At 52.6% G+C, this 69,034-nt stretch overlaps 2 protein-coding genes and 2 long non-coding RNA genes across 9 annotated transcripts in view; 2 read left to right on the top strand and 2 right to left on the bottom strand.

Moving 5' to 3' along the window:
- Positions 1 to 3,363, bottom strand: part of ST8SIA3 (ST8 alpha-N-acetyl-neuraminide alpha-2,8-sialyltransferase 3) — a 6,492-nt gene extending 3,129 nt beyond the window's left edge. Inside the window, exons 1-4 of the mRNA XM_032675830.1 lie at positions 3,101 to 3,363; positions 2,460 to 2,582; positions 239 to 796; positions 1 to 42 (exon numbers count right to left, since the gene is read on the bottom strand). The exon at positions 1 to 42 is cut by the window's left edge and continues 3,129 nt beyond it. Coding sequence (XP_032531721.1) covers positions 1 to 42; positions 239 to 796; positions 2,460 to 2,582; positions 3,101 to 3,279 — 902 coding nt within the window. The 5' untranslated portion in view covers positions 3,280 to 3,363. The remainder of the gene's footprint in view (positions 43 to 238; positions 797 to 2,459; positions 2,583 to 3,100) is intronic.
- Positions 3,364 to 23,251: 19,888 nt separating this feature from the next.
- WDR7 (WD repeat domain 7) lies at positions 23,252 to 55,881 on the bottom strand. 3 transcript variants are annotated; one of them, XM_032676184.1, is made up of 29 exons: positions 55,608 to 55,881; positions 51,598 to 51,769; positions 51,072 to 51,178; positions 50,679 to 50,757; positions 50,394 to 50,568; positions 50,183 to 50,259; positions 49,224 to 49,343; positions 48,806 to 48,951; positions 48,362 to 48,464; positions 48,079 to 48,220; positions 47,277 to 47,525; positions 46,515 to 46,735; positions 45,310 to 45,505; positions 44,268 to 44,482; positions 43,351 to 44,111; positions 43,134 to 43,216; positions 42,464 to 42,547; positions 41,468 to 41,586; positions 41,187 to 41,310; positions 40,106 to 40,219; positions 35,424 to 35,645; positions 34,443 to 34,629; positions 32,941 to 33,058; positions 32,112 to 32,261; positions 31,873 to 31,955; positions 30,344 to 30,443; positions 26,034 to 26,138; positions 25,054 to 25,257; positions 23,252 to 24,386 (listed from the first exon to the last, which is right to left on the bottom strand). In XM_032676184.1, exons 2-28 carry the CDS (start codon positions 51,754 to 51,756, stop codon positions 25,054 to 25,056), a joined length of 4,443 nt encoding a protein of 1,480 aa, XP_032532075.1. In that variant the 5' UTR covers positions 51,757 to 51,769; positions 55,608 to 55,881; the 3' UTR covers positions 23,252 to 24,386. The 3 variants fall into 3 exon arrangements, with proteins under 3 accessions (XP_032532075.1, XP_032532074.1, XP_032532077.1); XM_032676183.1 differs by lacking the exon at positions 55,608 to 55,881 and adding an exon at positions 55,419 to 55,537; XM_032676186.1 differs by lacking the exons at positions 42,464 to 42,547; positions 55,608 to 55,881 and adding an exon at positions 55,419 to 55,509.
- A 3,486-nt stretch (positions 55,882 to 59,367) lies between these two features.
- Positions 59,368 to 67,985, top strand: LOC116780838. 4 transcript variants are annotated; one of them, XR_004354661.1, is made up of 6 exons: positions 59,368 to 59,445; positions 60,257 to 60,323; positions 66,006 to 66,072; positions 66,198 to 66,386; positions 66,518 to 66,634; positions 66,738 to 66,779. It is a non-coding gene; the product is annotated as an uncharacterized LOC116780838 (long non-coding RNA). The 4 variants fall into 4 exon arrangements; XR_004354658.1 differs by lacking the exons at positions 66,518 to 66,634; positions 66,738 to 66,779 and adding an exon at positions 67,589 to 67,985; XR_004354660.1 differs by lacking the exon at positions 66,518 to 66,634.
- On the top strand, positions 60,400 to 64,656 carry LOC116780841. The gene is made up of 2 exons (XR_004354664.1): positions 60,400 to 60,897; positions 64,611 to 64,656. It is a non-coding gene; the product is annotated as an uncharacterized LOC116780841 (long non-coding RNA).
- Positions 67,986 to 69,034: the final 1,049 nt, after the last annotated feature.

Here is a 69,034-nt window from a genome sequence, read left to right as displayed (position 1 = left end):
GTGCTCAGCCGCTTGGGGGACAGGTGCTTGTTCCGCCAGTACCTGGGGAAAGGAAGGTGTGTCACAATCAACCCGTCCAGAAATAGCCAAAGGATGTGCTGAGGCAACGACAAAGCTGCCAGCGCTCTCAAAACCAGTCCTGACTTGCCAGACTGTGTCAGGCGGGAAGGGAAAAAGAAACAAGAGAGGCATGAGAACGATTGTACAAGTTGTATTTTGTCAAGTCAAACCCACCCACCTGTTAACGTGCTGCATGATATTCCCTGGCCAAGCCAGCTGGACCTTCAGCTGCCCTCTGTGCTCAACGAAGAAGTCGACCAGCGTTCTCGTGACCGTCGCCGACGTGTGGAAGAAGAAAGCGGGGATCCAAAGGATAGCCCCGTCGAGCTTCTTCAAGCTCAGGAAGAAGTTGTTGCGGTCCTGGATGGTCAGGAGGTTGTTGTAATACTTCTCCAGGATGCTGGGGTTGAAGGTGGTGAGGTTGGTTTTCCTCCCCACGTCTTTTTGGAAAGCCTCGGTCGGGGCGAAGTTGCACCGAAAGACGAAATCTGATTTGTCGATCTCCTGCCCGCACTGGCTCCCCGTCAAGATCCCGCTGTTCCCCACCACGGCACAGATGTTGTAGTGCTTGTTCAGGATGGGGGACACGTCGGGAAGCAGAGACCTGAAGTTATTGCTGATGGAGAAGACGTACTTATGGCTGGAATAGTCGTAGTGCATCAGCTGCCCGATGCGAACGCTGTTCTTGGTCAGGGAGAAGTTCTTGATGACGTCGACGTGCTGAAGGATTTCCTGCCTAAGGGAAAAGAGCAAAAGAGCAGGAAAGACAGACTTATAGTCCCTTCTTTTTGCCGTGGCAATGGCTTTTAAATTAATATAAATAGCTGGGAATTGGGGAGCTGGCTCCCCACCTCGGGCTCCGCTTCTGACTGGCACCAACCTAAGGCTGTGTCTGTGCCTCTTGGAATTGTGTCGGGATTAAAACATTGGGCTGTCTGTGTAAGTCAAGGGTACAGCTCGTGGTACACCAGGGTGTGGGGAGTGTGTGACATTGTCCTGTTTGTGCTGTGACACGGAGGGCAGGTTTCTGCTGGGGCTCCCTGGGTGCGCCAGGTTTGCCTCGAGGTGTGCCAAGCAAACCCCGGATATCCAGCTGAATTAACAGGAGCCAATTTATAAATATCTCTGTCTTTATGTTCTCATTAACAAGCTTTGAATCACAAAACCAAGCGACAGCCTCTGTCTCCATCTATGCAAATACAGTTCCTTAATGTCTCATCTGCCGGCAGCTTTACAAGGGTTATTAGGGAGACTTACAAAGCAAACAAAACCAACCCTGCTCGGGAATTTCCCTTGCAGGGCATAAAATTAGAAACCCAATACCACTTTATTTGCTCGTGTTTATGGAAAACAAACAACCTTTCCTCCAGCTCTCATCCTCCAATGTCTGAGCATTAATGGAGTCCCACTGGGTGCCCTAATTATGGGCTCTGGCTGCCGGACAAGTGCAAAGGCAGCTCCTGAGGCATCAGCTAAAGTCATCGGGGGGTGGCACAGGGACAGGCTTGTGGAGCTGGTGGTGCCAGGAATGGAGCAACACCGAAGGGTGGCCACTGTCACACAGTCTGGGATGTCCCAGGGAAACGATGGCACGGGCAGAGCGTGCTCCTTGGCTCCCGAGGGCAGCGGGCAGCATATGGTGGCACTGGAAGGGAATGATTTGTCCTGCTGCGCTTGGAGAGTTGCCTGAAGGGAGGAGAGGAGCCCAAACCCTGCCCCGAGGGGTGCAGCAGCCCCATCCTGCCTGGCTGCAGAGCTGAGGGGCCTGGATTCCAGCTCCTGGGGTGGGATATGTGAACCGTGAGTTGTGAGGCGGCCCCCGAAGCAGCGGGCATTTGTCAGGACAAAATTACAGTCCGGGACGGCAGTAGCTGTCTGAAATGGCTAAATGGCTCTATTTTCATTTCCAGAAAAGTTTAATCTCTGTAATCAGCAAATAGATAAAGCGTACAAAGCCGTGTGCCCGCCCCCGCAGCCGGAGCGGAGCCGGAGGCAGGAGCAGCACTGCACTTGCTCAGAGCTGCCGGCAGCTGGGAACTTTCCCTGGGCGTGTTTTGGCCTCCATGAACGTGGCACTTCACGGCTGTTCCAGCCCTGTGTGGTTCCCAGTTTGAACCCCCGGCCGTTTCTCCCGGAGGAATGACGCTTTAAATCGCGCACCAGGAAACTGGGTCACGTCCTGGCACCATAACGTGTGTGCTGCAGCCTGGTGCCCTGCTCTGCAATAATCGAGTCTGCCAGGGTAGCTGCAACCGTCTGGGGAAACGCTCTGATTCAGCCTTTGTCTCTCGCCGCCGGCAAATCCCTCGGAGCTCAGAGTTCTCAGCGGTCCCTGAGCGCATTCCCTGAAATCCCGGGGGGCCGGGGACAGCCCGGGCCGTGCCCGGGGGCTCGCTCACCTCTGCTGGGCGAAGGCGCTCCGGTTGAAGGCCCACCTGGAGGGCTTCTCCTGCAGCTCCTGGCTCAGGGAGTTGGTGATGGGCACGAACGAGGGGTCCAGGAACTTCAGCGCGAACTGGGACCTGGGGAAGGGCGCACGGGCACCGACCCACGCACGGCACGCGGAGACACCCCCGCGGGCACAGGCAGGGACACCCCCGCGACACGCGAACACACACCCGGGCACACGGACACACGGACCCGCCGCCGGTACCGGCCGTGCCCGACCCGCCCCCGCCGCCGCCGCCATCAGCACCGCGGACAGCGCCCGCCGCTCCCCGCCCGCACGCGGCCGTACCGGGCCGGACGGGGCCCTACCGGGCTCTACCGGGCTCTACCGACCCGTTCCCACTCGCCCCGGGCCGTTCCGCGCCCCCACCCCGCAGTGCCGGAGCCCTCCCGCCCCTCAGCATCCCGGCGCTGCGGTTCCCACGCCCGGCGCTCCATCCCCGCTCCCGCGGTCCCTCCCGCTCCCCGCGCCGGGCAGGGCGCGGCCGGAGCCGCATCCCCGCCGCGGTGGGACCGGGGGCCGCCATCCCGGCCCCCCTGCCCGGCCCATCCGGGCATCCCGAGCGTGCCGAGCATCCCGGGCCGCGCTCACCTGAATCCCGCGTGGAACATGTACATGCGGGGCCCGGCGGGGCCGGCGGCGCGGGGCGCCCCGAAGATGTTGTCCTTCTTGAGCGAGACGTAGCTGATGAGGGAGAGGATGAGCAGCGCGACGCTGAGCATGACGAGCCCCAGCACGCTGGCCACCCGCACCATCTTGCAGCTCCGCATGCCGGAGGCGGCCCCGCGGCTGGGCGGGTGCGGGGCGGCCGCGGCGCTACATGGGGGCGGCGGCGGGGCCGGGGCCGGGCCGGCACCGCCGCGCTCCGAGGGAAAATGGAGGGATGGAGCGCTGAAATGGCAGCCGGGAGAGGCAGCCCCGGCCCCGGCGGCGCCGCCGAGCCTCCCCCTGCCCGCCCCCGGCCCCGGCACGGCCCCCCCGCAGCCGCGGAGAACGCACCGCCAGCCCCAAGTGTGCCCACCCTGACACCCCCAGTGTGCCCCCAGCAAGCCTGGGGTGCCCTGGGCACCCTTCCCGCTGCCTTGGGGCGCTCTGCAGCGATCCCCCAAAAGCCTGGGGTGGCTGGGGGGAGCTCAGCCTGGCAGCCCGAGTCCTGCAGGGATCCCCCAGACCCTCTGGATGTGTGTAGGGCTCAGCCATGGGGTGTCTGGGCTGCTGCGGACACTGTGACTGTGCCCGGGTGGGTGCTCGATGTCCCCAGCCCCCTGTGACACATTTCCCTGTGACACCACGATCACAGATGGCACATACAGGGCTGGGCAGTGCAGAACCAGTGCTGGCTCGGCAGACCCCCGTTCTTTAAAAGCCCGGTGTCTGGGGCAAGGTTCATTAAACCGGCCCCTAAATCACACAGCAAATTCCGCGTGAACTCCAAGAGAGCCTGACTTCTGAGCCGAGGACTGTCCCTCATGAACATGACTTCTGCCTGCTGCACTGCTCTCGGCGTCCTTTCAAACTCCATTTTTCCCTCACCAAGCTTTGCCCCCCCCCCCCAGCCCGCTCTGCCTCCCAGCCCCGAGTTCACTGAAGTGCCTTATAAATAATAAATCTTGTCTTTGTAGCCCCGTCCTTGCTCTGGGCTATATCCTACACGCTCTCCGTGCACCAGGCTCCCTTTGAAGAGCAGGAACACGAGCAGCTTGCAGGGCTGGGGTTTGTGTCACAGCGGTGCTCCTCCAGCCTGCAGTGGGAGTTCGACCCGAGCATGGCCCGAGGTCTATATCCCCCTCCTGTGGGATGCCTGTAGCTTTGGTGGAGAGAGAGGAAAGGCTGGGAATGGAGGATATAACAGCTGTCTGAGACAGGTTTTTGTGTGCCTGTTGTCCACCCAGTGCACACTGTCCCCAGCCTTGACATGGATGGTGGTGTCCTAGTGAAGTCCCAGCCTTCCCAGGATACACCAACCGCAGTTTTTGGCTTTAGATATTTTGGAATTCGGTTCTACAACCTTTAACGTCGTCTCCCGTAGTTTCTGACTGTGTGTCCTGGGGTTGGGAATAAACCCTGGAGCGAGGCTGTGCAACCCCGGTGTCACACACCTCTCCTGGCACTGGCAGAGCTTCCAGCTGCTGGGCTGGGAAAGACCACTCAGTCCCACACCTTCCAGCAGCCCAGGCTGCTTTAAGCCCCTTCCAAGCTGTCCAAGGGGAGGAGCAGCACTGTTCCCGGGCACAGCTCAGCCGGAGCACCCGGAGCTGCAGGAAGGAGGTCGCTGCCACTCCGGCCCCAGCTTTGGACCCCTTTCTCCCCTTATCCCGCCCATGCAAATGAGGTTTGGGAGCACCTTGGAAAGGTGTTTTGGTAAGAACTGTTCCAACCCTGCCTCCCTCCCGAGCCCCAGCCCCCCGGCCCCACAGCCAACAAGTTGCGGTGGAAACAAAGGCAGTTCTCGCTTCAGATTCCTCCCAGATAGCAATATGTCAGGAGCCCCTGGAGAGGCTGAAAGTAAATGAATCAGTGCTAGAAAGTGAAGGATCTCATCCGTGCTGAATGGTGAGAAGGAGTCCTGAGCAGCATCTCCATTGATTTTCCCGTAATTGACACCCAGCTCGGCTCGCCGGAGGCTGCGCGGGAGCGCCAGGCCCAGGTAGGGCCCTGCCCGGGGCTGCCTCACCTCAGTGAGGGGCTGTGGGGAGCACCAGGCCCAGGTAGGGCCCTGCCCGGGGCTGCCTCACCTCAGTGAGGGGCTGTGGGGAGCACCAGGCCCAGGTAGGGCCCTGCCCGGGGCTGCCTCACCTCAATGAGGGGCTGTGGGGAGCACCAGACCCAGGTAGGGCCCTGCCCGGGGCTGCCTCACCTCAGTGAGGGGCTGTGGGGAGCACCAGGCCCAGGTAGGGCCCTGCCCGGGGCTGCCTCACCTCAGTGAGGGGCTGTGGGGAGCACCAGGCCCAGGTAGGGCCCTGCCCGGGGCTGCCTCACCTCAGTGAGGGGCTGTGGGGAGCACCAAACCCAGGTAGGGCCCTGCCCGGGGCTGCCTCACCTCAGTGAGGGGCTGTGGGGAGCACCAGACCCAGGTAGGGCCCTGCCCGGGGCTGCCTCTCCTCAGTGAGGGGCTGTGGGGAGCACCAGGCCCAGGTAGGGCCCTTCCTGGGGCTGCCTCGCCTCAATGAGGGGCTGTGGGGAGCACCAAACTCAGGTAGGGCCCTGCCCGGGGCTGCCTCACCTCAGTGAGGGGCTGTGGGGAGCACCAGGCCCGGGTAGGACCCTGCCTGGGGCTGCCTCTCCTCAGTGAGGGGTTGTGGGCAGCTCGGGAGGAGCTGCTGGGCTGGGCACCCCGTTTTGGTGAGGAGAGGCACGGCCACACACTTAGGAAAGGTTCCCTCTTTTCGACTTAGGGAAACGGGACGGGAGAGTTGTGCTTCGAAGGTTTGCCCCTGCTGAAATCCACCTTTTCCAGGCTCTCTCTGCCGTGTCCCTCCTTCCTTCGAAGCTGCTGTTTGGGGTCTCCAAGCATGAGGGGGCCTCGGTCTGCCTGACTGGGCTCCGAGTGGTTTTCAAGTCCCTTTAGAACCAGGTGCTTGTCAGCCTGCTGGGGTGTGGAGGTCCCTGAATTTATTCCCGGGAGCAGCCGAGGCTGCTGGTCTGCAGTGGCTGCAAACACATTCCTGGGGGAAGGCGGTGAGGAGGGAGCACCTGCAGCTCCTGGAACGCTGCTGGGCCAATGAACCCCTGCACCCCAACCCTTACAGCCGCAGGAGCCGGGAAGGAGCCGGGAGGGATCCGGGCGGGCCCCTGTCCGTGTGAGCCGCCAGTCCCGCGGTTTCCCTGAGTCACTCCCGCCCGGAGCCCCGAGGTTCCTGCTGATGCAGCGCCGGGGGCTCTAAATGCTTTGTTGAACGCCTGCCCGCTGTGCCTAAGTGCTTTCAGCCCGGGTGGCTGCTGAATCGGGTTTCCTGGGACAATTATTTGGAGCATAAGTACCCAAAGTCTGCTCGAGCCCTTTTCTAAGTGCTTACGTTATTTTGTTTTAAAATCCCTGGCACCGCGTCCTCAGACCGGTCCCAGAGATGTACTTATTTTAATTATATTGGGGAAAACGCTTGCTGGCCACAACGGGATGTAAAACGTGCCGTGTTTTCTCTCGGCCCCGGAGCCCTCACTCTTCTGGCAGCTCCGGGAGCCGGCTGAGCCCCGCCAGGAATGTACGGGAATTAAACCCCAAGCGGGAAACAACGGGAATGACCCCGGGGTGTCCACGGGGAGGGACCGGTGTGCGTGTTGCTGCCTCCTCCACTCGCAGTGCAGGACCAGGGTTAGTTAAGCTGGGCTTGGCAAGGCCAGCAAGGCCAGAGGTTCCTGGGGACTCAGGGAACAGGGAGAGGACCGCCCCTGGAATGGGGAGGTCGCCGGATCCCTCGGGATGTGTCTGCCCGCCCGCGTCAGCCGACCCGACCTCAGCAAGGACGGGCGGCCCCCGGGTGGAAAATCCTAATGAAAAGGCTAAAGCTGGGAAGAGTTGGGAGCGATTAGTGGTGTGCATGCAGCTGAGCCTCCCGCAGATTACTCGTCTTTAGGCCCTAATCCTCCGCGCGCTGGAAAAAAAAAAAAAAAATCCCAAATCTCTTCATTTTTTTTTATGGAGTGATTATCACAGACTCCGGAACGATTGTGTAAAAATTAATCCCGGGGGATGAGGCCGGGTTTGGAGCTGCAGGGTGGTGCTGGCCAGAAGCTGGTAAACAAACCTGTCCCGGAGTGAGGGAATTAAGCTCGGGCCGGGGTCCCCTGCGCTGAGGGGCCTTATCCAATCGCTCCAGCCTGGGGCAGGACCAGCGGCTCATGGGGTGCCTGGGGTCACCCCACAGCCACAGGTCCCACAAAAGGCTTTCCAGGGCTTCCCTGGAGGTGGGCAGGGGGCTTTAAAGGCAAGAGTGGGACCATGCCATCGGTGGGGACAGTGCCAGCCCCCCCCCGGCTCATCCCTCCTCAGGGCTCCAGCTCAAAAAGGTGCTTAAGCCCCGCATTAGGAGCGCGCCGTCCCCGCTGCCAAGCGTGATGGATCTGTAACTATTCTGAAGCCACCCATGAATATTGCATGTGGATCCACTTATCGGAGCCTCCCCGGCACGGCAACCCGGGCCCACTTTAATAGGCGGCTGTCAGGAAATGCCAGCCAGGCAGGAAGAGTTGGGATCAGCCCTTTCGGTGCCAGCACGGGGGCTCCTGGGTGGTTGCAGTCCTCTTCCTCCCCTCGGCGTTTGACCCCTGCAAGCAAACAGCCCCTGGGTCCGGGGGGCTGCCTGCTGGCAGGAACATGGGGACAGGGACCACAGGAGCCACGGGGAGGAGAAGTGACTCTCCAATCCCCAAAAGCAGAGCCAGGACGCCCAGGACCTGCTGGTGTGGTGGCAGAGCACTGCCGGTGCCCACAGGGGCTCCAGGCAGCCAGGGGGGACCAGCAAGGTCTGCACTGCCCACGGAAAAGCCCCGCTGAGCACGGGCCTTGCAGTGATTCACTCAGTTTGGAGCTGGAGGTTAAGCCCGGGTTAATTTTCTGCATTAATCAGGAGGAGAGGGAACATTTTCTCCGTGTCCCTCTCCCGTTTACACGGCGGCTCCGGTGATTTCATTAGGATCCGCCAGGCAGGGGAAGGCAGCGGAACTCGGCCCCTTAATTAAGGCGCCCGTTGCTAAAGGCAGAAGGATGGAAAAGAATTAACCCCCCGTAAAACCCACGGGCTGCTGAGAAGGAGCGATGCATAATTTAGGAACGGGGAGCCCGCGACGCAACGTTGGTTGCAGACAGCATGTCTGAGCAGCACGACGGGCCCTGGATGGTCAGCAAAGAGCCCCAAAGTTGCACCTCTGGGCTAAATGGATGCATCTGGGGGAGCGAGGGGCTGTCCAGGAGACTGAGAGAGACTCCCAGGGAAAACACACCGCTGCTGCTGGTGGAGGCTCCACCAATTTCATTAATTAAAGTTCTAATTGTGCTTTGACCTCCTAGGAGGACCCTTGCCCTCCTTGGCCAAGGCAATTGGATTATTCCTCCCTGGCCCCGACTGTCAGAGCCTTCCTTGCTGCTGAAATGTTCTATTTCCCAAGCAAAAGGCTTCAAAAGGCCAAACGTGGAACTTCCAACAGCAATAACAAACAACGCCCGTTTATTGAAACAGACACCAGAAACAGCAATTCCATGGGCACTTCCTGGGGAAGGTTGTAGCTGGATTCAAGGAGAGGCCCTCTGGTCCCTGATGGTGCTCTGGGGGTTGGATACTGGATTGGGAAGCTCCTTTTTGACACATGGTGATGCCAAGCCCCCTCCCCGGCAGAGCTCAGCTCCGTCGCCCTCTGTCCTTCAGCCTCCCCTCCATAACCTCTAAATCACGGAATTATTTCCTCACTGACTGTAATTTTATTTTCCAGCCCTGGCTAACGAGCTCTTTGTGTAATGTATCATAAATTACTCAGGGCAAGATCCTTCTTTTACTTAGAACGGGTAAAAAATCGGCCCTGGCTCCAGCCTGTGCCCACACGGGGCTGGATTTTTCCAGCCGGAGCTCAGCTCCGCTCGAGCCCTAATTTTGCAGATAAACAGCTTCTATTTCATTAAATGAGCTCTGCCCAGAATGTTTGTCTTAGTTATTTCCAGCAAATTAATTCATAGGGCTTAATCTGTTTAGCATCTGATTAATGGGATTTTTAATCACCCATAATAATGATAATAAAAGGCTTAAAGCAATAAGCGAGGCAGAGGTGTGTATTTGTCTTCGCTCTGCCCATTGTCCTGACAGCCATCAGTGCTGGCCCATAACTCACGGGATCTGGCCTCGCTCCTCTTGGATCTGTCGACCAGGAGGAAAAACCTGAACCCCTCTCCTCGAACCGGGGCTGGGAAATCACCTGTTACCCAGGGGGGAGTTGGGAAAGCAGCACCTGGGGGCTCCTGGAGCCCAGACCCACCCTCCGGTGACACAAATGCCAGCCAGCCTCGTCTCTGGGAATAATAATAATAATAATAATAATAATAATAATAATAATAATGATGATGATGATGATGTCTCTGCTGCAGGACCCCTGGAATCCCCTCTGCTGTCAGAGCAGGCCCAGCAGTGACAGATCCCAGTGTGGCCTTAGCGGGACAGTGGGAGAGACAAGCAGGTATTTTTTGTCTTTTATCCATTTTTTATCTGAGGGCCGACCTCGTAGGAGTCCCACCTGGCCGTGACCCTGCCCAGAGCAGCTGAGACCAAACACAACTCACTGCACACGTGGCCAGGGCCCATCCTTCTCCCTCAGGGATTTGGCCCTGACTCCTGTCCGTGCTGGGCTCGCAGGCTGCTGTCCTGCCTTCCCCAGAGCAGAAACTCCCTGTTTTTCGCCTCTCAGCGACTGGAAGCCGAGTGTTTTTGGCTCTGGCAGGGTGAGGGGGAGGTCAGGGTCGGGCACAGGCTGCGGCATTTCCCAGGGAGGGATCGATACCCAACCAGCCGCGCTCGTGCTCCGAGCGGGGAGGGACATGTGCTGGGAGAGGCAAAAAGCATCCTCTGCCTCTCTCCCCGGGCTCCTTCCTTCCCTCTGCCCGCCTGAAATTGGAAAGAAAGGCATCGATCTCCTCCCCTTTTCGGGGGCGAGGGGGAAATTGCGGAATGAAGGCGACTTGAAAGAATGAGATGGATGGGAGCGACTGGAGCTCGTCCTCCACGGGGGAGGAAAGTGCAGCACAAATGATGATGGGAGCGATCCATCCGGCAGTCGGGGGCTGTGTCCGCGGCTCCAGCGGGGAAGGAGCAGAGCACGGGGTGACTGTGGGCTCTGCTGGGGGTCCCTGTGCTCCTGGGAAGGAGGAGGCATCCACACAGAGGTGCTCGGAGCACTCAGGGCTGGTGGGAGGTGGGCTTTGAGGAATGAGACGGGCTTTGAGGTCCCTTCCAACCCAAACCATCCTGCCCTTCTGTGGCACTTCTCCAACCACAACCCCCCCTCCTCCAGCACAGCCCGGGGGCACCGCCAGGCCCAGGCATGAGGCAGAGTCTCCCTCCCTTTTCTCCCCATTTTTTCCCCGGAGAATTCCCTTTTGCCCGCTGGAGACAGGTGCAGGTGTCCCTATCGGAGACATTCCCAGTAGGAGAGGCTCCCCCCCGGCTCCTGCCCCCGGCAGAGCAGTTATAAATTCCCAGTGCAGCAGGTTCCAGGCTGATTGCCTTTCCTGACGGAGCCTCGCTGGAAATGAGGCTTTTCAGGGATGACAGATAGAGCTGCTCCCCCGGAGCATCAATCCTGGCAGCCCAAAGTGCCTCCACAGCCCGGTGATCAGCCCAGGGCCCGGCTCCTCGGGATGGCACAGCTCTCCTGTGGCCATTCCTCAGCCCCGAGCCCCGTCGGCTCCGCTGAGCCGGGCGCTGATCCCGGATCCCAAGCAAACCTCCTGCCAAGGGCCATTGATCCCGTTGCTGGCCCCTGGAGCAGATGGCACTGGGGGGTCACGGATCTCCCTGGCACGTCAGGGCAGAGCAGCGGGTCTGGGCCGTGAATCCCAACCTGGCAGCTGTGACACCCCACCCAGGGCCTGTTTATTCCCCCAGCGGGGTGAGTTTGCCCTGAAGCCTCGGGGTCACCCTTAGGAACGTTCCAGATGTGCTCAGGGAGCCCTGGCAGCAGAGGGGACACAAAATTCCCTAAATTCGATGCAGCTGCGCCGACTTCCAGCCTGTTGCCACCTGGGCTGGCTCAGGAGGCAGCACCCTGCATCCTCTCACCCCTAAACACAAATCCCAGCCCAGCCAACACTTAGGAAATCCTCTCCCCTTCCCGAGGCAGCCGGCCGTGATCCTGCCGGCGAGCCCTCGGCGTTCCCGCAGCCCCGGCGCTCATTACTCCGCTCCCAGATGAACAGTAAGTCTCTGCAACAGTACTTACAGCCTGTAATAATATTACTGCTCGCTCTGCTACATGGTCCCTCAGTCATTTTTTCAATTAAAAAAGGCCCAACGCTCTATTAACCTTTTGCCTGCTCCCCCATCCTTCACGCCGGGGGCTCGGGGAAGGCATATTTTCCTGGGAAGCAGCGCCCGGCTCGCTGTCATCGCACGTGTGAAGTGCCATTTGTTCATTTAAAAATAGGAGCTGCTTTAGCCAGCTCCCACCTCTGAACTGCAGTGGGATCTCGGGGTGCCCCGGGTGGGAGGCGGGTGGAGCTCATTTGATTCCCGGGCTGATCCGCCGCTTTTCCTCCTGTCCCGAGGCACAGAGACCCGCCAGAGCCCCGGATGCTCCGGTCTGATTCCCAGGCTCCACAAATAACAGTGTACAACACGTTATTTGCCAGAAATCAGCCGAAGCCGGGCCCTTGTGAGCTGGCTGTGCTGTGCAGAACAGAGGCCCTGCTCCAATCAATAGCCTTTCCACTCTCTCTGCCTGCCCACTGCCCATTATTTCCCCGGGTTTATTTTGCTGACGGTCCCAGCTGCAGCAATAGGAGCGTTCCCGGTGGTTTGGGGCCGGGTTTGGAGCCCTAACCTGCTCCCTGGCAAGGCTACAGGTCCTGGGGAAAGAGGATATCCATAAAAACTGCTTCAGAAGGGTCTGGCAAAAACACCCAGCTCCATCCCAGCAGTGGAAAGAATCTGCAGCAGCGTCCATTTGGGGCAGTGCCCCCGTCCATCCCCTTCCTGAGGATGTGGGAAATGTCTTGGATTAGCTGAGTCCAACCTATGCAGCCCAAAATTTGGATCCACGGATCGTTCCTTTACCGAAGGTCTCAGAATTTCACTCATTAACCCCCCGCTGTGCCTGTGGGGTTAATGAGTGATTTCTATTCCACAGCTCCTCTCCCCACGTGGGGACTCTTCCCTCGTGGAGCTGCCTCAGGTTAAAGACACCTCGTTATTCCCTCATTTTCCCCCGCAGAAGTTCCCATATCCTGTAATCAGGGCATTTTTTCCCCTCTTTTCTCGAGGAGCTCTGCAGGTCAGGCTCTTTCAGCCGGTGTATTTTTGGCTCCCGGGTAATTTTGACGGCTATTTTCTGTTCTCCCCCCGATTTCCCACCTCCTTCAGAGCCCTGAGTACCACAACAGGCCGGAGCTCTGCAATCTCTGCCCACAAGTGCCCCATGCTGAGGCAGGAGCCGCTCCCCTGCTCCTCGCCCCCCGCTTCCCCAGGGCTTCCATTAGCCCATTTTCCCACAGCAGCTTTTTGGGTCTCCTGCTCCATTATTTATTTGAGGATAAACACCTAAAAGCCGGCTGTTTTTCCCCGAGCTGTTGCTCCCAGAGTGGTCTCCTCTGGGGTGCCCCCCCCGCGACATTTATCTCCAGCCTCGGGTTCTCCTGCTTCCCTCCCTGCTCCTCTTGTCCAGGCTGTGCCAAGGGACACCATCCCACCCTCTGGCATTCCTTACATCCTCTGCAGCCATCCCGTGGCTGATGGTGGAGATCAAACTGCCGGAGGGAAACGTTATTTACTTTTACCACTGTAAAATATCCCCGGCAATAAATCCAGTTCCAGTGCTGGCAAGGACTAAGGGTGTTCCTGAGAGGGGCAGCTCCCACTGGGAGGGCTCCAGGGCTCTCATAACTCTCCGTGTGGCAGCTCCAGAGGCTGGGGAGGCCCTGCCATGAGCATCCAGGAGTGTCCAGGACAGGCTTGGAGCAACCTGGTGTTCCAGCCCCGTGGCAGGGGGTTGGACTAGACGCTCTTTCAGGTCCCTTCCAAGCCAAACCAGCCCCTCTTGGCATCTGCCAGGCCCGTCCCAACCCTGCAGCAGGGTGGCAGCAGCGCCCGGGATGCTCAGCTCCCTTCCCAGTCGGAGTCCTGCGCCCCGTCTCCCTCCTAATCTCCCTCTCTCCAAGAGCTTATGTGGATTAGCAGGTCCCTCTGTGTGATCTGTAAACCCCCCCCCCCCGATCCCCAAACAACTCCTCTAATGGGATTGTGCCCACCTTTTCCAGCCTGGATGCACCTCCGGGCTGTGGGTGCGGGTTCCCGGGGCTCCCCCTCTTCCCAGCCCTGCTGCCATCCCTCCTTTCCCTTCCCAGCCCCGCTGCCATCCCTCCTTTCCCTTCCCAGCCCTGCTGCCATCCCTCCTTTCCCTTCCCAGCCCTGCTGCCATCCCTCCTTTCCCTTCCCAGCCCTGCTGCCATCCCTCCTTTCCCTCCCCAGCCCCCAGATTTATTATTCCACGGCAATCGTGCGGGATTGCATTTGAAATCAATTAGCACAGGTACTCGGAGATGAATGTTCGCCCTCGGAAAAAAGGGGATGAAAACATCGCATTTAAATAGAAATCAATTCCCCTTTCATGTATTCCTGCCCGGCTGCTGCCCGAAATTAATAGTTTTTAGATATTTGTGCGGGGAGAGGAGAGTCTGCCCTGCCAAGCACTTCCCTCTCCTCCTCCCCAGCTCCAGGCTCTCCCACCCTCAGCCCTCTGGCAAAAAGGGGCTGTTTGGTTTCCCGGCTGGAATTGCCTCCTCCCTCCTCATCTTCTCGTGACATCATCAGTTGTTTCTCCACGGGAAACCATTGAATTCCAGCACTAATAAACACCAGGGCTGCAGCAAAGGGACCCCAGGAGCTCCAGGATGTGCCATTACCCCGGGCTGGACCTTTAGAGGGAACCTCTTTGCACCAATTACGCTCCCAGGGAGCCCAAAAGGACGACAAGGCAGGGATTGAGGGATTGTCCCTCTGGATCCGGGGGCATTCCCGAGCATGGGGAGCCCCCCAGACCTCCAGCACCCCCAGGCTCCCCTAAAAGGGAGCTGGGCTGGGTGCCCACCTTGGCTCCAGTTCTGCTGCCAAGTGGTGCCACTCAGGCCCAAAGTTTGGGACAAAAGCAAGGGAAAAAAACCCCAAAAAACCCAAAGCAGCTCTTCTTTTCAGGCAGTGTCCCTGGGTGTCCCTCACAGCCTCTGTCCCACTGCTCAGACTTTTCCAAAGCCTGAGCCAGAGAAAAAGAACGAAAAATGGCATTTTTTGCCGAGCTTCCTTGGATATGGGGGCCAAATTCCCACGGTTACCTCGAGCAAGGGGTTTTCCCTGGGCTAAAGCGCCCGTCAGCAGCCAGTGCCTGACCCTCTCTTGGTGACAGGGTGCCCTACAAGTGACCTGTCCCCTCACCCCCAGCTCTTAATGCCAAGGGTCTTTCCAACCTGCTGGCCCCCCTTTTAATACCGTAATCATTTCAGTTATTATCCCCTTCAGCCTCCAAAATCTAATCCCAAATTTAAACAAGCATCTGTCCTCCTCATTCACCACAAATTACGGCCCGGGCCCCTCGGCCCTGCCCTGATCCCTTCGATCTGGTTTGGCCAGCACTGTTATGATTAATCTCCCCCTCCAATCATTTTTCCCTCCCATCTGTTTTCCAGCAGGAGTCCCGTGCCGAGCCCTGGGCCTGCCTGGCTCTAATCCTGCTGTGCCAGCTCCAGGCAGGGGGGAGGCCTCGCAGCCCCCGCCCTCATTTACCTCCCCTTCGTTTTAAGACATTTTCAGACATTTTTTGACCTGGTACCGGCGGTTTCTCCCAGAGAAATCAGGTTTTCAGCTCAGCTGCCTGGGTCAGGAGTACAAACTGTTCCCAGCCCTCTCCGTTCCTGGCCTCCAGGTATCGATCCCCGGCTCCATTTTCCTCGCTCTCCGCTCGATTCCTGCCGCTGCCTATTTTTGGTTCGCGCTTCCCGCCGGCAGATCCTTCTGGAGCTTCGCTCAGGCTCCCTCTGCTTCGCCTCCCACTGGCACTGCAGCACCTCCAGCCCTTCCCCAGGTGCCCCTGCCTGGCTCCCACTGGCAGCCCTGGCCCCGCTGCCCTCCCTGTGCCCACAGACTGCCCCGTGCCGTGGGTTTGGGAGCTCGGGGGGGGGCTCAGATTTATTTACAGCCCAGAGATCTAATTCATCTTCTAATGTGACTCGTACTCCCTTTTTATTTTTACATGCAGATAGTTGCAAAAGGTGCAGACTTTCACCTCTCTCCAGGGCTGCAAATCCCAGTTATTGAACCTGTACACACCCATCCCACCACTCTAAAGGCCGGGTTCTGTCTGTGCAGGGGTGTAAATGGAATTTAGGGTGCCCAAACCCCCCGCCCTCCACCCCCTGTGCTGAGGGTGTGCTCCAGCCATTTGTTTCCCCCTTTGACTCCCTACTTCTCCCCTCTCTCCATGTTATTTGTTACTGGCAGGCTGGGAAATCAATTCGGCTCCGGAGCCGGAGTCTCCGAAGGGCTGTGTGGAAAAGGCTGCCCCTTCCCGGGACAGCGGCTTGACACCAGATAAATCACCGCGGGTTTTTTTGCCAACGTGCCATATTTCAAACTCATAATCAGTCCCCCATCACCCCTCGCCTTCCTTCAGGCATCTCCTTCCCCCTGCCCGTGATTTATGTCCCCGGGTACCGACACCAATCGGACGTTTCTAATCCTCCCTCGTAGAATTTCTCTTGGCTGCATTTCCTTAATTACCCCTTTCTGACCTTCCTTTTTCCCCTCCTTACCCCTCCTGGGCTTCCTCCTTCTAATTTGCAGTGTGACCGTGGTTTCTGAGCCCCCCCAGAGCCGTGGGGACATGGGGGGTTTGGGATGGCACACTGGGGTGGGAGCAGCCCCGTGCCAGGCTGGGGCCGGGCACATCGCTCGGAAAAGCTCCCCAGGGAAGGACACGGGCAGCTGTGCCAACCCCAGCCGGGTTTGGGGAGAGGGAAAGCAGAGCAGTTAACTTTCTGGAGTGGCTGGAGCATCTCCCTCATAATTAATAAATGGGAGATGTTTCGCTGCAGCTGATCAATACGGTTGTTAGCGGGCATTGATCGCGGGGGGATCGCTCTTTTTGTGGGGACCATTTTTCACCTCTCCGGAACAAAGGGCTCCCCGGGGGGCTCTCCCAGCCCGCCCCAAACGGCCCACGAGGGAGAGACAATTAATTAATTCATTAACACCCCGAGAGCCTCCAGAGGGGCCGGAGCCTGTGCCAGTTTTGGGGTACAGACGGGTGGGGCCAGGGCAGGACAGGCTGTGCCCCCTCCTGTGCCATCACTGTGTCCTTGGAAGCCTCGTGCCAGGATCCTTTCCCAAGGAAAGGACCCAAGCTGGCTCAGCTTTTCCATGACAAACCCCGGGCAGGAACCATCCCCTCTTGCAGGCAGTTTATAGGGTGATAATAAGCCTGAAAAAACGCTGGGAAGTGACACTGGACATTCCAGGATTTGCCTTGGGAGATGAAATTTAAAGAGCTTGTTAAGCTGTTTGGGTTTGTTTGGTTTGGTTTTGTCACTGTGGCGGGTTTTTTTGGAGTGGTTTGTTTGTTTTTCCTCTCGAAGGAGCTGGAGGAAACACAAATTCAGCTCAGGGCAGCACTTCAGGCCTCGCTTTCTCCTTGCAGCTCCTGTTCACCCAGGCACCTCAGTCCCTCTGGCTCACGCAGGGCTGAGCCTGGAAGGGAATGACACGGGAGGGAAGGACCCGCTGGGAATGCTCACAGGGCCAGAGCAGAGTCTGGACATCACACCTGCAGCGCCTGCCCACAACCTGGGGGATCAATGAACAATTAATTCCTGCCACCACTGGTATCTCCCAGCCCCTAATTAGCAGCCCTGGCAGTTGTCTGTCAGGCAGGAGCAGGGGCACTCTCTTACCGGTAATTAAGGCTGGATAAACTTGTTTGGAAAAGGCTGGAAGCCTGAACTACCCAGCTGGGAGGCGGGGGGAAAAAAAATCCCGACAATTAAGACTGAGATCTTTAGAAGAGCTTTTAAATGTCAGAGCTGCCAGCGTTTGGCTCGGGTTAAACGCCCGGATCCCACAAGAATCCAGCCCCAAATTAGGATTTCAGATGTGCAGCGGCTCAGAAATGAAGTGGCTCCTCCACTTTCCCTTTTCCAGGGAAGGGAGGGTTGCTCCTGGCCCTGAGCACTTCCAGGGGGTGAATCAAGGTGATTACTGATGGCAAGGCCTGTTTTATCTGATCCCAAACGATCTCGTCCCCTCGGTGGCATCCTCACCCCTGGAGCAGGGCCAGGCTTCCCTGGCAGCCAGTGCTCGTAATTAACTCCATCCAGCCAAACCCCTCGAAATCCATCCCAGTTGGGCCCATAAATCCATAAATCTTTGCTCAGTCACTACCTGCAGACCAGGGGGAGTCTCTCTGACTTCCCACTTTCCTCGTGCTGAGTTGAGGATCAGGGATGGGCGGCGGGAGCGACGCCAGGGTCCCAGTGTGAGGCCCCATTTAAAACTTGGTGGACGGTAAAATTCTGGAGGAGACCAGCCCGTTAGTAGGAGTTTGTTAATGATTTTATGTCCCCTGCTGGCTCCCTGTTCGTTTTCCTTCGTGTTTTTGTCATTTGAACGGGGTGATGGGACAGATCCCAGCACCTGGGAGCCTCCCCGTCCCTCAGGACAGGGCACTCACCCCCACTCTGCTGGCAGAGAGTGGCTCACTCAGCTCCTGGTCCCACCTCCCGTGTGTCTTTGACAATTCCAGGGCCGATTCCCTCCCTAAGGAGGAGCAGGGATCCCGGGCAGGGATGTGGGCAGTGCCACGTGCCCAACGCAGCCCCGACTCACGTATTTTCCCTCCCAGCCGAGGGTACAGTGTCAGCCCACGACCTTTGTCACACCCCAGCGCTTTCTGGGATGCAAATTAGAGCCCTTTTTTTTTTCCCCCTTCCCCATCTGGCCAGATCAGACGGACCCTTCCTCGGCCGTCTCGGAAGCCGATGTTTATTGTGAGCCCCCCCCCCCGCTCCTCTCAGCGGGTGGACAAAGATAATACCGGCTTTATGCGCTCAGAAAACGCTTCGGAAAAATTTGGCCAAGTCGGGCGGCAGCTCCGGCGCTGATAACATCTGATAACATCTGATAAAACATCTGATAACATCCGATAACATCTGCCTCCGGGACCGCGCCGTGCCGTAAACAGGGCCTCGGAAAAAAAAAAAATAGCGCCCGCCGCTTCTCGCCGGCGATATCGATTTTTTTTTTGGTGTTGGAAAGGGTCAAATTCTAATGGCCGGCACAAAGAGAGGCTTGCGGCTCACAAAGAACGAAGTGCGGCGGCGGCGGGAGCGGCTCGGGGACGGGGAAGGGACAGGACAGAGCCAGGGCGCGCCTTTCCCATGGGAACAGGCAGCTGCTGCCCGTCCTGCCGGGAGCGTCCTGCCGGGAGCCGCGGGCTCTGCCGAGGGGATGGAGGGGCCCAGAGCCCTCCCCCGCCTCGGTTTGTCCTCGGTGGGACAGAGAAGAGTCCATCCGGGATCTGAATCCCGCTCCGAGGAGGGAGGGGTGGGCGGGCTCGGGACGGAGGAGGGAGCGCTGCCCTGGCAGGGAGCTGGTGGCGGTGCCACTCCCCAGCAGAGCCTGTCCTGCTCCTGTGCCTGTCAGGAGTCACAACGCAGCTAAAAGCCCTTCGGTGCCCTCGGCGGGGGCTCTCAGGATGGGCCAGCATTCCCTGGAGCCTTTGGCAGGAGGATCCCTGGGTGGGATGCAGCAAACACCAGGCCGGTGGGACTGGGAGCGCTCCCGTCCCTAAACTGGGAGACCCAGCCCAGCTCCAGCCCTTCCCTGTCCCCCTTCCACGGGCACAGCCCTGGACAAACCCGGTGGAGCACCGACAGCTGTGGAAATCCAAGTTCTGGTCCCTCAGAAATGCCTTGGAACAGGCTCCCGGCCTAACGGGAAGCAACAGCCTCGGCAGCAGAACGGAAAATGCCCGAGCAGCACCTGCTGAAAGGAGGGGATTGTACCCAAAGAGCCCGGGGCAGCTCCAAATCCCTTCATCCAAACAGCATTATTTATTCATATTCCCCTCGTATGGACTGCAGGGCTTGGAAGAGAGACAGGATCGATCGGGACCACTCAGAGAGGGGAACCTGGGATGCAGGGCCGGGCTGGAAGGGAGGGGAGAACGGCAGTGGGATCTTGCAAACCAGGATGTGGGACAGGGGCACAGCCGTACCCCAGGGCAGGGACATGTCCTTGGATCCTTCAGCCTCCCCTCCCGGTGGGAAGCAGGCTGGGTCCCTGCCCGGAGAACCAGGAGATGAGGAGATGATGCTTTCTTGTGGTCGCACGCAGGAGGGAGCTGGAGCCTTTGAAGGGGAAAAACAAACGTCTTTCCCACTCAATTAAACGTAACCAAAGGCTCTGGAAAAGCAAACGGGCTCCATTTACGGCTCGGGGACGGCGGGAGGTCGGACAACCCAACCGGCTGCGGTCGCCGCAGCAAACTCCTCCCCGGGATACTTCCCAGGGACGCACGTGAGCAGAGGGGAAGGTCAATCCTTCAGCTCCACGAAGCAAACCCCAGGCAAGGTCTCCCCAAACCCCCGGCGCTGCCCGAGCCGCTCCCAAATCCATCTCCCGGCTCGTTGTTCTGCCGGGCAATTTGTCATCGGTCGGGAATCCGCGGCAGCATTTTAATGCGAGGAGCTCCCGACCCTCCGTTTCTCTTCCCCCCCCCCCCCGAAGAAAAATAGCTTAATTTCTGCAGTTTGATAGATTTTCCTGAGCCTTCAAAAGGTAGAGAGAGAGAGAGGCTCTTGAAAATCGGTCGTTGAACTATCCACAGGCATTTTATAATGGCCGTAAATAGGCCTGTGCTGAATAGCTCTCCAGGCATCGCCTTGAATGGTGTCCTTGACACTGTTATTATTATCCCCACGGAAAAAAAGAAATAAAAAAGGGAAAAAAAAGGAAGGAAACAGAAAGTCTGGGAGCCTCTCCACGCCGCAGCCGGTGCCTCTCCGGGCTGCGGGAGCTGAGCTGCCCCCGCCGGATCCGCGCCCCCGGAATTGCCAGAAATTCCGTGGAATTTCCCGCCTACAACAAAGGGGTGCACACGCGAAATTTGGGGAACTTTGGAGCTAACGAAGGGCAAGAAGTTGGGGGGGGATTTATTTGCTGTCTTTTGGCCCCTTTGCCCACCTAAATCCTCGGCTGCTTTCCGTCAGGGAATGTGTTTGTGTAACTCCCATGTTCTGGTGTCCCGTTGCTCTTGGCTGATGAACCCCCAGCTTTGCGGGGGGTTATTTTTCAGGACAACCATTCCCAGCATCCCAACACATCTCCATGGAGCAGCTGCGAGGTGTTTCCAGCTCCAAACCCTATCCTGACCCTCCTCCACTGCATCTCCCACCTTTCCCCCCGGACCTGTCCTTTTCCCCCTCAGATCCCGTGGGATTCCGTCACGAGAGACGCCGCGGAAAAGCTCCGGGTTAATCAGCACGAGCAATTTTCTCGGCATAAATAAGGTGCTGCCTTCATTTCTTGAAAGCCACTTTTGATTTTTTCAGCCCCCTCACGAGGCAAAAATAGCACGTCCTAGAAATGTCAGCGGCGCGGATGGATTTCTCTCCCTGGAAAACGGGCCACGGAGCAGCCTCGGAGCCCTTCCCGTGCAGGGATGCTCTGCCAGGGGGTGGGTTTGGGCTGGGAGAGACCTTAAAGCTCATCTTGTTCCACGGCAGGGACACTTCCCACCAGCCCAGGTTGCTCCAAGCCCCGTCCGACCCGGCCTTGGACGCTTCCAGGGATCCAGGGGCAGCCCCAGCTTCCCTGGGCAGCCTGTGCCAGGGCCTGCAACGTGTCTGTCCCCTCCCTCTCCCTGATTCTCACACCAGCACTCGGGGGTGGCTTTTCCCTCCTGGCAGCGCCGCCCCCGCCCCTTCCCGGCACCGCCAGCGCTAATTGCTCCCGGTTCGTTAGTGAGCGACAGCCTCCCTCCCTCCCCCCCTCCCGGGGGGCTCCAGAGCCGCCTTTCCTGGAAGTGTTTCCTCCCCGGGCCGCTGCGTTTCCGCGTCCATCCATAATTGATGCCAGGCTGGGATTTCTTGCCCCGCCGGCAGGACCCGAGCCGGGATTTGGGGTGGAGCCAGGATGGAGCACAGCCCGTGGGATCCCACCCTCGTGGGTGGTTTCAGGGATGTGGGGGACAGGGATGGGATGGAAACCTGCCCTCCCACGTGCTCGTTAGCAGGGATGAGCTTCCCCCCGAGGTGTCCAAGTGCTGTTCCAGCGCCGGAGTCTCCCTCGCCCTTCCCAAACACCTCAGCCCCCCCATCCCGGGAAGGTGCCCCGGGGATGAATTGTCAGCTCTGCCTTGCTGGGAAACCTAAACCCCCCCCATGAAACCCTCTCTGTCACGCCCCAGCCCACCCCACGGTTACATAATTCCCAGCAGGAACGAGCGCTCCGAGTTTTTAAGCCGCCGGTTAATTGTCTCCCTCCTCCCCAGCGGCGCGGAACAGGCACGGAATGAATCCCACAAAACCACAGCTGACAGGGGTTTAAAAAATCTGTTCTCCTGCAAGGAACTGCGGGAAGGATGGGTGATTAATGAAGACTAGGGAAAAAAAAAGGTTTTATCCAGCAGATTAATTTCCACGGGTGTTTAAATCCTTGGCAGAGCCGGACAAGGGGGAGATTTAAGGTCCCTTCCCACCCAAACCATTCCAGGATCCCGTGATTCTCCAACCTCCCCCTGCAGCCAGTGTTCCAGGAGCAGGTGGACAGTTTGGAAAATGGGAAATCTGGGCAAATTGACCCTGTGAGGAGCAATCACAGCTCCACTTCCCATTTCCCAGGGCAAACCTTCCCCCGGGACCGACCCTCAGCTTTCCCCATTTTCCAAGCGGATGCACTTGATGGGAACTCATCTCCTGGATCCCTGGGGTGGGACAGGGCCCGGCTGGATCCCTGCATCCGTTCCCAGACTGGATTTGGGCTCTGCTCTGGTTTGTTCCCAGCAGCACCACCCCTGAGTTTGTTCCTGCAATGACATGGATTTTAACCCATTTTCTGTCTGAAACCCATTTTTTTAATAAAAAAAGCCCAATTTAAACTGGCCGGATGTGCAGAGTCCGGCGTCGTTCCCACGCCGGAAGCCTCGGTTTCCTTTCCCTGTGCTGAACTCCGGGAGTGAGTAAACGCCTGTTTAAAGTTATTTACATCAATAAATAAATATTTACCCCCACTTGAAGCCGCTCGAGCCCTGGGCAAACAGGTTCCAATTTACCAAAAAAAATCAATTAAAACCCCGCGTCCTAATGCGCCGACGTTCCCGGAGACGTCGCTCCCGCCTCGCATTCCGAGCCCCAAATCAGCATTCCAAAAGCTCGGCTGTGCTGAAAGAGCAGAAAGTTTCACCTTTTAATTTTTCATAGGGGATTAATTTTTAATTTCCCGACATCAGAGAGAGAGGGAGAGAGGGAGAGAGAGGGGGGAAGTTCCCCAGGAGCCTCTCCCGCTTCAAAGCGCGCTCCAGGCAACCGCTGCGGCCAGGGCCAATTTATCACACCGGAGGCTCTGCTCCATGGGGTCTTTTTTCCTGATTTTTTTCCCCGTTCAGACAAAAGTCTGAATGCTGGGGAAGTTTTCTGAGAACTGGGACCAGCCTCGCCCAAACCCACCTTGGAGTGTCAGGGTTCAGAACGACTCCGTTCCCCTCCCTCTCCCCGCGCCGCCGGCTCGTCCCGGCCTTGTCAGAACACATCCTGTAGTCAGAGCTTGGAAAGATTTCCCTCCTGGCTCCCAAGGATTGATTTTTCCAAGGCTCAGCAGCTGAAGGAGAGCAGGGGGTTCTCCGGGCGCTGCCGCCTCTGCCCCTTCCCTCCCTGGATCCTCCCGGGAATGCCGGAGCCACAGAGGTCGAACACATCCACGTGCTCTGGAAGTGGAGGATTCCCACAATTCCTGCTCTCATTCCTGCCTATTTCCAAAGGGAATTACTGACACCCAGGAAAACCGACAGGTTTCAGTCCAGTTTTATTCCACGAGCATATTTACACCGGGAATTTGAATCCACGCGCAGGGAGGGCAGCGGATTCCCGGAGGAGCAGCCCCTGGAGCCGCTCACACGGTGACTCCCGTCACCCCCCTCTCATCCAGGTGTCACCTTTGGCTTGGGAACTGCCAGGGAAAGCCACGGACACCCCTACACTCACAAACACAGCATGGATACGGCACGGGAAGCTCACACTGGAATGACAGGGTCGGGAATATCCGCTGGGAATATTCCCAGCAGTTTGTGTTCAGCATTCCTAATGTCCTGCTTTGGAATGGGATTTTAAACAGCAGACAGATATGGAGCTGCTGGGCTGCAAATCTCACCTGAGCACTGCACAAGGAAATAAATGCATTTTATCCTTAGAAGCCATTTGAGGAATTAATTTCTTCCTTTTGGATTCTCCAAGTACCGGTTTTAGTTTAACACGTAGGGCCAAGCTCTGCAGCCAAGGAAAAGCTGGACAAACACACAATTAAGAGAGAATCTTCTCTTGCCCGTGAGCAGAAACCAGCAGATTTCACACTAAATATTCCACAAAATGAAGATATGTAAGAAGGAAACACAGTCACAGCCAGTGTAACACAGGAATATTCCTACTGATGGAAATGTTTCAGTCTATCCAGTCAATAATTTGCTTTTTCCATAGTTTTGATCATTTTTCCAGCCCCAAATGGCTCCTCTTTGTCCTTTATTTAAATAAATACCTGCACTGGCAGCAAAAACCACCTTTATATATAAATACTCCTTTTTTCCAAGTTTGCTGTTCCATTGAAAGGGCTTTTTAAATTATTTATATACACTATTATTTTTTCCTTCCGGCCTGGGCGCAGCAGCACTTCCCAGATCCCTCGGAAACGAAGACTTGATCCCAAATTCCAGCCCTCCCCATTCCCAGGCTCTGGGCTGTGTCACCCACCAGCATTCCGGGAGAAAATCCATGTAAACAAGGAGCTGTTGTGGTAAACACTGACATTCCGGGAGGCTCCAGAGGGAACAGGGGTGGGATGACATCCATGAGGAGGAGCCAGGCTCGGGATGAGGTGCTGCTGATCCCGCTCTGCCGGCTCTTCCCGCCGCCGCCGGCATCTGCTTCCTCCTGCACGCCCGGGAAAAACAGTGTCAGCTGCCAGCGGGATGGGATGAGCGCTCGGAATCACAGGGATCCCCTCAGATCCCGGCAGAGCCCCTCAGAACTGGGCAGGATTCCCTCAGATCCTGGTTGAGTCCCTCAGAGTGGACAGGATTCCCTCAGATCCTGCCTGAGCCCCTCAGAGCTGGGCAGGATTCCCTCAGAATCTGGATTCCCTCAGAGCCAGGCAGGATTCCCTCAGATCCCGGCTGAGCCCCTCAGAGCCAGGCAGGATTCCCTCAGATCCCAGCTGAGCTGGGCAGGATTCCCTCAGATCCCAGCTGAGCCCCTCAGAGATGTGTAGGAATCCTCCAGAGTCTGGATTCCCTCAGAGCCGGACGGGATTCCCTCAGATCCTGTCCGAGTCCCTCAGATCCCAGCTGAGCCCCTCAGAGCCCGGCAGGAACCCCTCAGATCCCCACTGAGCCCCTCAGAGCCTGTCAGGAACCCCTCAGATCCCGGCTGAGCCCCTCAGGAACCCCTCAGATCCCCACTGAGCCCCTCAGAGCCCGGCAGGAACCCCTCAGATCCCCACCGAGCCCCGCCCTCGGCGCTCCCCTCACGCGACGCCCACAGCGAGGGGCAGGAGCGCCCGGATTTCAGGGAAGCTCCCTGATTTTCGGGAAGGCCCCACCTAGACCATGAAGCGGTGCTCCTTGCCGTCGTGGGCCATGAGGATGACGTGGCGGTTGGAGGTCCAGATGAGGCGGGCGAGGCGCAGGGCGTTGTGGGAGCCGGGCGAGGCCGGCTGCACCGGCGGCACCTGGTAGGTCTTGATGCAGCGCAGCTGCGGCGCCGAGTTCAGCATCCCGATGCTCCCCAGCAGGGACGTGTTCATCTGCACGACACACACACCTTCCTGGGGCTGCCAGGCACGCCTGGAGCTCCTCCCAAACTTCCACGACCCTGGGACCACCATGGCTGGGCCCAGGCGAGAGGCCGCTCAGAAGGATCATGGAAGGTTTGGCTCGGAAGGGACCTAAAGGATCATCTTGTTCCAGTCCTTTCCACCAGACCAGGTTGCTCCAAGCCTGGCCTTGAACCCTTCCAGCCCCATCCCACCTGGCCTCAAACGCTCCCAGAGATCTCCTGAGTTCTGCCCTTTGGAAAACAGGCCCAACGCTGCTGATTCCTCTTTCCCTTTAAAAATCCAGGGAAAGAGGAATCGGCAGCATTGGGCCTTTCTCCCCACCCCAGGAGACCTTGGCAAAGCCCAGGATATTTCAGGGGTGCTATTGCTGCTGAATCCTGAGCGGTTCCAGGTCGGAGCCGTCCCTTTTTTCCGGCTCTCCCCGTGTCACGGGGTGTAAATCACGGCCCCGGAGCCGACATCGCCACCATTTAAATCATCTTGAGTAATAACCCTTTTAAGATGACTAATGCCCCCGATTTCCCTGCATTAATAATCGTGCCAAGCGCGGGACACGGAAGGGAAGAATCTGAAAACTAAATGTGGAGGGTGTTTAACTCTTCGTGTTTGGCTCGGAAGGATTTTTAAGGATCATCTCTTCCACCAGCCCAGGTTGCTCCAAGCCCCACCCAGCTTTGACCTTCTCTCCCTCAGGATTTTTTCCCCCAGTTCCCGAAGGAAGGAGGGCTGGGATGTGTCCTCACCTGCCAGAAGGAGAGGTGGCTGTCGGAGTTGGAGTAGGTGGCGAGGTACCGGCCGTCGGGGGCGAAAGCCACGGCGGTGATGGGGCCTTTGTGGCCATGGATGGTCTGGGAAAGGGGGAGAGAGAGAGAGAGAACAGGGATGTGGGAGGGGTGTCTGCTCAGGGTTAAACACCACCACAGCTCCTCGGGAGCATCCTGAAGGCTGCTCGGCCCATAAAATCATCCCCTGCCAAATCCAGTTTTTAAACTGGATAATTTGGCAGGATTATGAGCAAGGAGGAGTCTTTAACAGAGATTTTTAAAAATCCTGCACTCCCCCACGAGCTCTTCTCCTGCAGAAAAGGTCCCAAAGCCTCAAATATGTATTAAATCCGAGTGGCCACAGGAATTTCTCACCGAAAATCCCCTTTTCTCTTGGATCAGCAGTAGGAAAACCCCATTATCAGGGCTCCTGTGCCCATCCCAGATTTATTGAAGGATGAAGACTCGCTGCTTTATTCAGAACTCATTCAAATATTCATTTCTCCCTCCTGGCAAAGGTGGGTGAAGCCCAAATCTCCCTCCTGGATGGAATCAAACCCATTAATGAGCTGCTCCCGTGTTTAGCCCCATCCCACCCTTTTAGCACGGAATACTTGTCCATAAAACAGGTTTGGGGGAGACAAAGGTAGAAAAATCAATCCCCACAAGTAAAAGTTTAAAAGAGAAATCTCATTTTTTAAAAGAAATTTATGGGCAATCTCTCTTAACTTACCCCAGTTTCAGCAACTTTATTAATTTAAATCTCTATGTCAGTTCCAGGAATAATCCCACTTCAGGGCTGAGAAAACATCAATATTTATATCTTTAAATTCATTTTTGGTTTTGCCTTGGACTAGCCCAGGGATGGGGCAGATCCATAAGGATCCCTTCCAACTCGGGACACTGGGATTTATTTCATCCCTGAGGCAGATGGGATTTGCTTCCTAATACCAGGTTCTCCTGCCTCACCTGGATTTGGGAATGCAGGATAAACACCTTTAAACCACCACATTCCAGGACAGCATCTTTCATTCCCTAATTAAACTTCATTAAAAAGCAGGCTTTGCTTTGAAATAAACCCCCAAAATAACTCGTGTTTCTCTTTAATCTTCCCCTGCAAATGATGAGGTTTTAGATACAAAAATTACAAGTATTCTCTGAAAGGCAGCTCTAAATATTAATGACAGAGATTTAAATCAATAAAAATGGAATATTTCAAAGCCTCTCCTTACAGATCCAAATACATTCCTGAAGGAAAAGGAGATAATTAAACAGAGGAACTAAGTGGGGGGTTTTGGGGCCAGACTCTGTTACCCAGCAGGAATTTATCTGACAGGACTTGAAATAATAATTCTACGGATCCCAAATTTCAGGCCAATGAGAGGAACATGAGGAAAAGCCCCCCCCTCCCCAAAATGTGAGTTAATTCTTCTGGATGATCACAATTAAAATGAATGAATAATGAAATAATTAAAATATTATTAAGGAACTTTCAGAGATGAATATTTTCCCATCATTCCCAAACCGACAACCACCAGGTATCCTAAAATCCAGTTAGCTGGATCACACTAATTTAGGGTTTAATGTGATATGAAATAGCAGAATATCAATATTTTCCTGGGTTGCTGCACCCCTAAATACAGTATTTTTAATTGTGTGTTGATAATTAGGAACTTGATGCAAAACATTAATAATTTGGTTGGAATTTAATATTCTTGCAATATTTAAATGGACAAATGACATTTAATGACTTTGAATTTTCTTGTTATTCCCAGAAACCTTCACCCTGAGCGTAAACTGAGCCCGACTGGACATTTTAAGCGGTTTATTTTGGGGATAAAAATTGCCATTTGTGTTTAAACCACGTGGGGTTTAACGGTGGCAAAACAAAAGCCGCATTTTCCAGGCCCTCGGAGCCGTTTTGCTGGTTCCCCGCGAGCCATCAATTATCTTTATCAAATCCCAGGATCTCATCTCAGCCCCTGATCAAGATGGAGCCTTATTTTCGCGGGATGCGGCGCTATCCGGACATCAAGGCCGGAGCAGAGGGAAAAGCCGGGAAGGGAGGGATCAATAATCATCATCAGCTCGGAGCGGTTGGGAGGTGGAAGGTGCTGATGGAAGTTCGACCTCTTTTTTTTGGGGGGAAGCTGATAAAGTTTAACCTTTGCAATCCCTGAGAGCCAGGACTCAGCTCTGTGGGAATGGCTGGAATCCTCTCCAACATCCCTCTGGGATCGAGCACGGAACACCCACAGAGCCGTTCCCACCACATCCCGTCGGATTCCGACAGGGAGAACCAGGCTCGGTTCTAAAGCTGGGCCTAAGCTCAGCCTAAAAGTGACAACCTGGGGGCTGCTCCCCACACCATCCACCCGGGAAATCCTCCTCCAGAGCCTTCATCTCCTGTCATCCGCCTCGGAATCTGCGTTTTTAAAGGATTAGAAATATTCCAAAAATGGAAAATGCTACATGGATTCAACAGCAAATATCAGAGATATTTATATCCCAAATTATGCTGATGCTCAGCTGGTTTTTTAAGGAATTCTGAGCCTTGGATTTCCTAGAATATGTGAGGGGGGAAAAACACGAGGGGGGAAAATGGAGAGGGAAAAATGTGAGGGGGGGAAAAAGGTGAGGGGGGAAAAATGTGAGGGGGGGAAAACGTGAGGGAGGAAAACTGTGAGGGAGGAAAAAATGTGAGGGGGAAAAAATGTGAGGGGGAAAAATGTGAGGGGGAAAAAATGTGAGGGGGGAAAAATGTGAGGGGGGAAAAATGTGAGGGGGGAAAAATGTGAGGGGGGGAAAATGTGAGGGGGGGGAAAAAGGCGAGGGGGGGAAAACGTGAGGGGGGGAAAACGTGAGGGAGGAAAACTGTGAGGGAGGAAAAAATGTGAGAGGGAAAAAATGTGAGGGGGGAAAAATGTGAGGAGGGAAAACTGTGAGGAGGGAAAAATGTGAGGGGGGGAAAAAGGCGAGGGGGGGAAAAGGTGAGGGGGGGAAAACATGAGGGGGGGAAAACGTGAGGCGGGAAAATGGGGAGGGGGGAAAAACATGAGGGGAAAACATGAGGGGGGGAAAACATGAGGGGGGAATCCAGTGGATTCCAAGCTCAGGGCATGGATCCCCCTTGGAATTTTGGAGGCCAAACCCACCTCCAAAGCTGCTCCTAGAGGGAAAAGCTCCGGCTGTGGCCGGGCTGGCTTCCAGAGGCACGGAGCAATCAGCGGGGTTGGTTTATTAGGAGTGTCATGGAGACGGTGTGAAAAATCCAGGGCCATGGGCTCCGGGTCAATACGGCTCCCGAGCCGGAGATAATCAACAGCCCGGCCCTGGGAGCTCTGGGAGCTGCCAGCGGCTGAAGGGCAGATCAATACCGGCACGGGAAGGGCGCCGCATCCCGAAAATCCCGCGGAATTTGGGAACACAATTCACTGATAAGAGCAAATTTTACTGGCAAAAGCCCTGTGCTGGTTAAACATTGGTTTACTATTTGTGAAAAAGGGGGATTCTTGCTATCCATCATCCTATTCCATCTCATTCCTCACTGGGTTCCTAAATCAGCCCTTCCTTAAAAACCAAATAAAAATTCACTGGAAGGGAAAAAACCCCAAACAACCCAAAAATGGTTTTCAGGAAACCACTGATTTTTTTTTTTTTTTTTTTGGAACTTTTGGAATAAAAGGAAATTAAAATCCCGAGCTTTTCTCCCCTGACACAAATTTTTCAGCCTCATGTTATTCCACATCTTCTGAGTAGCCCCAAAAAATCTGCAGCTGCGAGAAATAACTTAAAAAACCTGGATTTGGAAGCAGGAATCTGCATCCAATAGATGGCATTATGGAATCCAATAGATTCCATAATTTACCTGGAACATTCACTGAATGTTTCTATCTCATGAATAATAATAATTAAAGCTGCAAAGGACCTGCCCTAATTATCCCGGAAGTCTTTTCGGTGCCCTCCAGCTCTGTTTTCCAGTGGAAGCTTATTATGGAAAGTGAGGAAACCAATGAATATTCCCCACCATGGAGTGAACCATCCTGGAATTTTGGGGAAATAACCCCTGGGCTTTCAGATCAGCTCCAGGTTTTCCTGACTAATCCAGCAGCACCCCATCATTCCCAGTAGGACTCTACACCCCTTAAGTCCTTCATTAAACTATTGATCTCCCCGGTGTTATCCATAATATTCCAGTGGTTCGGCACTTCCCTGGATGCAGAGCTCGCTGCTTCCAGGAGCTCCCAGGTTTTATTTTCCGGGAAGGAATTCCCGGTGATTTCTTTTACCTGACACTTCCCGGTGCGGATGTCGTAGAGCGCCACGGATCCGTGCCGGGCTCCCACGGCGATCCGGTGACTCCGCTCGTAATAACTGACCATGTAGAACCTGCAGGGGACAGGGAAACCACAGGAAAATCCAGCTGGGATGCCACTGGATAATTTAGGAAGGGCTGGAGCAGGGATGTGATTTAGGAATCCGCCCGCTGCCGGTTTAATACTCAGCATTCCACAAAGCCACCGGATTTTGATCTGTTACCATGGAACCCGATTGAACACTCAGATTGATTTATTTTTCATACAGAATGTTGGGAATAATCCATGGGATAACCACCCACGTGCCCACGTGTGATCCACACTTTGTAAGCTGGAAGTCAAATGGTTAAATGACAATCCAACCCTTCAGGGCATTTCCCGGGAGAATCAAATGGGGAAAAGAAGGGAAGCGGAAAGAAAAATCTGCCAACTCATCAATTTTTGATGGGCATACGGAAAAAAAAAAGGCATTCCCTAATCCAAGAATATCCTCGGGGTGAAGCCTGGCATTGTCCTCAGTGCCCGGTGTGAGCGTGTGGGAGCAGCTGGAATTCCAATCGCTGCAAAATCCAAGGAATTTCCACACCTGGAAAGCCGAGAGTGTCCAATTCCTTACTGCATATTGAAATCCTTGGGGATATTCCTGTGCCTTCCCTCACAAAGGCAGGGAAAACACCGACTGCACTTCCAACTGCAACTGGAATTTTACAGGGAAATTTTCCTACACCAAAATCCACAAGAAATCTCTGGAATTGATCCCTAAAAACATGTGCCAAACAACCAATCTCCCAGCGATTTATCTCCCCATTCCTCAGCATTCCCAGAGTGCCATAGCAACTGCTTGCTCCTCCGGCGTGGGATGGGAGAAAACCGGGATGGAACGTGGGGAAAAAAACCATCAGGAATAAAAAGGAAGGAAGAAAATCCCTGGGTTTCGTGCAGGAAAAAGGGGAAAGCACTTCCATTTGGAATCTCTCCAGAGATTCCCCCCCGTTTTCTACAACCCGATGGCAATTTTCCCTGGGCTCAACAATCCCGTCAGTGGGTGCTGGATCATTTTTATCCCGGCTATAAACAGGAAATATTACAGGTAATTGCCAAGATTTTTAAAAATACTGCAGAGCTATAAATATACAACAGGAATAGGGAGGGTTTTTGCACTAATTCCCACTTATCCCTGCTTTTATGCTTTAAGGAAAGCCTTTTAAAGCATCATCACCTCCATCAGCATCCAAGCTGGCAACAGGAGGACTGTTCTTTTCCCTGAAACTATTTAATATTTTAATAGCTGATTAAATCAGAACGTAACGGCCGACGGGTGATTATTGGAATTTATTGGTTAAAGAGGAGAACTGGGATATTTATCCAAGTTTAAAGATACTGGAAATGAGCCCGTTTGATAAATCACGTTTGACTCTTTGTTGTTTGACAGGCTCAGTGTCACCTAAAGGACCATTTCACATCCTGCTGGTGGTCCCAGCATTCCCTGAGGAAGAGCTCACCTGCAGATGGCCGGAAAACATTCCTGAAGGCCCTTTTTCTTCACTAAAGATCCTTCCAGGCAATACATGATGATGTCCATCACCTCGGAAACAACAATTCGAATCAGTTGGACAATATTTTCCATTTCATAATTAAAGCTGTGAAGCTTTAATTCCACCAGTTCCACCTCCTGCCACCTTTCAGCAGAGCAGGTCACTCCAAGCCCTGTCCAACCTTCTCCTGATCGGGATTCACTCACCTCCACCAGCAGGTCCACGACGTCCGTGGGCATCTTGTCGATGAGGATCTCGATGACCCGCAGGATCTCGCCCTTGGCCCGGGCCAGGGTGGTGGTGTGGATGTTCTGCTGCGACTGCGTGTTGGCCGCCAGCGCCGTGTGCCGGTGCACCTGCCGAGAGCGGGGACGCGCCATCGGAATCACCGCGATTGGAAAAGACACCCCCCCGGGTCGTCTGGCCTACACCAACCCCCTCATCCTCCAAACCCCATGGAAAAGCCTCCATTCCATTAGAATTCCTGCTCAGAGGGTCATGTGTGCACTGCTTGAAGCAAGCAGGGTTTTCCACAAATCTGGAAACTTTCTGCGACGCTCTGGAAACTTCTACAACCAAATCGAGCCGGACTCATCCCACGCTATAAATCCGGGGGGGTTGGATCTCTTTGGGCACACCAACACTCCCTGGGGTGGAAGGGTGCTGGCTGCAGGTGCCCCTGGGCACCCCAACACTCCCTGGGGTGGAAGGGTGTTGGCTGCAGGTGCCCCTGGGCACCCCAACACTCCCTGGGGTGGAAGGGTGCTGGCTGCAGGTGCCCCTGGGCACCCCAACACCTCCTGGGGTGGAAGGGTTGGTTGCAGGTGCCCCTGGGCACCCCAACACTCCCTGGGGTGGAAGGGTTGGCTGCAGGTGCCCCTGGGCACCCCAACACCTCCTGGGGTGGAAGGGCTGGTTGCAGGTGCCCCTGGGCACCCCAACACTCCCTGGAGTGGAAGGGCTGGCTGCAGGTGCCCCTGGGCACCCCAACACTCCCTGGAGTGGAAGGGTGCTGGCTGCAGGTGCCCCACTCACCTCCTTGGCGATGGTGGTGATGAAGGCGGGCGGGCGGGCGGTGGCGATGAGGGACAGCGCGTGCCGCGCCGAGCGCGCCGAGTCGGCCGCCGGGCTCAGGGGTAGCCCCATTGTGATGCTAAAAAGGGGGGCCAGGGTGGACAAAAGGCAGGGACAAAGAAAGAAAGAAAGAAAAAAAAAAAAAAAAGGAGCATTAGAAAAATATCGAGTGCAAAAAGATTAGAAAGCAGCTTATAATGTCAGTTCAAGGTCAGCGGGAGCGCTCCGGCGGTTCCGGGATAATGGACTCCCAACAATGAGCAGTGATTAGGAGTCAGGGTGTTCCTGCATCAACCCCAAATCGAATAATTAACCATGAAGATTGAAAACAGGGAGTGCATCTGTCCGAAGTGGGGGAAAGGCCTTGTTAACAAATGATCTGGATGTGCTGAATACACATCAACCCCCACGGAGGGAGAGGCCAGAGAGCCCGGAGCGTCTTCCCGAGGATTTATGGTTTGGGCTTTTCCAGTGTTTGAAACACTGAAGGCTGAGAAATCTTCTGGGCAGGGAAATTCTCTTAATTCAAGGCTTTTTTAGTTGCTGTGACCCCTGGAAGTGTCCAAGGCCAGGCTTGGAGCAATCTGGACTAGTGGAAGGTGTCCCTGCCCGTGGCAGGGGGTGGGACTGGATGATCCTTAAAATCCCTCTCGACCCAAACCATTCCATGATAACCTGGCTCGAACATCACCTATTTCAAACGTGAACTGAAAAAGCCAAAACCAAGCCCAAAATGATTCCTACCCTCCTATCTGTGCCAGGACAAAGCCTAAAAATCCTGGGAAAACACTCTTAGCCCTCATGACCGAGCGGTTTCCTTCAGCATGGCCTAAACTTTCAGGGACTGGGATGAACTGGAGTTACAAACACCTGGGTATTCCTTGAATTCAGCAAGGAAAAAAAAGAAATTCTGGTCAATATATGTGATTTTTTTATATATACATTTGGAGTTCGACATAAAAGCTCCTGGATAAAACATGGGCTTTTGTCACACCACAAGGAGTAACTGGAGTTCCCACAAAATACAATGGGAATCCAATTTCTCCACATTTCTCCATGGATTTCTTCTTAGTATCTCGAGGAAATGAAAACTTCTATGAAATGGGGGAGATCTGCCTTAGAATAAGGTCAGGGAACCCTCACCAGCTCCCAAAAACATCCATGGGATTAAAACAACCCTCATTGCAGGTGGCATTTAAAATCTGCGTGGTGGCACCAACAAATACTTCGTGGAATGGTTTGGGCTGGGAAGGATTTGAAGGATCATCTCAGGGACACCTCCTACTAGAGCAGGTTGCTCCAAGCTGGCCTTGGCCACTTCTAGGGTGTGCCAGGGCCTGCCCACCCTGGCAGGGAGGGATTTCTTCCCGATGTCTCACCCCACCCTGCCCTCCTCGGCCCCAGGACTCGAGGACGCCGAGGTGGGAATGGGAATGGGACTGGGAAGTGCCGGCAGTACCCACTTGGCCAGCTGCTTCTCGGCGTCGGCGCAGAGCTCCAGCAGCCCCATGAGCACGGCGGACACGTCCATGTAGGGCTCCCAGACGGTGAAGCCGCGGCCGATGAGGTCGATGGCGGTGCGGCGGATGGTGGAGTGCGCCGGCAGCTTGGCGCTGGGCGGCTGCAGCAGCAGGAACGTCAGCGCCTTGCCTGGGGGGAGGAACCACATCCCAAACAACTTGAACAATCCCAAATCCCAATCCAGGTGCTGGATGTTGAGGGAACATTATTAATATTTCATTTCACTGAATAAAATTTATATACACGTAGGAGCGACGCTTCCTGGCACAGGTAGTTTGTTATTATCTCCTCGTCGTTATTTGTTACCTCCTGATAAAGGTAATTACTGATTTTATCAGGTTTTTCTTGCTTGTTTGGTTTAATAAACAAAGCTCACATTTTCCTGGTGATTCACACCAACGACACCTAGAAGTATCAGTGTTACGTCCCAGCTCTAAAAGTGACTCCTCAACCGTTACCCCGATGAAACATTCCCGGCTTTTCCCTGGGAATCCCGCTGGATGAAGCCAATCCCGCCCAATCCTCAGCCAGGACATCTTTGTTTAAAAGCTTTGCCTCGGCTTAAGCGAAGGAATTAATATTGACAAAAACATCAGGGCGGCTAATGAGTTGTTCGTTAGGGCAATAAACATGTCACATTAGAGGCGGCGCGGCCACGAGGTAATTAGCCCCGGAAAAGCTCCCTGGAAAAGCTCGCCGGAGCGGGGCCGGGGACTATTCCCGGAGCTTCGCCGCTTCCCAGTAATATCCCGGGAGAAAAAGTCATCAAGAACCAAAATCCAAAGCTGGGTCCAAAAATCCAGATCCCTCCAGCCCTTCCTGTTCCTGGCCTGGGGAATTTTTTATCCCAGATCTTCTCTGGGGTGTAAAAATCGGGATATTTTTAGGCCTCAATTAAAAGGATTGGAGCTGGGGGTACTCACACGTGTGCCTGGCCAAGGAATAATTGGATCCGCCGCTGGTGAGGCCGAATCCCTCGGGAATCTGGCTGGAGCTGCGGGGCCGGGTGAGGAGTTTGGGCGGCTCGATCTCGGCGCCGAACTCGGCCCCGATGACCCCCAGCAGGACGATGGCCGTGGCCTGTTTGCGCCGCTCCTCGTAGGACGTGGAGACCTTCTTGGGCTGGGGGAGGCCCGAGAGACACCCTAAAAACACAAAGAACATTCCAAACGGTGCTTCCCAAAGAAAATACAGGAATAAAGAACTTCAGTCACACCAGGATTTTTAGGCATGGATGTGATTCCGCTTTAATTCCAATAAATCTTGAAATATCCCCTTCCAAACCTGCCTCCACAGGGACAAAAAATCCACTGGAAAACTGCCCGATTCCAGAGTTTTGCTTGCTCAGCGGGGAATTTTGTCTTTGTCTAGTGATTGTTCTTGTTCACTTTAAATGCAATTTTCCTTTGCTTTTGAAAGAAGATGGATTTTTTTCAGGATAACTCCTCGGCATCCTTTCGGTTTAGGATCCATCATCACATCCAACTTGCTGCTAAATTTTAGGATAACACCACATGCCATTAAACCAAATGGGTATTTTTATAGAGTGATATGTTATAGATGGGATTTTTAAACATCATAATTAGGAATTTTAAATAAAACTGAAATATGGGTCATTAGTTTAATACAGCCCAGGGATTCTGAATTTCACTAAGCAGAGGAAGTTAGGGTTTTTTCCCTTTTTAATAATATCCCAAAATCTTAGAAGAAATGATTGGAATGAAACCACCCAAGCTCACTTTTACCTGTATTAATTAATTAATTCCCTCTATTAATTCCCAGCATCCTAAGAAATTCCCTACCCTATATTGTAAAAAAATAAGGAAGTTTGAATCCTTCCTGGGTGCTGAGGAGTTGGGAGGCACCACCTGGCCCGGGATGAGGTTCATGGGGCTCGGGGATTAACGAAGGGGGAATTAATGAGGGTTAATGATATCCACAAGAAAACAAGGAACTGAACCGAATTTTGGGAGCTGTGCTCAGCCAAAAGGGAGAGGAAAAAAAAAACAAGGGAAAGCTTAACAATGGGAAGGGAGAGGGGGGGAAAAAAAAAGGAAAGGAAAAAATCAATAGCAACCGCCTTCGGAAGAAGGAGAAGAAGAAGAAGAAGGATAAAAAGGGGCTGGAACAAAGCAGGGAAGGGAAGGGTTGGAATTGTCCACCAGAGGTTTATCCCAGGTTCTCGTTGACATTGGGCTGTTCCACCTGGACAGAGAGGGCCCCATTCCCTGGGATGGGAGTTCCCAGATCCGGAATGGGATCCAAGCCCGTGCAGCCCCAGTTCCAGATCCCCGGATCCACGGATCCGTGCCCTAACGCGGAGCGGCGGCGGCGGGAGCGGAGCAGCTGCGGGAGCAGGGTCGGCGGGATGCGGATCGATGGGAATGAAAGGAAAAGCCAACACATGTGCTGCTTCCAGTAGGAAATTAAACCCCTGCCATGGCTTGGTTGAGATGGAGTTAACCCTTCGGAGAACCCGGAGCGGGGATTTGGGAGTGTCCTCCCGGAATCATGGCATGGTTTGGGTGGGAAGGGATCGCAGGCAGGGACACTTCCCGCTAGCCCAGGTTGCTCCGAGGCTCGTCCAACCCGGCCCTGGATGCTTCCAGGGATGGGGAATCCACGACCTCTCCGGGCCACGGAATCTGCACCGACAGGATTTGGACAAAACCAAACTCCTGGGAATCCACAAATCCCAGAAATTAAAACCCAACCGACCCCAAACCCAAGTACAAGAAAATCCCGACCTTCCACCCCGCAAAGCTCCGGATGGGAGTAAAACCACTTAATAAAGGGGGGAAAAAAAACCTCCTTGATATTTTTATTTTTTTGGTTTTAACTCCAATTGATGGGAATGGTTTCCCCCCAGCTAAGCTGCCAGGGGCCTTTGGGAGGTTTTTCCACCAGAATAATGCCTGGAAGAATGGAAGAATTTGGTATTTTGTCCCTGCGCTGCCGCTCCCTTTAATCACGGCCGGGGCTGACAGGCAGATCCATTTTCCTGACAGGACGGTTGATCACCCTATCAGTGGGACAAAATTAATAACCTCCAAGAGGCCTGGCTGGAAAACAAACAAACAAAAAAAAGGATGAAAACCTTTGAGATTTGAGGTGAAAAAATCCCCGTTTCAGGTGGAGGGTGTGTGTCCGCTCCCAAATATCATCCTGAATATTCCCAAATATGGAAATAAACCCCCAGGACTGCTCAGAGCAGACAGCACAAAGACAGGACAAAATGCTGGAGATGGAGGTGAAATATTCCCAAATTTCTCAGGTTTAGGAGGCCGTGGGATGTCGGAAGCGTGGCCACGAGGTCAGGCCGCTTCCCTCCAATTAACTCCCGTTAATTGGCTTTGCCCACTTTGGAGGGAAAATTAATTTCAGCCCAGCTTAGAATAAAAGGATTAAATGAAGTTCTCCAGGTTTTAACTGGAAGAGGAATCAATGGATTGGAATTAAGAGGAATCAATGGATTGGAATTAAGAGGAATCACTGGATTGGAATTAAGAGGAATCATTGGATTGGAATTAAGAGGAATCATTGGATTGGAATTAAGAGGAATCATTGGATTGGAATTAAGAGGAATCATTGGATTGGAATTAAGGCATGGAGCGGTTTTATGGGAGGGGTTTTCTATTTTCCAAGCAGGTGCAAACTCGGAGTATTCCCAGGCTGGAGTAGCTACTCCAGCTCGGAGGAGATCCAGAAATCCCTATGGAACATCAAATCCAAGCCCTGGAGATCCTGATCCAACAAAACCGTGGCCGTGGCCACCGGCACGGAGAGTCCCGGAGAGCGGGACCGACCCCACCCTGCTCAGGGTTGTGGTTCCACCCCCTAATTCCCACCGGGATTTAGTCCCAGCATTCCATAGTATTATGGGAATACAGGAATAGCTGGGATTTAGTGCCAGCATTCCATAGTATTATGGGAATGCAGGAATATTGGAAATGCAGAGTTCGAAGGGATAAAGGGGATAAAATGATTTGCTGAGCACAGAGGACTCACTCCAAAGAAATCAGGAGTCAGAAATCCCAGGAATTGTGAGGAGGAAAAGGCAGGAAAAGAGGGAAAACGTTGGATCCAACCTGTGGTTCCTCATTCCCAAACCTCCTGCTGGCAAAGGATTGGGAATGCTAGGAAGTGCAGCCATTCCTGCAGCCACAGCTCCCTCCGCTGGCCCAGCACGGGAGGAGCTTCGGGAGCTGAAATTCCTGCCTGGAAGGGCCAAAAGCGGCGGGAATTTTGGGAATTTCTGCCCTCCTGGAGACATCCAGAAAGCTGGCAATGCAGGGAGTTAAGAAGCCTGTGCCTGGGAATTCTAAAATCTAATAATTCTCATTTTTTCCCCATTTTTCTTTGTGCTGTTCCCATAATCCCTCACCTTGGGCTGCTTCCCAAAGGGAAAAATCCAGCCTGGATTTCAAATTATAAATTATATAAATGTATTTATTATGTTCCCAGTTCTATTCCCTGAAATAGGTAATGATATTAATATATTATATTCTAAGTTATATTCCCTAATATTATTGAAATTATTAAAATACCACCTGCTGAAATATCTGTAAAAATTAATATTATTGGAATTATTAACATACCATCTGCTGAAATATCTGACTTGTCCAAGTAAAAAAAAAAGGGAATAATGCACAGAAAAATAGAATAAATCACTTCAGGAATGAATTTAAACTTACTTCAGTCAGGTGGGACTATAATAAGGAGGTCTGCCAATTAATAGAATAATAATAAAAACAAAATAATAATAATAAAAGCAATTCAAAACACACCCAATGTACCAAATTATAATTATTAATATAATAATGCAATTAAGATACTAATAAAATTAATAGAATATAATTAATATTATAAAACCAGAATATTAATAATAAAAGTACTTAATATAAAAATTAATATAGTAATAAGATGTAATATTATAGATTTATTATAATAAATATATCATTAATATAACAATAAAAATAAAATAATAATAAAAGCAATGCAAAATACACCCAACTTACCAAATTATAATAATTAATATAATGATACAATTCATATAATAATAAAATTTTTTATAATATAATTATTATTAAGTATTTTTATTTTTTATTTTTATTAATATAGCAATATAATAATATATATTTACTGTAATAAATATATAATTAAAATAACAATAAAATAATAGTAAAGACATTGATACAATAATAAATATAATAATATACATTTATTATAATAATAAATATATATCATTAATATAACAATAAAGATAAAATGATAATAAAAGCAATTAAAAGGAGCATTTGAAGACAGACTCCCTAAGAGCCACCAGCAGGATATGATGTAAAAAAATCAGAATAAAGTCATTATTCCTCAAGAATTACAAGATGAATGTGGATTGTGGGTGGAGTGAAGGGCTCCAAAGCCATTAAAATAATAATATTATTAATATTAATAATAATTTAATAATATTATTAACCTGATAATAAAAATAATAAAATAATAAATAAATAATAAAATTAAAATAATCAATAAAATATAATTAAATATAAGAAGAATTATAATAAAAATAATAATAAACATAATGAATAGTAATTTAATTAAGGCTCACCCGCTGCGATGTCGTCGTCCCCCAGGTCCTGCTCCTCCTCCTGAGCTTTGGCCTCTGTGCCCACGGACTCTGGGCTGGCAGTGCCAGTCTGAGCAGCTTCTGTGGGCACTCCAGCTGCAGGGAAAGACCAAAAATCAAGTTTTCCCACTGAAATATGATTTTTATGTAATTTGATATTATACTGCCAGTTATGTTCCTTAATATTATTGGAATTATTAAAATACCACCTGTTGAAATATCTGTAAAAACTGATATTATTGGAATGATTAAAAGACCACCTGCTGAAATATCTGACTTCTCTGAGAAAAAAAAAAAAGGGAATAACACCCAGAAATTTATAATAAATCACATGGGATAACATTTATTGAAGTTTTTACCAAAATGATTTTTATTTCATGTCAAAAATGCTAATATTAAAAATAGGGTTAATTCTCTAAGAATGTGGATTGCAGGGAGTCTGTTCCTTTAGAGAACTGATTTCATTTATATCACTTTTCACCAAAATGATTTTTATTTCATGTCAAAAAACACTAATATTAAAAATAGAGTTAATTCCCTAAAAACGTGGATTGCAGTGAGTCTGTTCCTTTAGATTTCCCAAATCAATTTGGATTTAACCAAGACTTTTTTTTTCCAGTGGGGAAAAAAAAGCTCATTTCAGGAAAAATAAGCACTTTGGGGTTAAAAGACAGGAAAATATCCATTTTTCCTGGTTTTTTTCCCCCCTGAAAATTCCAAACCTGGAGGCCTGTTGAAGGAGCCAGAGTTGCTCCAATCGCCCGGAATGACCTGATTATGAATAATTCTGGATTCCCAGTGCCTTTTCCAGCAGGAAAAAAAAAGCTGATTTCAGGAAAATTAAGCCCTTTGGGGTTAAAAGAGAGGAAAATACCCATTTTTCCTGGTTTTTTACCCCTGAGAACTCCAAACCCGGAGCCCGTCGAGGGACGGCTTTGGCCAGAGTCGCTCCGACCCCCCGGAATGGGCTGATCTATTTGAATATCCTGAATAACTGTGGATTCCCAGGGGCTTTTCCCCCTGTTCTCCCTGTCTTTTGGCAGGTTTTCCCGGCCTTCCTTACGGGAGATGACGCTGTCCATGTACTGGGGCAGGTAGGGGGCCCAGGCGTCGATGGTCTCCTTGCGTCCCGCCTGCTCGATGCGCCGCAGCTCGGCCAGGAGAAGCGCCTGCGCCGCCTCCCGAACCTGCAGGACACAGGAAAACTCACCTTGGCCCATCAGAAATCCCAACTGGTAGATTTGGGGCGGGAAAGAATCGGTTTTGGAGGCTTTGGGGCGGGAAAGAATTGTTTTATTAAAGGAAAGGAGAAGCCGGAGCCGGAAAACGCGGCGCGGGACCGACCTCCAAGCATCGGTCCTGCCAGCGGCGCGCCAGCATCTCCAGGAGAGGGGGTCGGAATTTTTCCAGGCCCAGCAGGTCCGGGAGCATCACACAGTGCATGGCTGCCAGCTGGCTCCAGCCTGGAAAACAGCGGGAAGAGGGATGGGAGCGACCGGAGCGAGCCGAGCGGCACGCGAATCCACTTACCCCTGGAGCACCAACATAAAGAAATTATAAAGAAATTATAAATAAATGATAATTATAAAGAAATGACAGCAACCTCAGGAATTATTATCCCTTTAAGGATTACATGGAATTTTCTGTCCTGAATTTCCTTGGGTTTCCACCTCAATCTGATTTGAACCCGGGTGAATTCCTGCTCCGGGTCTGCAGAAACATCCGGAGCTCCAACTGCACAAATGCTTGGGAAATATTCCACAGGCAACAATTATTTAGTAAGAGATTAAGAGATATTTAATATTATAGCCACCCACTTGAAAAATACCTCAGGCGAACATATAAATCTACAAGTTTTAATTTCTCAGCAATTTTTAATTTCTCAGGCACAAAAATGTGAATTTTTTCACCACGGTGCTAAAGAAATTCTATCAATTTTCCTTTGAAAAAAAGGATTCAAAGGAGGAATTTCCAGTTTAAGAGATGCGTGGAAGCAGGAATTTATACACCAGTGATAAAAATTCAGATTTAAAGCAACTTGCCCGCAGGGTGTTTGTGCAGGAAGATGTTTTTCACAATGGTAATAAATATTTATTAGATCAAATTGACCTCCAGCACCGACCCCAAGTAGTTTAAATACATCCCAAGTCTTCCTAAAAAACACTAAAAATCAGATTTAAATGAGGGGAAACTTGATTTTCTTTGGTTCGTTTGCTAAGAGAAAGAGCAAACCCACCCCTCTGGCAAAGGAAAACTCCTTTATAAATCAAATTAAAGTGTCCCAGCAGTGATAAAGGATTTTAGCTGAAAGGATAAATAGAAAAAGTGAGGAAGGAATACCTTCATTGACTAAGAAACAGGAATGTAAAGGAGGAGCAGTGTCAGAGTGCCCAGATTCCAGGTTAGAAGGAGCAGCAGGAGCAACTTGCAGAGCAAAAGGAGGAATAAAAAAAGAGATAAAAAAAAGAGAGGCAAGTGAGGAAAAGCAGCAGAAAAATGGGTTAGTAATCACTGGAGAAGGGAAAGAACCTTCAACTTAAATATTCCAACTGAAGGAGAAGGTGCAACTTAAAATATTCAACTGAAAAATTTCATATTCAACTTGAAAAAGAATATTAAACTGAAAAAACAATGGTCAACTGAATGAGAATTCCAGGTTTTCCAAGAAGTGAGAGGTAGACATGCAGCTGAAGAGACAGTAAGATAAAAAATCCCTGGGAATAAAGTGGCAAAAATTCCCTGGCAGGGAATGACTTCGTGGCAGAACCAGTACCTGGGAATGATTCTTAAAAAGGTCTTAATTGTTAATAATTTTATCTAGGTGGATATTATTAATCACTAATAATTTTATCTAGCTGGATATCACACTACTACATTCATTTTTTAATATTACATTGCACTGCCTTTTCCTCCCATGTAATATTTTGATGCTCAATAACCAGGTGATAAATCTGGTGTGTCAGGAGCTGGAATGACGGATCCAAAGGTTCCAAAGAATGGGATATTTTACCTTGTTTAATTTGTCCTTGGCTGGAAACGGGAGGGGGTGGTGGCTTCGCTCTGGCCAGCTCGGGGGTGCCGGGTCTGGGTGGCCTGAACACAAGATATCCATGGAGAGACAAACTCAAAACACCCATGAGGAGACACATCAAAGGGTTCCTGATGGAAAACACACCCAACACACCAAATATACCCAAAACCACCCAAAAGAAGATGTTAAATCCCACCTGGTGGGCCCTTTCTTCATGTGGTCGCCGATGAAGGTGGCGTTGGTCATGCTCATCAGGGTGTTGGCCAAGGAGATGACGGAGAGCAGGTGCTGGGTGGTGACGGCGCGGGACACGCTGTAGGTGCCCTTGCCCGGCCCCTCGGCGCCGGACACCTTCCCGCCCGGCTCCCCGCCCACTCCGCCCACGGGCCGGTTGTAGCCGGGCAGCATCAGGGACATGTGGCCTCCTCTGGACACGAGGCCAAAGGACACGGAGCAGTGAGGCTTCAGCATTCCCAGGCGCTCCAGGCACAGCTCGTCCAGCCCGGAGTTGAGGCCCCAGGCGTGCAGGCAGGACATGAAGAGCTTGGCCGTGTCCATGGTCAGGTTGTACTCCAGCAGGGTGAGCGGTTTGGATTTGCTGGCGCGATATTCCGGGTCGCCGTCTTCCCTCCTCTGCCTCAGCGCGTCGTCGTCGTCGTCCTCGTCGTCCAGCAGGTGCTCCTTGATGTTCTCCTTGATGGTCTCCTTGACCTGCTGGAAGAGCACGGCCGCCCGTTTGCCGGCCAGGAAGGAGCCGCCCTTGTCCGAGGCGCCGGAGGCTTTCTGGAGGTTCTCCGGGGAGACGAGGGCGGCGTTGGGCCGGGACGCCTCCTCCGTCAGCAGCTGGATGATCAGGGCCTCCACGTCGAAGAACAGCACGTGGATGTCGGGGTCTGTCAGGTTGGTCTTGATGGCCTGGACCATCAGGGAATTGTGGGAGTATTTGGGTAAATTCCCCTGGAAAAAAACAAGGGAACAAATGGAAATCTCTATGGAGAAACTCTCAAAACAAAGAAATTCAATTCATGGACATTTATGGATAAATAAAAGCTCTCCAGGTTTTATTCCTTTAGGGAACGGACGCTCCGGGTGCTGCCCTAAAAGCCAACTGACCTTATCGGAGGCCTCGGAAGCCAGGAGGTTGGTGGCCAAGGTCTGCAGCTTCTGGTGGGCCACGTTCTTGAGGGCAGCCAGGCTGCGGCGGGTCATGGCCTGCTTCAGGTTGACGGCGGGGTGGCTGAGGGCGTCCACGGCAGCGGGCACGGCCTCGTCGCAGGCGTTCAGGATCTCCACCGCCGTGATGCCCATCACACACCGGTCCAGGGCGCCTGCAGGGGGGGTTGGGAGAGCCTGGGTGAAACAGGAGGCCAGGTCCAAAAGAGTTAACTGAGACATTTGGGGCCTGCTAACGATCTAGGAACATCTAAACGGTCTGCGCTTGTTCTGTTCTACCTACTGGACCAAAATGTAAGAGGAGGGTAAAAGAAACACATAATAGGCCTAGAGGTAATAAATTAAGATGCAGTAAGATAAAGGAGACATTTGAACAGAAGAAACAGCTCCCTCAGCATCTCCTCATAGGACTTGTGCTCCAGTCCCTTCCCCAGCCTCGTTGCTCTTCTCTGGACCTGCTCCAGCCCCTCAATGTCCTTCCAGAGCTGAGGGCCCAGAACTGGACACAGCACTCCAGGGGTGGCCTCACCAGTGCTGAGTCCAGGGGCAGAATCACTTCCTTGGACCTGTTGGTCACACTGTTCCTGATCCAGGCCAGGATCCATTTGCCTTCTTGGCCACCTGGGCACACTCTGGCTCCTGTTCAGCTCCCTGTCCATCCCAACTCCCAGCTCCCTTCCTGCCTGGCTGCTCTCCAGCCACTCTGTCCCCAGCCTGTAGCACTGCCGGGGGTTGTTGTGGCCAAAGTGCAGGACCCGGCACTTGGCCTGGTTGAACCTTACCCCCTTGGAATCAGCCCAACTCTCCAGCCTGTCCAGGTCCCTCTGCAGAGCCCTCCTGCCCTCCAGCTCATCAACACTCCCCCCCAGCTTGGTGTCATCCAGCTCAGTGTCATCCCCCAGCTTTAACTCCGCCCTCGGAACCCTCGGCCAATCTAGATTTGCCGGGATCAAGGACGGATTCCGGGCGTGCGGGAGCTCACCGGTGTCCATCTGCCAGACGTACACGGAGCCGTCGGAGCAGCCCACCACCAGGTAGTCGTCGGCGGGTCTCCACTTGATGACCTGGATGGGGAAGAGGTGGCGGGAGGCCAACATGATGCACTTCTTCTCCCGCAGGCTCAGCAGGCCCACCGAGTGGTCGCTGGCGACGGAGCAGACGCAGTGCTGCACTCGGGCCTAAATCAAAAACAATTAAACAAAATTATCTTCATCATAATGCAGAGATTGTTGGTATTAAAACCTTTTCCAGGGTGAGCAAAATCAGACAAAAGGTGGTTTCCAAGCAATTAATGTCGTTTTGTTCATGAAATTGTACTTACTCGGCCATGTTATACGAGGCAAAATTGCCTTGGAAATTTATTCTTGGCAATATTTTAAATCCTTGATATAATTAAAACAGGAGGAGAACAAAGCCATAAAAACCAGAACTAAGCTGTTTTTAAGATAACATAGAAATGTATAACAATAAGATAATATATAGTGATGTATAATGCATGTAATTGTACACATATAACATATATTAAATATATATATTATATATATACATGATACATGCATATACAGGCTATATACAGTATATATGTGTATATATATACTATATGTGCATATACAGGCTATATATACTATATATGTATATATACTATATGTAATGTATATATATATACTATATATACATATATAGGCTATATATGCTATATATGCATATATATGCTATATATGCATATATATGCTATATATGCATATATATGCTATATATGCATATATATGCTATATATGCATATATATGCTATATATGCATATATATGCTATATATGCATATATATGCTATATATGCATATATATGCTATATATGCATATATATGCTATATATGCATATATATGCTATATATGCATATATATGCTATATATACATATATATGCTATATATACATATATATGCTATATATACTATAGATACACACTACATACTATATATAATACTATATAACTTAACACACACAATAAAACACCTGATATATTTTATATGCACACTACATTATTATTCCTATTACTATAATAACGATGACAACGACAACAGCACAATAATTAGGCTGTTTGTTTTTTTTTTTATTTTTAAGACCTTTTATTTCAGCCCTTCCAAGCCCCGGCTCCACCTCGAGCATTCCATCCTCCGCTCCCCACTCACGCTGCAGTTGTCCGGCGGCACGAGGAGCTGGGTGATCTCGCCGCCGTGCACGCAGAAGATGTGCTTCATCTCCCCCGAGAAGATGTCCCAGACGATGACAGAGAAGTCCACCCCTCCCGAGACCAGGAAGCGCTGGTCGTAGCGGGAGGACACCTGGTGAGGGTACAGCAGGCACGTCACCTTGTTCCGGTGGCCCCGCAGTGTCCGGTGGGGCGGCCAACCTGGGGATTGGGGATTAACATTAGTACATTTTGACATTAAATAAAAAGCATTTTGGTATAAGGTGATATAAATGAAATCAGTTCTCTAAAGGGACAGACTCACTGCAATCCATATTCTTAGAGAATTAACCCTATTTTTAATATTAGTATTTTTTTTACAGGAAGAGGGGGCTCAGGGGAGACCTCCTCACTCTCTACAACTCCCTGACAAGAGGGGGGAGTCAGGTGGGGGTTGGTCTCTTTTCCCACCCAACCATCAGCAAGACAAGAGGGCTCGGTCTTCAGCTGTGCCAGGGGAGGTTTAGGTTGGATATTAGGAAGAATTTCTTTCCAGAGAGGGTGATCAGCCATTGGAATGGGCTGCCCAGGGAAGGGGTGGATTCTCCATCCCTGGAGATTTTTAAGATAAGACTGGATGTGGCATCAGTGCCACGGGCTGGGAACCACAGCGGGGTTGGATCAAGGGTTGGACTTGATGATGTCAGAGGTCCCTTCCAACCCAAGTGATTCTATGATTCCACGATTCCCGGTTTTCCCGTACCCCTGCGGAGCATGTGCTCTCCCTGGAGCAGCTGGACGATGGCGGTCTGGGTGGCGGGCACGATGACCACGCTGCCGTCCTGGCGGCCGCACACCAGGCGCCCGTGGGCCGGGATGTACACGCTGGCCGTCACCCGCAGCGGCTCGCCCAGCCCGGGCACCACGCTCAGCTGGTCGATGATGCCCGCGGGGCGAGGGCTCAGCTCGTCGAAAGCTTCCTGCAGGGAGATGGAGGTGGTGCTTGGCAGGCCTGGGAAAAAAGGAAGGGAAAAAAAAAGAAGGAAGGGGTGAGGCGGGAGGAGGATTTGATGGTCCTGCCCGTGGAGCTGGAGGAGCTTTGAGCTCCCTTCCGACCCAAAGCATTCCATGATTCCATGTTGGAATTTAATGTACTGGCTACAAGGATAAAGCTAATTAAGGTTTTGACCATTTATGGAAAAAAAAAGGAGGGGTGAAAAAAAAGAAGGAAAGGGTGAGGAGGGAGGAGGATTCGAGCAGCCTGGGCTAGTAAACCTGGTGGAGCTTTGAGCTCCCTTCCAATCCAAAGCATTCCATGATTCTGCACTGGAAATAAATGTACTGGCTACAAGGGCAAAGCTAATTAAGATTTTGAGCACTGATGAAAAAATGAAGCTGCTGTAACTCTTAAATAAACCTAATTAAGATTTTGATCGTGCGTTATCAAACGATGTTACTGCAACTCTTACAATTCAAGCCCAACATCCTGGATATCTGAGAGAACCAGCAGGGCTTTGTCCAGCAAAAACACACCTAAAACTGTTAAAAGGCTGTTCATCGGGTACCTCTTGCACTCTCTTGCTGTTCCAGAGCGTCGGGCACGCTCCAGATGCACAATCTCCCCGAGGAGTCTCCTTGGATCAGCAGCTTGTAGGAGAACTCTCCCTGGCCACAGAAGAAGCGAGTGACTGGAGGACATATCAGGAGCTGTTAAAAAAATAAGTAAATAAATGAATAAAAAAATCAATCAATAACTTCAGGCCACATGCTCACCTCAACAGTTTGCACTGTGCCTTTTAAAAGCAGGCCAGAAATTCCTGCATCCATGAGGAAAAACTCCTGTTTTACCTGTTTCTCTGCCCTGTCCAACACGCTGTACAGCAAAGGTGGGATCAGGTTTTCCACGGCTTTCCCCACGTCCCTGCGGAACGAGTCGCTGGCTGGGAGGCAGCTGGGGGTGAGGAGGAGGAGAAAGGAGTCAAATTCCCAGGATTTACAGAGGGATTGCTGCATCAGCACGTGGATGTTGCTCCCATCCTCGTGCTCTGATCACGAGGGGGTGAGGAAGGAGTTCAACATCAAACTGTCTCTTTAGCCAGAACAAAGATGTTTGCACATCATGAAGATGTCACAAGAGAAGGTTTGGATTTTCCTCTTGTCATTCTGCCCAATTTAAAATTTCTGGCACAGTTTCATATTTATGTGCCTATTTTCAGGTTTTTGCACTGGGCCAAGATTTCAATGTTTTTCCCCTCCAGATGAAATAAATGGGAGTATTTAATTTTTGCCTACCTGGCTGGTAATTTATAGATGAAACTTTGCCCATCCTCTGTCCACACAATCACTTTATCAGCTGCCACAAAGTCCCCACCAGTCCAGGTCTGGTTGTTTTCACTGGGGACTGAACATAAGAGGGAATAATCCCCAGCATCAAAAACCTGGGAAGAAACAACAAAAGGGGTGTCAGGAATCTATTAGAGAACAAATTTTGGGTTTAATATTCCAGAATGATGGAATGGTTTGGGTTAGAAGGGATCTTAAAGATCCTCCAGCTCCGATCCCGTGGGTGGAGATTTAGATTAAATATCTAAATATGCATTAAATACACAAATAGAATCACACTGAAAGGACGTGGAGCATCTTGCTCTGAATGTTTCTAAATTAATTAATTAAATTTAATTAAATTAGGCCTCAGGGGTTGGTGCCTTACCCTCCAGTACTTGGAGCACACGACCAGCAGCGAGCGCTGGGTGAAGGCGCAGAAGGAAATGCTCTGACAGTTCTGGCAGTAGATGGGCTTGGATTCCTCCTCAAACACGGGTGTGGTATCCTAAAAACAACCCAAAGCAACACCAAAATCATTCTTTTCCTGCTCAAATCGAACTCAGACCCCACGGAACAGGGACTCTGGCATTCCCTGAGGTGCCCCAGGGCCGATTTCCGAGGAAAACCCGAACGCTCGGAGTGGTTCTGATTCCATTATTCCTCCTAAGAAGATCTGCAGGAGGCACGTGGTCTCCTCTTTGGTCACTTAAGTCTCCCAAATTCCCCAGCAGGATGGATTAGTGGTGCTGATTTAGTCAGGGAATCACCTTGCAGCCAGGTAGGAAGCTGGGATGAAGCAGATTCCACTCCCGTGGAATAAACTTAAAAAAATAAGTTTATTTTTCCCTAAGTTGCCAAACATCTTTTCCAAGGGGTTTCTGGGAGAAGTTAATTTACCAGAGGTCTGAAACGTGCAGTAAATCTCAGACTTTTTTTCATTAGGACACAGGGAGTTGGAGATAATCCCAAAAAATGAATATTCCTAAAAAACTGGATCCTCTGCTCAGTAAACATTAACCCAAATCAGAACAAATAAAAAGCAGATTTGGAAAAACTGGAGATTCTCCTCCTCTAAATTTTGCAATCAGTTCCCTGGGAAGGATTAGGAGTTCTGCTGAGAATTGAGGATTCTGGGAAGGATTAGGAGTTCTGCTGGGAACTTGGGATTCTGGGAAGGATTAGGAGCTCTGCTGGGAACTCGGGATTGCTAAAGCAAAATTCCAGAAGGTGATTTTCCAGCTGGCAAAGAGGAAGAAGAATATCCTCAGGGGGCTGAAAGGACAGGAAACAACAGGAATACAATTTTCCATCCCTCCAGGAAATCCCACTAATCCAGCAGTTTACCTGGAGCCGACTGACTTCCGAGGTGATGATCCAGACTTTCAGGATGCCGGTCACGGAAACTGCCACCACAGTGTCCTCTGGGAAACACAGAAACCAGGATGAGATCCCAAGGAATTCTCCACTGGGTGTACAAATACACCTAGGAGAAACTAAAACTTCAGGCCAAAAACACCCCTGGAAGCATCCAAGGCCAGGAGTGAGAAATAATCACCTTGTGTCCTGTTGGATCGGATGATGCTCATGGAGCTGATCCAGTCAGGAGAGATCTTGGATATCAGGGAATAAAGAACTTCCAGGCTGGTGGCATCCACCACCAGAATTTCGGGATAATGCCCGTGGCATAGGAGCCTCCCTTCCCGCTGGGAGCCGACTGTGAACTGATAGAACTGCCAAGACACAGAAATTATACCCCGAGTGGGACAGGAATTCCTTCATTTTTAATCCAAACCATAACGTTTGGGATTCCCCCAGCTCTGGAATTCTTCCCAGGACTGACCTGAATTCCCGTGTGCGCGCAGGCCAGTTTGGTGAACTCGATGCATCTCCCATCATTCACGTCCCACAGGCACATCTCCCTAAAAACACCAAAAAAAATCTCCCTAAAACTCCAGGGAAACCAGGTCAGGCTTCCCAACATTTCAAAATCCCTCTACACTGGAAAGAACTTCATTGGAACTATTCTTTGGTTATCAACTGCACAAGAAATCCTTCCCCCTCCACCCTCTGATTAGTAAATAAAACCACTTCAAAAATAAAATGTATTTGCTGATGAATTTTTTTTTAAGGATCAAAAAAATCCGACGCAGCCCCAGGGTGGAAATACGGATAATTTGGGGACAGATTTCCATGATTTGACAGTTGTGCACATCAAAACTGCTGGGAAACTCACCCACTCTCGGATGCACTCACTATATATTGTTTTTCACTGGAAGCTGAGGCTTTGGACAAACAAGTAACTGAGGCCGTGTGACCAAAGAGCAGAGCTCTGGGATTAATCTGGGAGCAGGGAAAGAAAAGGGGAAGTCAAAATACCACTCTGAAAAACAGAAGACACATATCCCAGCTTTCTATTTTATATATTATATATCTAATGATATACACACATTTAATTAGCGTAGCTGTGGATATATAACCTTGAAAAAGAGTTTCTACTTAACACTGGAAAAAAAGGCAATTTGCAAACTCATGTCAATAAAAATCTATAAAGTTGGCTCAGTTTGAATGAAAAAATTGACAGGGGAAACTATTGTTGCACAAGACAAGTTCTGGATATTTATAAATAAGGGGAGACCTCCAGGAGAGCCGGAGAGGGACTTGGGACAAGGGATGGAGGGACAGGACAAGGGGAATGGCTTGGGAAGGCAGGGATAGATGGGATATGGGGAAAGACCGGCGATTCCTGAGGGAATTCTTACCTGCAGGTCCGGGCTGAGGTCCCAGAGGCAGATCTGGCCATCGTGGCAGCCGGTGACGATGACGGTGGCACCGTCCATGAGCAGCAGGGAGGACACGCAGTGCGTGGGGGCGCGGCGGCCCCACAGCACGATGGGCAGCACCAGGCTGTTCCCAGCCATCCCGCCCGCCGGCCTGCAACAAAACAGCACCAGAGACATGGAACTGGGCCACGGGAAACCTGCCAGAGACCACATCGGGAATGCCGGGTACGACAGCGATGGCATCTCCATGAGGGACACCTCAGACTGCTGCCCTCAGGGACTGCCTTCACCTTCCCTCAGGGAGGGCCTTCACCTTCCCTCAGGGAGGGCCTTCACCTTCCCTCAGGGAGGGCCTTCGCCTTCCCTCAGGGAGGGCCTTCGCCTTCCCTCAGGGAGGGCCTTCGCCTTCCCTCAGGGAGGGCCTTCGCCTTCCCTCAGGGAGGGCCTTCGCCTTCCCTCAGGGAGGGCCTTCGCCTTCCCTCAGGGAGGGCCTTCGCCTTCCCTCAGGGAGGGCCTTCGCCTTCCCTCAGGGAGGGCCTTCGCCTTCCCTCAGGGAGGGCCTTCGCCTTCCCTCAGGGAGGGCCTTCGCCTTCCCTCAGGGAGGGCCTTCGCCTTCCCTCAGGGAGGGCCTTCGCCTTCCCTCAGGGAGGGCCTTCGCCTTCCCTCAGGGAGGGCCTTCGCCTTCCCTCAGGGAGGGCCTTCACCTTCCCTCAGGGAGGGCCTTCACCTGCCCTCAGGGACTGCCTTCCCCTGCCATCAGGGAGGGCCTTCGCCTTCCCTCAGGGAGGGCCTTCGCCTGCCCTCAGGGAGGGCCTTCGCTTGCCCTCAGGGAGGGCCTTCGCTTGCCCTCAGGGAGGGCCTTCGCTTGCCCTCAGGGAGGGCCTTCGCTTGCCCTCAGGGAGGGCCCTTCACCTTCCCTCAGGGAGGGCCTTCCCCTGCTCTCAGGGACCGAACTGCATTCCTTAAACTGTCCAGGAAAAACATACCCCCTCACACGTTTGGCAAAATTCCACAGGCTTTTTATCCATCTAGGCCCCAAACAGCACATCCCTGGGCATGCGGAGAGTTTGGCCAAAATTGCTCTTTTTGGAGTGATTTTGAACTAACAAATGTTTGAAGCCCCCAGTTATTATATCTATGATGTTACTAGATACCTGATATTAATACACCCCTGATATTAATACACCCCTGATATCATTATATTCCTGGTTTTATTACCTCCCTGCTATCATTCTACCCCTGTTATTCCATATCTGATATTACTGACAGTATTAAACACCTGATTGTACAGATATGCCCGTCGGAATACGGAATATCCCGGTGAAACCAGCCTTGTGTAATCCACTGATAAAGCAGATTTTGGCCGTTACCCAGCAGGAAACAGGTCCAGCCCTATCTTTATGGCAACATCTGGGATATCTTATAAAGATATTGACACAAACAACATGGGGAAATTGGAGCTGCCACGAGGCCAAAATTGTCTCGGTGGCCGGGAAGTGGAAAGAAAACAGAAATTTAAGTTGTGGCAATAAAATCCAGTTGCATTAGCATGAGATTTAAATCCCAAAACAAGCCTCTGTTGTCAGTAGCAACATTCCCAGCTCCAAGTTTTCAGAACTGACATTTTCTTATCGGCCACGAGGTTGTGTTAAATAAATAACTAAACACTCCTGTTATGCTCTGAGTGTCCCAGCTCACATCTCTGATTTAGAGAAGCACAAAGTAGGATTCACTGAAGAAATATTTTAAAATATTTTAAAAACACAGCTCCCTGGAGCCTCCCACTTCACTCCATAAAATCCACATCATCCAATCACTAAGATCACAAAAAATGCCACTTCAGAACAAGGCAACTCATTCCTCGGACTCTGTTAATTATTTCATTGAGAGCTTGAATTTAATCGAATTAGAAATAAAAGACCTAAAAATCCAAGTATGGAATCTTTTGGAAGCTGCTCCACTGCAACCCCCATCACCTGCCCGTGCAGTGTTAATTTGTTATGCAACGCTGGATCGATTGTTCTGTCTGGGCAACCATGAATATAAATCACAAATAGAAAAATCACAAATAGAAAAATCACAAATAGAAAAATCACAAATAGAAAAATCACAAATAGAAAAATCACAAATAGAAAAATCACAAATAGAAAAATCACAAATAGAAAAATCACAAATAGAAAAATCACAAATAGAAAAATCACAAATAGAAAAATCACAAATAGAAAAATCACAAATAGAAAAATCACAAATAGAAAAATCACAAATAGAAAAATCACAAAAATAAACTAATTAAAAATTTTAACCAATACAGATAGAGCCACGATTAAAAATCCTCCTTGATTTACAGTGAAATCATCATAAAAATGGAATAAAACCAGCAATAAGGTGTCCAGATGCAACAGAACAACAAAACCACCCAAAGCAACCAAAAATACCCATTTCACTCTTTTACCACCCGATTTTGGGGAGGAAATGAACCATAAATGACTAAAACTGAGCAGAGAAATGCCAATAAACAACATAAAAGCCTCTTCCAACCCCTGATATTTCAAACCAAGGCTTTGGGGAGAGAGAGAGAGGGAAAAGCAGAACTACCTCTTTCCTTCTCCTTTTCTCCTGTGGTGCCTCAAGGCCTTCAGGAAAAGCTTCCTTTTGAGGAAAAACCACATCTTAATTCCCAAAGAATTCCAACTGCAGAGCTCGGCCCCCGGCAAACGGCGACTGCGGCCCCTGAGAGCACCAAAACTCCCCTTTTGTCCCAGACAGATCAATAATTCCCTTTTTTCACGGGAGCAAATCGACGCTGTCCCGCTGCCAGATGGGCCAAAAAAGCAGCCAGGGGGTTATTCCACATGAATTCCCACATCCCAGCTATTTATAACTCCAGGAAGCGACGGATTTCTGCAGAAAAGGGAACTTTCCGAGTGGGAAAAATGGAGTTGCCACGAGCAAAGTGCTTCCTGTTAATACTTCTTTAGATCAGCAAATGAACCAAAAAAATTTAAAAATAACGTGTTCATCTGATAGAATAATCGGGTGACTCTCTGAACTGCTCTGTTTAAGACTGGGATTTAGGCAGATTTAACAGTCTGGGATCAGTTCCTATTTGAGTAAAGCCAAGTTGCCCTTCCCAAACACTTTTATTGCCATTAAATGAGGAATTAACATTAGGATACATGTGGACAGTAAAATAACCTGCCCAAAAATACTGCAAAATAGCATTAAATAGCACAAACCAGCTATTAATGGGCTGTTTATGTATTTTATAAAAACCTGATTATTCTAAATTTAATTACACTTTCTATTTAACACTCAGGCACAGAGAAAAAGGACTAATTGGGGTAAGACAATTAAAACACTTCCCTGGATACGCAGGAGGTTCCACAGCAAGGCAGAGGACGAGATAATAATAATAATAATAATAATCTGAGACTCCAAACTGCAGGTAATTGACCCCTCGGAAGCCCCATCCATTAAGAACCCGGGGCTTGTTTTGGGGTGAAACTTGCTGAAATCTGGACTCCAATCCTGGGCACCTGGAGAACTGTGCCCCTGGATAACTGGGCACCTGGATACCTGTGTCCCTGGATACCTGGGGCCATGGGCACCTGGATAGCTGGATACCCGTGTCTCCCTGCCCCCGGGCTCCCGCGCACGCCGTTCCCGGTATCCCCGTGTCCCGTTACCGCAGAGCCCCCGGTGGCCTCCGCAGCACCCGCGCCGGGGGCTCGCCCTGCCGCTCCCGCTGTGCCCGCCCCGTTCTCCCGGCCCCGCTCCATGCCCCGTTATCCCGCTCTCACCGGCTCTCCCGGTTCCTCGTCCCGCTGTCCCGTCCCGGAGCCGCGGCCCGGGAGCGGCCCCGGCCGGGTGATCCCGCCGGCTCTTACGGCACTGCCGCACAGCGCGGCCGCCGCGCCTCACGGCAGCCGGGTCACCATGGCAACCGCCGGACCGCCCTCAGCGCGCCCGGGGAGCGGGGAATTACTCACTTGATTAGTTAATTAACGATTGCTGAAGGGCCTTGAAGTTACAACAGCCGAAACCAGAGTCTGTCGTTCTGAGCAGGGAAAGCGCCGTTATGAGGCACCCCGAAGCGACATTTACGTGTTATTAGGTAAATAATAACGTTATTATGCCTGTATTAAAAAAAAAAAGCAGAAGCGTCACCCCGTAACGCCAAAAAAAAAAAAAAAGTAGTGAATAACAAATTAGGAAAATTTTTATGCAGGTAGAGCTTCCCTTTTATAGCTCCCCGCTCGTGCCCTAAACTAAATTGGCCGGCGCGCCCCTCAGCTGCCTGTAATCAAAATGGCGGAAGCAGCGTCGGTTCCGCCCCTACCCAACATGGCGGCCGGCAGATAACCCGCCCCTCTCTGCCCCTACCCAAAATGGCGCCGGTGGCGTCATTCGTCACTCTCTGCCCTGCCCTAGAGATGGCGGCACCGCCCCTTCCCAAAATGGTGCCGGCGGTGTCACCTGTCCGTTTTTCAGCATGATGTCGAGCGCCAACGTGTCCCCGAGGTCCCCCTTTCTCCTGCTGGGATAGAAAGGATCCCCAGGCGTCTGCAGGCACAAGGGACTCATCCAGCTGGGATTTGCCTCCAGCCCATGGTAAGGTGGACTTTCAGGGTCCCACGGGCCAGCTCTCCTGCTGGAGTTTTTGGGTGCTGGATTGGAACCCAAAGAGCAAACCTGAAGTCAGGTCTGTTCTGGAGTGTGTTACACGTCTGCAAAGCTCCTTCCCTCTGTTTCTTTTCTGTTCTGGAAAGCACAGTCTGGGGGTCCCGGGCCCTTCCCATGAAATGGTGCCACGGAAATCATTTTGTACTGAGAGGGGAAAGGAGCTCTCTGTGGGAGGTCAGATGTCCACGATAAAAGCTCGATGTTTTTCCAGTCAGTGAGCTCTTAAAATCTCTTAGTGTGTGGGAATGCCTGGCTTCTAAAACTCACCAGCTGAGTCTGAGAGGTTTCTTTGCGGAGCTGATTTCAGGCAGCAGAATTGGCCCCCAGGAGGGACTCTGTGCCTGCTCTCCCGTGGCTCCAAGGGATCTCTGGGCCTTCACGCCGGCACCGAGATTTTCTCGGGAAGGGCCTCAGATCCCCAGACCAGTCTGGGACACAGGCAAGATCCCCCTGCCTTTAAAAATGAGGCCTTCTTGTGGCTTCCTGCCCATACACGTTGGGTGGGGTGTTATTTGGTGTTTGGGATCTTAATCTGGGAGTCCAGACTCGGAGGTTTCTTTGGCCTTGGGAACAGGTCTTTGGTTTCCTTTGTGTTCTGGGTCCTTGAGATTCCGAAGAAGGCCTCTTGAAATGCCTTTTGGGCTGTCCATTGAAGCCTTGGCACCAAATTGGGCCCCTGGAGGGACAGTGCTGTTGGTGCCCCCCGGGCTGGGGCACCCCGAGGACTCCAGCGCGCACCGAAAGGATTATTCGGGGAGATCCTCGGGGTGCCCGGCCCTGGGGAGTTCAAAGCAAGGTCCCTGCAATGGATTCAGGCATTGCTGAGAGTATCCCAGGGGTACCTGTCCCTGCTAGACATGGAGCTCTCTAATGGGCTGTAGTTGGGTTCTAAAAGTGGTGCTCCAACTGCCGAAGAAGTGTGGGATTGGGATTAAGAAATGAGCAGTGATGGTACAATTGGCTGTTTTCTCTGGAATGTAATTGTGAGAGCTGCAGGAGTGCAAGGTGTGTGTTCCAGTCCCCAGCATTTGCTTTGCACCTGTCCTGGTCAGGCACAGGTCCAACAAAGGCAGGTGATGGTCCCAGCTATAGTTATGAGAAAAATAGTTCAAAGAGAGCCACAAAAGCAGGAAATCATCCCGGAGGCTCTTGGCAAACCAAGCTTCCTGAGTTACTCCTGGAAGAATGTTAGTGAGAACCTTTCTAGTGCTGGCAGATCCTTTGAATAGATAGCCTTCAGTGTGTCCTCGTTGCACTCTGGGAGCTGATTGCCAGGGCACCCGGCGGGCTGGGATGATTCCAGAGCAGCTGCAGTTGTTCCTGTCATGTGGGCCAGTGGAATTCCAGGAAAATGGACAAGGGCAGAACCTGTAAGAATTCCCCCTAAGGCAGAGTCTCTACTGAGCTGCGGATGGGGCGCGGGGGGCGCGGGGGGTCCTTTGCGGCGCCGGCGGTGTCGGGGCTGCAGTACCGGCCGTGTCCGCCAGGCGGAGACTGCGGGGCACAAGCCGAGGGTGCCCCGGGCACGGGCCAGAGCCGGGCAGGGCCGGGAGGGTTTGGGAGTCCCGGCGGGGAGAGGAACGAGGGCTCGGGGCACGTTCGAACCCCCGCCGACCGTCCCCGCAGCGCTGCCCTCGGCCGGGAGCGTCCGATCCCGCCGGGAATGCGGGAGCGGGGAACGGGCGGGGCATTCCCACCGGGAATGAGCGGGACCGGGATGAGCGACAGCGGGAGGGGCGGGGCGGGGACCGTGAGAGGAGTGTGGGGCGGTGACCGAGGTGACGGACATTCGGGGGGGACGGGGCCATAGAAGGGGTGTGGGGTGGGGCTGTGTCCATAAAAGGGGTGTGGGGTGGGGCTGTGTCCATAGAAGGACTGTGGGGTGGGGCTGTGTCCATAAAGGGAGCTCGTAAGGCGGGGCAATACCCATAAAAAGAACTTGTGGGGCGGGGAGATGCCCATAAAGGGTTGCGTGGGGCGGGGTTATGTCTATAAAAGGAACATTTGGGGCGGGGCGATGCCCATGTAGGGTTGTGTAGGGCGGGTTTATGTCCATAAAAGGATCCTGTGGGGCGGGGCGATGCCCATGTAGGGTTTTAAGGGCTGGTTATGTCCATAAAATGATCCTGTGGGGCGGGGCGATGCCCATATAGGGTTGTGTAGGGCGGGGTTATATCCATAAAAGGGGCGCGTGGGGCGGGGCGATGCCCATGTAGGGTTGTGTAGGCGGGTTATGTCCATAAAAGGAGTAATGGGGCGGGGCGATGCCCATGTAGGGTTGTGTGGGGTGGGTTATGTCCATAAAAGGGGCGTGTGGGGCGGGGCGATGCCCATATAGGGTTGTGTAGGGCGGGGTTATGTCCTTAAAAGGATCCTGTAGGGCGGGGCGATTGCCATGTAGGGTTGTGTAGGGCGGGGTTGTGTCCATAAAAGGATCCTGTGGGGCGGGGCCATGCCCATATAGGGTGTAGGTCGGATTATATCCATAAAAGGATTATGTGGGGCGGGGCGATGCCCATGTAGGGTTGTGTAGGGCGGGTTATGTCCATAAAAGGATCCTGTGGGGCGGGGCGGTGCCCGTCCAAGGGGTGCCGGGGCGGGACGAGATCCATACTGGGCTGTCCGGGTCCCTTCCCCGCGGGGTCGCAGCCGAGGCTGGCGGGGAGGGCCCGGCCCGTGCGGGGGGCGATGGGCGATGGGGTTCGTTCCCGGGGCTCGGGGGGCAGCGGGAGCGGCGCTGCGGGGCGGGACGGGCGGGAGGGGCCGGGGGACGGCGGGGAAGCCGCGGCGAGGGTGACAAAGGGCCGGGGCAGCCCCAGGTGTGGCCGGTGAGGATGACGAGGGGCCGGCCCTGCCGGGGGGCTTCCTGGGAGCACTTTTTGTTGGGAGCTTCTGCAGGGGAGCCGTGGATCCCGGGGAGTCTCTCCAGCCAGGAATTTCCCCTGATATTTTAGCTCCTAAAACCAGTGAGTTTTATCTCCTCTGGGCACAAAACCTGATGGTATTTGTTAAACTCACTTGCTAAGTTATGCATGGCTTGATGAACCCTTGCCTCTTTCCCTTTTCCTGGAGGGATGATCGGTCCTGCCTTGGAAGCAAGAGAACGTCCTGGTGTCTGGGAATATTTTGGGCATAAAACTGGAGGTAAACTGTAGGGGACAGAGTGTGTATTTGGAGTGTAATAGCTCAGCGAGTCAGTAGGGGAGCGATTCAAGTCATAAACAGGAAATCAATATTTTGGGGCTGCCTTTCTGAGAGGGAATAACAATTGTTTTCCGTGGGAAGGCAAGCACGTGGCCCCCATGATTTAAGGTGTAGATGGCAGCCTGCCCAGGGGAGGTAAAGGACAGCAAGACTTTGTGTCCTGACCCTTGATGGACAAATTGGTGGAAAGGTGAAGCTTTCACTCAGCATCTGGGTGAGCTGATGAGTCGTTTTTTTGAGAGGGGCTCCAACCACATCCCTGGGGGGAAGGGAGGGATGGATGGGCTGGATGGAGCCACAGGCACGTGCTCGTGGGAACACACTTGTCCAGGGCACTGGGATCCGGGTCGGGCTCCAGTTCCCCTGGTGTCCAGGGATGCAGGGTCTGAGGGGTTGGATCTCCCTGGGGCTTTGCAGGAGTGAGAAGAAACGTGGTGCCAGAGCTGTGTCCCAGCGGGCTGTGTTTGCCTCTGAGGACAGAGAGCCTGTGGGCTGAGGTGAGATTGCTGGGAGTGTTGGGATGAGCAATGCAGGGAATGGGGAGCTCAGATCAGTCCTTAGGCTGGAATTGAACTTGGGAGATCAGCTGGTCTGGCCCCAGAGAGCACCATTGAAATCTGGAATAGTGACGTGCCCTGTGCCCAACACTCATTGTGTACCCAACAAAATTCCAAACAAGTCTTTGTTCTAAGATCATAAAATAACTTTAAAACTAATAAATCACCATTTCCTCCTTCTTTTTCCCTTTTAGGTGGTGGAATTGCCTCTCTGTCCGTGTGCTGAGCTCCGGCTGCAGGGATTGTCAGGCATTGTTGGCTGTGAGCTCGTGGGGTTCTCCCTGGGTAGTTTATAGGGTAGAGATTGAACATACTTAGATCTAAATGAGGTGATCAGATGTGGAGAGGTAGGGAAATTTTGGAGGTTAAATCTGGGGCAACCTGTAGCAGAGAGAATGAAAATGTTGTGTTAAAACAGAGGTAATCAGGAGTGGGCTGGAAGGGAAGGTTGTGGGGGTGAGACAGGAGAGAGTTTCCATGACAGAGAATGACTGTTTGGAGGTGAAACTGAGGGAATCAGCAGTGGACAGGGAGGGAAAAATGTGGGGTAAACTCTGGGGCAGCATGTAGCAGAGAGAAGGAAGATTTTGGGTTCAATTGAGGCAGTCAGGAGTGGGCAGGTAAGGAAAGTTCTGGGGGTAAAACTTGAGAAAACCTCCAGGGTAGAAAACGAGCCTTTGGAGGTAAAAAAGAGGTTCCTGAGTGGTGTGCAGGTGGAGAAAACTGTGGGGGTTAAATGTGAGGTGATCTGTGGGGGAGAGAAGGAAGATCTTGTGTTAAAAACGAGGTGAGCAGTTGTGGGCTGGAAGGGCAGGTTTTGGGGCTTCAAAAGGAGGTTGATTCTCTGCGGGGAGGGAATGAAGCCCTTGAGGTAACCTGAGGTGATGAGTGGTGGAGGGGTCTGGAAAATGTGGGGTGTTAAAGTCGGGGTGATGTGGTGGGCAGAGAAGGAGTGTTTGGAGGTGGGTTGAGGTTGTGAGCAGTGGGCAGGAGGGGTTAATTTTGGGGTGTCCCTGGAGCGGGTGCTTTGCCCCGCGGGTGCAGCGAGTCCTCGCCCCGTGGGCGCTTTGTGAGGCAGGTGCCGGGTTTGGGGCTGTGTGTCAGGGAGGGCAGGGGGCTGCGGATGGGGCGCGGGGGCCGCGGGGGGTCCTTTGCGGCGCCGGCGGTGTCGGGGCTGCAGTACCGGCCGTGTCCGCCAGGCGGAGACTGCGGGGCACAAGCCGAGGGTGCCCCGGGCACGGGCCAGAGCCGGGCAGGGCCGGGAGGGTTTGGGAGTCCCGGCGGGGAAAGGACGGAGGCACAGACCGGTCTCACTGAGTTCCTTGGTGCTGCATTAATGTTTTTGGCTCCTTTTCTGTCCAGTTGTGCCCTCGCTGGGGCTCAGCTCTGTTCAGTGCCCAGCGGCTGGTGGAGTGTGGCGAGTTGTGCTTCCTGCCGGGCGGGAGCTGCCTTGGGGAGCTGCTCTGTACCCAGGGCTGTGCCGAGCCCGGGAGCTTGGACAGGTAAGGGCAGGGCCCATCCTGCCAGTGAGGATGGGTTTGGCTGTGGGAGGATGGAATGGATTGTGTGCCTGTTAACTCCAAGGAGAGCCAAAAGCTGGAAGGGACCCCAAGCAGGTTTGGTGCCATGAGAGCAGCTTCCAAAGCCCTTGAGTGTTGGAGAAATGTCCAGGAGAAGCGGTTCCTTTCTTGCAGGGTGGCAGTTTGCAAGACCAGGGGTGTTGCTGTGCTCTCCAGCAAAAATACTCCCCTTGGGATGTCCAGGATGAGGAAATCTTGGCCACGTGTTTTCTGGAGAAAAGGTGTGTGGGTGCCTGTGTGTGCCACCTGTGTGTGCAGGAAGGGGGTTCTGGTGGCACTGGAGGTGCCAGGGAGCCAAAAAGGGCACAGTTGTGTGAAAAAGGCCAAAGCTCTGTTGACCTCTGTCGACACCTGCACCAAAGGAGATGCAAATTTCCCCCCCTTGGTCGCAGGCTGCCCAAAGCTCCCAGGAAAGGAAGCTTTAGATTCCTCCCCAGCTTTGTGCTCAAGGTTTCCTTGCTCCTCTCTCAGCAGGATGTCAAGTGCCACCGTGTGCCTGAGGTGCCCCTTTCTCCTGCTGGGAGAGCAGGAGGTGGATGGAAAGGATCCCCAGGCATCTGCAGGCACGAGGGACTCGTCCAACTGGGATTTGCCTCCAGCCCATGGTAAGATGGACTTTCAGGGTCCCACGGGCCACGGGCCAGCTCTCCTGCTGGAGTTTTTGGGTGCTGGATTGGAACCCAAAGTCAGGTCTGTTCTGGAGTGTGTTACACGTCTGCAAAGCTCCTTCCCTCTGTTTCTTTTCTGTTCTGGAAAGCACAGTCTGGGGGTCCCGGGCCCTTCCTGTGAAATGGTGCCACGGAAATCATTTTGTACTGAGAGGGGAAAGGAGCTGTCTGTGGGAGGTCAGATGTCCACGATAAAAGCTCGATGTTTTTTCAGTCAGTGAACTCTTAAAATCTCTTAGTGTGTGGGAATGCCTGGCTTCTAAAACTCACCAGCTGAGTCTGAGAGGTTTCTTTGCAGAGCTGATTTCAGGCAGCAGAATTGGCCCCCAGGAGGGACTCTGTGCCTGCTCTCCCGTGGCTCCAAGGGATCTCTGGGCCTTCACGCCGGCACCGAGATTTTCTCGGGAAGGGCCTCAGATCCCCGGACCGGTCTGGGACACAGGCAAGATCCCCCTGCCTTTAGAAATGAGGCCTTCTTGTGGCTTCCTGCCCGTCCACGGTGCTGGGTTCCCAAGAAGGCCTCTTGAAATGCCTTTTGGGCTGTCCATTGAAGCCTTGGCACCAAATTGGGCCCCCTGGAGGGACAGTGCTGTTGGTGCCCCCCGGGCTGGGGCACCCCGAGGACTCCAGCGCGCACCGAAAGGATTATTCGGGGAGATCCTCGGGGTGCCCGGCCCTGGGGAGTTCAAAGCAAGGTCCCTGCAATGGATTCAGGCATTGCTGAGAGTATCCCAGGGCTACCTGTCCCTGCTGGACATGGAGCTCTCTAATGGGCTGTAGTTGGGTTCTAAAAGTGGTGCTCCAACTGCCAAAGAAGGGTGGGATTGGGATTAAGAAAGGAGCAGTGATGGTACAATTGGCTGTTTTCTCTTGAATATAACTGTGAGAGCTGCAGGAGTGTAAGGTGTGTGTTCCAGTCCCCAGCATTTGGTTTGGACGTGTCCTGGTCAGACACGGGTCCAACTTCCTCAGTCCTTAACACAATAGAGGGAGAATCAAGGACTGGCACTGTTAAGGTGATTGGTGTGACAGGGGTCAAACTGGGAAAACATTGGGTGATTCCTCAGTTTGTCTATTTGCCAAACTCACCCAAACCTCTGCTAGGAAGAGATGGAGTAGAAAAGTTGAGGCAGAAATGAAATGGAAAACTGGGTATGTTGACACTGTAATTGCTGAAACTAAATGTGTCCAAGCAGCAGCTCTTGTTGTGCAGGGAATAACTCCTGTCAGCAGCAAGGTCCCGACTGAAGTGGCAGCTGCAGTTGTTCCTGTGGTGTGGGCCAGTGGAATTGCAGGAGAGTGGAAGAGGGCAGAACCTGTAGGTGTTACCCCTACTGTGGGATCTGTCTGGATTCTCTATGGAATGTGATCTGTGTGTAAGAGCTTCCCGTGGCTGTCTGTGCAGGTGGGGCAGTGCCCGAGTGTCCCGTGGGATCCCGAGGTTGGAAAAGCCCTCTGAGCCCCCGGGGTGCGAGTGCTACCCCAGCCCTGCCCAGGCCAGCCCAGCCCGTGTCCCCAAGGGCCACAGGAGGAGCATCCCCTGAGGGACAGGCCTGGGGTGAGGGCTGTGGGCACTGCCAGTGTCCTTGCTCCTGGAGCGGGGCTGGGGGTTCCCAGAGAGGCTCCAAGAGCCCTTCCCTTGTCCCTGGCCTTGGCAGGAAGGATGGCTGGTGTGAGAGCACAGTGTGCAGGGCCAGCAACCCAAAGCCACCCTGGGGACATTTCCCTGCAGTTCAGGGAAGCTCTGCTTGCAGCACCTCCAAGTCCTGCGTGCTCAGCACCTCTTCCCGTGGGTTTGGATGCCCTTGGAAAGAGATTTCAGGATATGCCAGTGAATTCAGTGAGTTGTGCCAGCCAGAGAGCTTTTGGCTGCCCTAAATGGAGCTTTTAAGCCTCAACCCCCCCAGGGTTTGTTGTGGGGGTGAGATAGGAGAGAGTTTCCATGGCAGAGAACGACTATTTGGAGGGGAAACTGAGGGAATCAGCAGTGGACAGGGAGGGAAAAATGTGGGGTAAACTCTGGGGCAGTGTGTAGCAGAGAGAAGGAAGATTTTGGGTTCAACTGAGGCAGTCAGGAGTGGGCAGGTAAGGAAAGTTCTGGGGGTAAAACTTGAGAAAACCTCCAGGGTAGAAAACGAGCCTTTGGAGGTAAAAAAGAGGTTCCTGAGTGGTGTGCAGGTGGAGAAAACTGTGGGGGTTAAATGTGAGGTGATCTGTGGGGGAGAGAAGGAAGATCTTGTGTTAAAAACGAGGTGAGCAGTTGTGGGCTGGAAGGGCAGGTTTTGGGGCTTCAAAAGGAGGTTGATTCTCTGCGGGGAGGGAATGAAGCAAAGGAAATAAAATAAAGGAAAAGAAAAAATAAAACGAAAAGAAATAAAAAGAAATGAAATGAAATAAAAAGAAATGAAATGAAATGAAATAAAATGAAAATGAAAATAAAATAAAATAAAAAGAAAGAAAATAAAATGAAAATGAAATAAAATTAAATTAAAGAAAGAAGTGAAATAAAAGGAAAATAAAATAAAATAATAAAAAATGCAATAAAATAAACAAAAATAAGAAGAAAAAATAAAATGAAAATGAAAATAGAATGAATAAAAAGAACTAAAATAAAATAAAATAAAAAGAAATAAAATAAAAGGAAAATAAAATTAAAGAAACAAATGAAATAAAAGGAAAATAAAATTAAATAAAATAATAAATAATGCAATAAAATAAACAAAAATAAAAAGAAAGAAAATAAAATGAAAAGGAAGTAAAAAGAACTAAAATAAAATAAAATAAAATGAAAATAAAATACAATAAAATAAAAAGAAAGAAAAAATGAAAATAAAATTAAAAGAAAGAAATGAAATAAAAGGAAAATAAAATTAAATCATTTCAAAAATTAAATCAAATAAATGAAAAATAAAATTAAATAAAATAAAAAGAAATAAAATAGAATAAAATAAAAAAGAATGAAAATAAGGTGTTTTCTTTGAGGTAACCTGAGGTAAATTGAGGTCAGCTGAGGTGATGAGTGGTGGAGGGGTCTGGAAAATGTGGGGTGTTAAAGTCGAGGTCATGTGGTGGGCAGAGAAGGAGTGTTTGGAGGTGGGTTGAGGTTGTGAGCAGTGGGCAGGAGGGGTTAATTTTGGGGTGTCCCTGGAGCGGGTGCTTTGCCCCGCGGGTGCAGCGAGTCCTCGCCCCGTGGGCGCTTTGTGAGGCAGGTGCCGGGTTTGGGGCTGTGTGTCAGGGAGGGCAGGGGGGCTGCGGATGGGGCGCGGGGGGCGCGGGGGGTCCTTTGCGGCGCCGGCGGTGTCGGGGCTGCAGTACCGGCCGTGTCCGCCAGGCGGAGACTGCGGGGCACAAGCCGAGGGTGCCCCGGGCACGGGCCAGAGCCGGGCAGGGCCGGGAGGGTTTGGGAGTCCCGGCGGGGAGAGGAACGAGGGCTCGGGGCACGGTGCTGGGAGTGTTGGGATGAGCGATCCGGGGAACGGGGAGCTCGGATCAGTCCTTGGGCAGGAATTGAACTCGGGAGATCAGCTGGTCTGGCCCCAGAGAGCCCCATTGAAATCGGGATTAGTGACATGCCCTGTGCCCAACACTCATTGTGTACCCAACAAAATTCCAAACAAGTCTTTGTTCTGTTTCAAGAACTTAAAATAACTTTAAAACCAATAAATCATCATTTCCTTCTTTTTTCTCCCTTTCAGGTGGTGGAATTGCCTCTCTGTCCATGTGCTGAGCTCCAGCTGCAGGGACTGTCAGACATTGTTGGCTGTGAGTTCGTGGGGTTCTCCCTGGGAAACTGGAAATAATTAGCAGTCAGGTTGCAGCAATGTTTTCTGAAGCCTTTGCCTTTTCTGTGCCTTTGGCTGACAGCTCTCCTCTGTGTGCCTTTGCAGCTGTTGCCTGGTGTCATTTCCCTGCCTGAGCTGGCTGTGGGTTGGTGTGGGACGCGAGGCCGGAGAGAGCGAGCGGAGGAGCCTCGGGCTGGAGAGGGGCAGGAGAAAGGCCCTGTGGGCAAAGGGACGTCCCTGTGTGCCCAGGGCCCTGCAGGGGACAGGATGGACACTCTGGGGTCACTCTGAGGGGTGAGTGGAGAGCCTGGGGGCAGCATGTGAGTTCACCTCCGGGGAAGAAAGAGGGCATGTTTGTGAGGGAAGAGCTGAGGTCACGTGTTTAACCACATTGGCCAAAGTTGTGTTTGCACAAATTGGGCCAGAAGTGAAGGTCAATCCAAAGGAAGCCCTGCTCAACCTCCAAATCCCAGGATAAGTTCTACAGGCTGCTAATTGAGGGGCTAAAACTACACATAAATGGAACCAAGAGCACTAATAAGGTCCCTGGGAATCCCATTACATTGTCGTCATAGAGTTTTTAACAGATTTTGAAGTTTTTTATGACAGCAATATGTTTCTTCTATGGATTTTTTCCCTCTGCAGGATTTGGGGTTTGTTTAGGTTTTGAATCCCTCCCAGTGGCCCTGACACTGCTCAGGAGCTGGCAGGACAACCAGAGTCAGAGCCCCTGGCAGGCGCAGGGGGTTTTCCCTGCCAGTGGATCCAGCCTGGCCAGGTGGGATCCGCTTTGGCTCCCGGCTTCTGCCAGAGACAGAATGTGTTCCGTTGATTGGAATGAGAATCCAGGAGCTTCATGTCCTGGAGGTTCCCTGGGCAGCTGATCCACTCTGCCCCGTGTCCTGCTCTCAGTTCCTGCCCAGCCAGAGCCAACTGCGCCGAGGGCACGAGCACTCCCAGCCTGGATAGGGAATGGGGGACTGGCTTGTGTAGAATTCACCTGAAAAGTAAGTAAAAAGGATGATGGGAATATCTGGGTCCTCATGGAACCTGCTGGAAGTAGAGAAGCACAGCCCCAGATCTCCAACTCTGAGTGGAGTTGTGGAATCTAAACCAGCAGGAACGGATACCCCAAAGTGAACACTGAGAGAACAGGACCACGTAAGGGTCGCTGTCACTGTGGAAAGGCAGAAGGCAGGTGTTGGCCCAGGAGAAGGCGGGGGCCGGACGCGCTCCCGGCCCGGGGCGAGGCAGCCCCTGAGCACGGGCGAGGACGTCTCTGCGGGCGGGAAGGCGCTGCCCCTTCGGAGCCTCGGGAGCGGCCCCGGGGAGTTCTTTTCCCCGAGGAAAGGGATGCACATCCCTGCCCTCGGGGCACCCCGGGTCTGACCCGCCTGTTCAAGCTGTCCCTGGGCTCTGCAGTTCTGGTTGGGTCCCTGAAAAACTGTGAATTGCATCCACCCCAACTTTCTCCAAGGCTACCCTTTTGTTTTCAGGCATCTCCGAGGGCTCTTGCTTTAGGGCCACTGAGGGAAGATTGCCCCGGCTTCAACAGTGCTGCTGGCTGCCGGCCTCCGGCTGGAAGGGCAGGGATTTGGGGTGGGCGGGACACACGTGGGGGGCACGTGGCAGCTCTGGGAGGTGGGCCCTGGGAATGGCTGCCCGTGCTGGTCCACAAACACAAGGTGCCTGCATTCCCAAGTGCCAGCAGCGTCAGCATAAAAGAGGAGATTCATTTTCCGGGAATTACATCGCTGGCCCTCAGAAGGGGTTTGGGGTGTTTTGGGCAGCATCAGCGCGGGGCTCAGTTCTGAACTGGGGCAAACCCTGTCCACGCTGCGGGTGCCGTCCTGGGCCCAGGCCAGAGGGGCTGCGGTTGCCAGCTGCTCCCCGTGTCCGGGCCGAGCCAGCGTCCCAGGGGCACAACAGGCGGCGCCGACACTTCCGAGGGAAGAGTTTTCTCTCTGTGGGAAGCCGGGATTTCGAGGAGCGAGAGACGTTCCTTTCCAGCGTGGTTCACCTCCCGCCCTCCCCGAGCACGGCGCGTGCGACTGCAAGGAAGGATTCATTTCTGCCCGTCCCTAGCCGGTCCCAGCCCAGCTGGCCGTGCTCCCTGCGGCCCGTTGGGGCAGAGGAGGGAGAGCTGCGGAGATTTATTAAGAGGGGATTTCCTGACAGTAGTTGTCTGCAGTCTTGCCCTCCTTTGACTCACCTGGCAGCGTCCGGTTTTCTTATTTCCTCTTGTGTAGCTGTTTGCATCATAGGCAGGACCTGCCTCCTCTGGAAATAAAGATTAAATATTTTAAGTGGGTTTTTAAAACCAGAGGGGTTGCCAGTGGAGGGTGCGAGTTGCAGAGACGGGGGGGGGGAGAAGAAGGAGAGCATCAGGTGTCGGATGAGCTGCACCTTCCTGAGTGCGGGGAAAAAGTGGCTGTTGGAAATTGCCGAAGTTGCGAAGGCGGGAGGGGAACGCGGAAAGCAGAGCCGGGAGCGGGCTGTGCCTGAGCCGCGGCACGGTCAGTGCCAGCTCCGGGGCCGGCTGCGCTGCCGGGGCTGCCCGAGCGCGGCCACGGGGACAGACGGACGGCTGTGCTCCGGCTCCCCGACCGCGGGGCTCGGCCCCTCCTGCCCGCCGATCGCCGGGGCAGCGGGACCGACGGACCCTGCCCGGGGCAGCGGGACCGACCGACGGACCGATCCCGTCCGGGGCACCGGGACCGACGGACCCAGCCCGGGGAGCGACGTGTCCGCCAGGGGGCGCCGCGGGCGCGGGGGGCCCGACCCCGCCCTCGGGGGAGGAGCGAGGCGGGGAGCGGGGCCTCGGGGGGCGGGGCCGGTGCAGGTGCGCGAGGCCGCAGCGCGCGTGCGCGGGGCACAGGTGCGCGAGGCCGCAGGGCGCGTGCGCGGGGCACAGGTGCGCGAGGCCGCAGGGCGCGTGCGCG

This window comes from Chiroxiphia lanceolata, chromosome Z (genome assembly GCF_009829145.1).
Source record: "Chiroxiphia lanceolata isolate bChiLan1 chromosome Z, bChiLan1.pri, whole genome shotgun sequence".
NCBI classification, from domain to species: Eukaryota; Metazoa; Chordata; class Aves; order Passeriformes; family Pipridae; genus Chiroxiphia; species Chiroxiphia lanceolata.
This window is presented reverse-complemented; position numbering and strand designations above follow the sequence as displayed.

Excerpts from the sequence above, each read along its gene's own strand:
- WDR7 (XM_032676184.1), bottom strand. The coding sequence starts at position 51,756 with ATGGCTGGGAACAGCCTGGTGCTGCCCATCGTGCTGTGGGGCCGCCGC. Across the intron at positions 44,112-44,267 it reads CTTCCGAGGCCTCCGATAAG|GGGAATTTACCCAAATACTC; the intron begins GTCAGTTGGCTT and ends GTTTTTTTCCAG. Across the intron at positions 41,587-42,463 it reads CTGTTTCTTAGTCAATGAAG|GCTGGAGCCAGCTGGCAGCC; the intron begins GTATTCCTTCCT and ends GCTGTTTTCCAG.